At 38.1% G+C, this 72,089-nt stretch overlaps 1 protein-coding gene across 2 annotated transcripts; it reads left to right on the top strand.

Moving 5' to 3' along the window:
* The first annotated feature begins 17,399 nt into the window (after positions 1–17,399).
* STAM2 (signal transducing adaptor molecule 2) lies at positions 17,400–69,991 on the top strand. Of its 2 annotated transcripts, none has more exons than XM_059393966.1 (14): positions 17,400–17,779; positions 36,901–36,985; positions 39,574–39,649; positions 39,764–39,862; positions 40,796–40,942; positions 42,654–42,723; positions 43,317–43,503; positions 51,181–51,275; positions 53,465–53,544; positions 53,686–53,773; positions 54,796–54,850; positions 61,114–61,267; positions 64,313–64,482; positions 66,899–69,991. In XM_059393966.1, the coding sequence occupies exons 1-14, from the start codon at positions 17,740–17,742 to the stop codon at positions 67,125–67,127; spliced, it is 1,575 nt and encodes a 524-aa protein (XP_059249949.1). In that variant the 5' UTR covers positions 17,400–17,739; the 3' UTR covers positions 67,128–69,991. The 2 variants fall into 2 exon arrangements, with proteins under 2 accessions (XP_059249949.1, XP_059249948.1); XM_059393965.1 differs by having other exon boundaries at positions 53,462–53,544.
* The last annotated feature ends 2,098 nt before the right edge of the window (positions 69,992–72,089 follow it).

Genomic DNA, 72,089 nt, shown 5'->3' with positions numbered 1-72,089 from the left:
ATCCCAGTGCTACCTGGGATGGTTTGGGCTTGTGGACCCTGGGCTTGCAGACCCTCACTGGGGTGGGTTTAGGTGGGAACAGAAACTGTCATTCTCCAATCCCCCTGACCTGATGAGTTTTCGGGTAGGTCCTCCACCACTTGGTGAAGTTCGTGTTGTCTTTTTTATGTACTAACTGCTCTTTTAAACCACTGCTTTTGTTTTTCTGTGACCAAGGACAGAGGGATCTGTTTCCAACTCAGTACTACCCCTCCCCACTGCTGTTCACGACATAAGGGGCAAGGGTTCCCTTTGTCACTGTGACTTGTTCTCTCTTGCTGTTCTATCTTTGGTTGTTCAGTAGCTGCTCAGTCAGCCCTCAGGTCTTCCTCAGGAGGAGTTTTTCTATTACTAGGTGTATTTTGGTGAGTTCCATGGAGGAGGTGAGTTCTTCTTACATTGCCATCTTGGGCTGGAAATCCTTAATACCTTTAAAACACATACATACATGTGCACACACACAATTTCCTGAATTTGTGCATCTTTTTCTCTTTTCCAACCCTTTTGACATGACCTTTTAATGTTATCATCGTTTCCATTTATCCTTTACTTTTCCGTAAGTTGATTTCCAATGTGATCTTCTTTCCAAACTGTTCATACAGTTTCTTTTTATTGTGCTAAGGATCCAATCTATCCAACTTGTGAGAGTTTAGTTTGAGATACATCTTATTTATCTTATTTATTTATTTGACCGAGAGAGAGAACAAGATCACAAGTAGGCATAGAGAGAGATACATCTTGTCAATTACAATCAGAACCATTACCAACACCAAATTTGTTGGGCTAACTACCCTCCATTAGGCAACTAAAATACTTTAAATGTGTACATACCAAAATACTGTTGTTCTATTTAGCCAACACTTGGTATTTTTCTTTTGCCTATGTAGTCTGTTAATTATTTTCATAAATGACCACTTCCATCTGAATATAACTCATTTGCAGACAGTTATTATATCATTTTCATGCCCCTCCATCATCAACTCTTGCCCTATCACTTGTATTTTGCAAATAGTAGGCACCTAATGTCTACTATATAAAATGTGAAAAAAACAATGTATCTGAAAGATGCTTTTATCCATTGTGAAGGAGAGGAGAAAATAAAGTAACACAAAGAAATGAAAAAAGCAGTAAGAATTTTATTGGATATTTGGACACTTCTTTGTTCTTTTCAGCCAACTATAGGAGAACAGTGGTGAGGACTGGAAGGTGAGAGGAAGGAATTAGAGAGGTAACGGACAAGTAATCAATCAAACATAGGGCTAGTCAAGTGTGTCTTAGCTCAGGCTGCTGTAACAAAATACTAACAAAATAGACTGGTGGTTTGTAAACAACAGAAATTTCTTTCTTTCTTTCTTTCTTTTTTAAGATTTTACTTATTTAACAGACAGATCACAAGTAGGCAGAGAGGCAGGCAGAGAGAGAGGAGGAAGCAGGCTCCCTGCTGAGCAGGGAGCCTGATGCGGGGCTCGATCCCAGGACCCTGGGATCACGACCCAAGCCAAAGGCAGAGGCTCTAACCCACTGAGCCACCCAGGCGCCCCCAGAAATTTATTTCTCATAGTTCTGAAGGCTGGAAGTCTGGAATCAAGGTGTCATCATGGTCAGGTTCTGGTGAGGATCCTCTTCTGGGTTACAGAAGAGGATTGGGTTGAACATGGGTTGCCATGTTCTTGTGGTATCCTCATATGACAAAAAGAGAGTGAGCTAGCTCTCTGGCTTCTTCTCTTAAGGGCCCTCATCTTATTCCTGAGGACTCCATTCTCATGACCTAGTTACCTTTCAAAGACCCCACTTGCAAGTATCATTCTATTATGGGTAAGATTTCAAAGTATGAATTCGGGGAGGGGAGCACAAACATTCAGTCCTTAATGCAGTATTCTAAGTACTGGGCTAGTTTCTTGGGAGGGGAAAAGGATTTGAAAACCACACAGATCCTTATATTGTGCTCTTGGGGAGTTACAACTATCATACTCAATAGGTTAAAAGAACATTATGTGCTAAATAGTGCAGTGCTGACCATGTGTTCAGTAAACATTTCAGGAAGTGGAAGGCATATGGATTGGAACCAACAGAGGAATGCTTCTGCAGAAGATGGGTTTTGAATCAGATCTTAAATTTCCAGATGTGAAACAAAGAGGCAAAAGATGAAGACGGGTAAAAGAAGAAAGCATGCATTTTTAGAAAGTGGAATATCATAAAGCACATGTAATACTAGCAAAATATGCTTCTATTTCTCCTTCAACTGGTTATCATGGTATTATCTAGTGCCGCTCTAATATACCAGTCACTGGCCACATGTGGCTATTTAAGTTAAAATTAATTTAAATGAAATAAGACTTAAAATTATGTTCTTTAAGCACTAGCCAATTTCAAGGGCTCCATCAGCCAGAGGTGGCTAGTGGTTACTGTATTGAAGAGAGCAAATGTGAGACACATCCACCATTGCAAAAAGTTCTTTTGTGCTTCAATAAGTGCTTTTGGGGACTTACTATATGAGAAGCTCTCATGATCCCATTTACTCTTTATAGCAAACTTAGGAAGTATATACTTACAGATAAGAAAACCAAGGTTCCTAGAACTTAAGTACTTTCCCAAAGTCACATAGTAATTGGCAGGGCTGTGACTTGAAGTTTCATCTGACTTCAAAAACTGATGCATTTGGGGACGCCTGGGTGGCTCAGTTGGTTGGGCGGCTGCCTTCGGCTCAGGTCATGATCCCAGCGTCCTGGGATCGAGTCCCACATCGGGCTCCTTGCTCGGCAGGGAGCCTGCTTCTCCCTCTGCCTCTGCCTGCCATTCTGTCTGCCTGTGCTTGCTCTCTCACCTTCTCTCTCTGATAAATAAATAAAATCTTAAAAAAAAAAATGATGCATTTAAGCCATGGAAAATAAGGTTCCTGGGTAAGGAAAAGTGAGTTCTTCACCAGAGACGATGACATTCTAGACTGAACTGTTTGTGGCAGGAAAAATCTGGTAGGTTCTTGAGTAAAGGAACAAAACCATAAAAATGGTGTTTTGGGATCATTAAATTGGCTTATGTGCAGGGCTAGGCTAGGCATATGATGTTTTTAGAAGAAAAAAAAAGATACTTTCTGGGAGAGATGCAACCTTATGGGCTTGTGACTTGATTAACAAAGCAGGAAGTCGATCCTAGCCCCCTTTGTATCCTCTACATTTGGTGCCCTTCCTCAACAAGAATTGGAAGGCATGGTGGAAACAACGGCCTGGGATATAATGGAAGCAATGGAAGGAAGAAAGGGGGAAGGGAAAGGCAAACAAATTTTGAAAAAGGAAGTTAAAAAATTAGGCTTAAAAAGTTGGAATAATAGCAGATTTAGAGCGCACTTCAAGGCTTGTAGTACATTGGTCCAAAACACTGTGGTACTTACTCTCGAACAGAGGGAGGAAAAGATATAGTCCAGTTTCTTCCAGTTTCTACTGTACCATCTAAGGAGTTTAGAAGCTGTTTCTTCCCAGAGTGGATAAAAAATACAAAACTCCCCTATATGTTGCCAAAAGGAGACTCATTTCAGACCCAAAATCATCTCTAAATTGAAAATGAGATGAATAAAGAAATATTTATCATGGAAATGCATGTCAAAGGAAAACCAAGGTAGCAATACCTATATCAGACAATATAGAATTTGTTTATTTATTTATTTATTTATTTTTCTGGTTTGTCTTTTTTTAAGATTTTGTCTTATTTATTTGAGAGAGAGAGAGAGAGCCGGAGCAGGGGAGAATCAGAGGGAGAGGGAGAAGAGACTCCCTGTTGAGCAGGGAGCCCAAAGCAGGGCTCAATCCTAGGATCCTGGGATCAGGACCTGACCCGAAGGCAGATGCTTCACTGACTGAGCCATCCGAGCGCCCTTGTTTCAAGTTTTTATTTAGATTCTATTTAGTTAACATACAGTGTGATATTGGTTTCAGGAGTAGAATTTACTGATTCATCACTTACATATAACACCTAGTGTTCATCACAAGTGCCCTCCTTAATTCCCATCACCCATTTAGCTCATCCCCTACCCACCTCCCTTCCAGCAGCCCTCAGTTTGTTTCCTATAGTTAAGAGTCTTGGAACAAAATATACTTTAAAATAAAGACTGTAACAAGAGGCAAAGAATAATACCATATAATAATAAAGGGGACAATCCAACAAGAAGATATAACAACTGCAAATATTTCTGAACCCCACATGGGAACACCCAATACCAAAAACTGTTCATGACAAACATAAAGGAACTAATTAATAACAATGCAATAATAGTAGGGGACTTTAATTTTTTTATTTAAATTCAATTAGCCAACATACGTACATCATTAGTTTCAGATGTAATAGTAGGGGACTTTAACACCCCACTTACACTGATCATCCAAACAGAAAATCAACATGGGGAGAGTGGCTTGGAATGACACACTGGACCAGATGGATTTAATGGATATATTCAGAACACTCCATCCTAAAACAGCAGAATATACATTCTTTTCAAGTGCACATGGGACATTCTCCAGAATAGGCCACCTATTAGGCCAAAAAACAAGTCTCAACAAATTCAAAAAGATTGATGTCATTCCAGGGATGGCTGGGTGGCTCAATAGGTTAAGCTGCTCCCTTCGGCTCAGGTCATGATCCCAGTCTCTGCCTTTGCCTGCCACTCTGCCTGCTCACTCACTCACTCTCTCTCTCTGACAAATAAATAAATAATAAATAAAATCTTAAAAAAAAAGATTGAAGTCATTCCATACATCATTTCCAACCACACCAATATACCAGAAATAAACCACCAGAAAAAAACTGGAAAGAGACCAATACATGGAGTTAGATAAGATGCTACTAAACAATGAATGGGTCAATCAAGAAATCAAAAATTACATGGAAATACATGAAAATGAAAACACAATGATCCAAAATCTTTGGGATGCAGCAAAAGCAGATTTAAGAGGGAGTCTTACAGCAATACAGGTCTACCTCAAGAAGCAAAAAACTCTCAAACTACCTAACCTTAAACCTCAAAGATCTAGAAAAAGAACATTACACAAAACCCCAAACCAGCAGAAGGAAGGAAATACTAAGACTAGAGCAAAAATAAATGAAACAGAAACTAAAAATCAAAGGAACAGGTCAGTGAGACCAAAAGCTGGTTCTTTAAAAAGATCAAGAAAATTGATAAACCTCTACTCAGACCCAGAGAGAAAGAGAGGACTCAAATAAACAAAATCAGAAATGAAAGAGGAGAAATAACTGATATTACAGAAATACAAAGGATTATAAGAGAATATGATGAAAAATTATATGCTAACAAATTGGACAACCTAGAAGAAATGGATACATTCCTAGATGTGTATAATATCCCAAAACTGAATCAGGAAGTAATAGAAAATTTGAACAGACATTACCAGCAATGAAATTCAATCAGCAATCAAAAAACCCCCAACAAGCAGAAGCCCAGGACCAAACTGCTTCACAGGTGAATTCTATCAAATATTTAAAGAAGAAGAAACCTATTGTTTTTGGACTATTCCAAGAAAAAGAAAAAAAAAAAAAGGAAAGCTTCCAAATTCATCCTATGAGACCAGAATCACCCTGATACCAAAATCAGATAAAGACACCACAAAAAAGAATTACAGGCCAACATCTCTGATGAACATAGATGCAAAAATCCTCAACAAGCTACTAGCAAACTGAATCCAACAATACATTTAAAACATCATTCACCACAATCAAGTGGAATTTATTCACAGGATGAGAGTTTGGTTCAATATTCTCAAATCAATCAACATGATACGTCTCATCATTAAAAGGAAGGATAAAAATGAAATGATCATTTTGATAGATGTAGAAAAAGCATGTGACAAAGTACATCAATTCATGATTAAAAAAAAAAACCACTGTAGGGGGTGCCTGCCTGGTAGAGCATGTGACTCTTGATCTTGGACTCCAGAACACAAGTCCTCCTTTGGAAAGTAGAGCTAACTTAACAACAAAACAAAGAAAACAAACAAACAAAAGTCTCAATAAAATAGATTTAGAGGAGGCATACCTCAACATAATAAAGGCTATCGATGAAAAACCTATAGTAAACATCATACTCAATGGGGGAAATCTGCAAGCTTTCTCCTAAGGCTAGGAACAAGATAAGGATGTTCACTCCCACCATTTTTATTCACTTTCTTCAACACAGTACTGGAAGTCTTAGCCAAGGCAGTCAGACAAAAAAAAAAAAAAGGCATTCAAATTGGTAAGGAAGAAGTAAACCTTTCACTATTTACAGATGACACCATACTACATTCAGAAAACACTAAAGATTCTGCCAAAGAACTACTAGCACTGATAAATGAATTCAGTAAAACTGCAGGACACAAAATCATTGTTCAGAAATCTGTTGTATTTCCACACACTAATAATGAAGCAGCAGAAGTTGAAATTAAGAAAACAATCCCCTTTGCAATTCCACCAAAAATAATAAAAAACCTAGAAAAAAACTTAACCGAAGAAGTGAAAGATTTGTATTCTGAATGCTATAAAACAGTGAAAGAAATTGAAGATGACACAAAGAAATGGAAAGAAATTCCATGCTTATGGATTGGAAGAACAGATATTGTTAAGATGTCTATACTGCCCAAAGCAATCTACACTTTAATACAATCCCTATCAAAACACCAACAGTGTTTCTCACAGAACTCGAGCAAATAATCCTAAAATTCATATGGAACCACAAAAGACCCTGAATAGCCAAAGCAATCTTGAAAAAGAAAAACAAAACTGGAGCTATTATCCAGACTTCAAGTTTGGAAACAGTACAGAACATTACAGTACTGGCACAAAGATAGACACATTGATCAATAGAACAGAACAGAAAACCCAGAAATAAACCCCAATTATATGTTCAATTAATCTTCGCCAAAGGAGGAAAGAATATGTAGTGGGAAAAAGATACTCTCTTCAACAAATGCTATTGGCAAAACCAGGCAGCTATATGCAAAAGTATAAAGCTGGACCACTTTCTTATACCACACACAAAAATGAAGTCAAAATAGATTAAAGACCTAAATGTGAGACCCGAAACCATAAAAATCTTAGAGGAAAACATAGGCAGTAATTTCTCTGACATTAACTTTAAAAACATTTTTCTAGATATGTCTCCTGAGGCAAGGAAAACAAAAGCAAAAATAAGCTATTGGGAGTACATCAAAATAAAAAGCTTCTTTCTGCACAGCAAAGAAAACAATCAACAAAACAAAAAGGCAGCCTACTCAATGGGAGAATATATTTACAAATGACATATCTGTTAAAGTGTCAGTATCCAAAATACATAGAAAAGTGATACAACTCAACACACACACACAAAACAAATAATCCAATTCAAAAATGGGCAGAAGACATGAAAAGACATTTCTCCAAAGAAGACATACAGATGGCCAATATAGACAAGAAAAGATGCTCAGCATCACTTATTATCAGGAAAATGCAAATCAAAACCACTGTGAAATATCACCTGACACCTGTCAGAATGGCTGGAATGAAAAACACAAGAAACAAGTGTGGGCAATAATTTGGAGAAAAGGAACCCTAGTACACTGTTTGTGGGAGCGCAAACTGGTGCAGCCACTATGGAAAACAGTATGACAATTCTTCAAAAAGTTAAAAATAGAACCAAACCATGATCCAGTAATCACACTAGTAAGTATTTATCCAAAAAATACAAAAACACTAATTTAAAGGAATACATGCACTCTTTGTTTATTGCAGTATTATTTACAATAGCCAAATTATGGAAGCAACCCAAATGTCCAACAGTAGATGCATGGATAAGTAAGATGTGGTGTACATATATACAATGGAATATTATTCAGCCATAAAAAACAATGAAATCTTCTATTTGCTACAACATAGATGGATCTAGACAGTATAATGTTAAGTGAAATCAGTGAGTCAGAGAAAAACAAATACCATATGATTTCATTTATATGTGGAATTTAAGAAACAAAACAAACAAGCAAAGGATAGAGAGAGAGAAACCAAGAAACTGACTCTAACTATAGAGAACAAACTGATGGTTGCCAGAGGGGAGATGGGTGAAGCAGGTAAAGGTGCTTAAGAATACACTAATCCTGGGGGTGCCTGGATGGCTCAGTGAGTTAAAGCCTCTGCTTTCGGCTCAGGTCATGATCTCGGGGTCCTGGGATCGAGCCCCACATTGGGCTCAGTTGGAAGCCTGCTTCTCTCTCCCCCATTCCCCCTGCCTGTGTTCCCTCTCTCACTGTGTCTCTATCAAATAAATAAATAAAATCTTAAAAAAAAATTCTTAAGAATACACTAATCCTGATGCACTGAGTAATGCATGAACTGTTGAATCACTATGCTGTACTCCTGAAACTAAGATAACACTGTATGTTAACTATACTGGAATTAAAATAAAAAACTTAAAAAAAAAAAAAAAAAAGAAATAGTCACTCCCATCCACATGACAAGGGAAAAAAGCCGAGCTGAAAATCAGCAATTCTTAGATCCATCAGAGAACTGAGGACACAGGGTAAACAGCTTGCCTCAAAATTGGAGACAGATAAACAGATATAAAGAATCACAACTTGGGCGCCTGGGTGGCTCAGTGGTTAAGCCGCTGCCTTTGGCTCAGGTCATGATCTCAGGGTCCTGGGATCGAGTCCCGCATCGGGCTCTCTGCTCAGCAGGGAGCCTGCTTCCTCCTCTCTCTCTCTCTGCCTGCTTCTCTGCCTACTTGTGATTTTTCTCTGTCAAATAAATAAATAAAATCTTTAAAAAAAAAAAAAAAAGAATCACAACTTACTGGAGCAGAAATTAGGAAAACCGGTGCTAGGGTAAGGAAAGCTAATCTGTCACTGAGGAATTACTGGAAGCTCAATGTGGACAAATCTGAGGGTTAAAAACTTAAGAAGGAACCAGGCAATGGGGAAAGGGCACACATTTTTGTGTGTTACCTCCAGGAGGCCTACCATGTTCCCACAGTGAAAATATGACAAAATGCCCTGGTGTTTCTGGCTGGAGGAGGGGACATGTAGCTGTTCTGAAAGAAGTCATGAACAAACATTCTCTTCTTAATGAAGCCTGACCTGCAGAGAAACTATTTTATGAGAGCCTAATCAACTAGGGTTTTACAAAAGCCTACCTAACCGGGGGAAAGGGAAATACCCAAATATCCTCTAGCCTTCCTGTCTTACCTAGAGGGGAAGGGGCAAACCCGTGAAGTTTGTGTGAAGGTCATAGCCCAGAGACACAAGCTCAATAAAGACTGAGACGTAATCATAGGACTATAGAATTGTTCTCACCCAGGACCTCACATGAAGAGGGCTCCAATAAAACAGTGGACTATAGTGGAAAGAACTACACACCTCAGACCTTATTTAAGAAGTCTTTGGGGGGGCACTTGGGTAGCTCAGTCGGTTAAGCACCTGCCTTCGGCTCAGGTCATGATTTCAGGGTACTGGGATCGAGCCCCATATTGGGTTTCCCTGCTCAGCAGGGAGTCTGCTTCTCCCTTTCCCTATTCCCCTCCTCCTTGTCCATGTTCTCGCTCTCAAATAAATAAATAATATATATATATATTAAAAAAAGAAGTCTCTCAAACAAAACAAAACAAAACCACTCAGGTGGTGGAGTGTTTGACTCCTGATTTCAGCTCAAGTCTTGATCACAGGGTCATGACTTCATTCCCTGCATTGGGCTCTACAATGGGTATAGAGTCTACTTTAAAGAAAATAAAAAAAAAGAAGAGGAAGTCTCTCAAGTCCTTGATTTCAAACTATATTACAAACCTACGGTATCAAAACACTATGGTATTAGCATAAAAGCAGACATATACCATCAATGGAATAGAATAAAGATTTTATATATATATATATATATATATACATATATATATATATATATTAAAGAGTGCAGAAATAGACCCCAAGCATATATGGTCAATTAATTTATGACAAAAGAGGTAAGAATATACAATGGGAAAAGGACAGTCTCATCAATAAATGGTACTGGGAAAACTGGACATCCACATGCAAAAGAATGAAACTGAACCACTATCTTACACCATATACAAAAATTGACTCAAAATGGATTAAACACTTGAATTTAAGTCCAGAAACCATAGAACTCTTAGAAGACGACTTAGGCAGAATGCTCCTTGACGTCACTCTTGGGATATTTTCTGGATCTGACTCTAAGAGCAATGGCAACAATAGCAAAAAAACCCAAATGGTACTGCATTGAACTAAAAAGCTTCTGCACAGTAAAGGAAACCATCAACAAAATAGAAAGGTAGTCTACTCAATGGGAGAAGATAATTACAAAGGAAATATCTGATAAGCGGTTAATATCCAAAATATATATATATACAATGAAATACTACTCAACCATATCTGATAAGCAGTTAGTATCCAAATATATATATATACACAATGAAATACTACTCAGCCATAGAAACACAGCCACATGTTTGTGATGACATGGATGGACCTGGAGGGTATTACACCAAGTGAAATAAGTCAGAAAGAGAAAGACAAATACCACAGATTTTATTTAAATATGGGATCTAAAAAAGCAAAACAAACTAATATACAAAATAAAACTCAGAGAATAGATTGATTGGTAGTTGCAGGGGACAGGCAAGGTAGGGTGAAAGGGATCAAGAGGTATAAAATTCCCATTATACAATAGGTAAGTCATGGGGCTGTAATATACAGCATGATGACTATAATCAGTAATATTGTACTGTAAATTTGAAAACTACAAAGAAAGCAAATCTTAAAATATTTCTTGTCACAAAAAAAATGTTCTAAATTTGTATGGTGACAGATATTATCTAGATTTATTATGGTGACTGTTTTGCAATGTAAACAAATGTGGAATCACTATGTTGTATACCTGAAACTAATATAATGTCATATGTCAATTATACATACATATATACATACATACACATATATATATACATATCTAAAACTACTGATTCTGTCAGGAACCCAAATACAATAGGGGGACACAAGGACATTAGAGGAAATTTAGTCTCTGATACCTACAGTTACAGCCAACAGTAAACACAGCCTAACCCCTAGCTAGATAAACAGGCATCAGAACTAAACTCAGATATGGCAGGGATATTAGAATAATGATACCAGGATTTAAATTAATTATATTAATATACTAAAGGTGCTAATGGAAAAAGTGTACAACATGTAATAACAGATGGGAAATTAGATGGTAACTACATGTCTAGTGGTCAGCATTTTGTAATGGATATACAGTTGATCCTTGAACAACATGAGTTGAACTGCACAGTTCCACTTACATGCAGACTTTTCTACAGTACTTTAAATTTATTTTATTTTATGATTTTTTTTTAAGATTTTAGTTATCTATTTGAGAGAAAGGGAGTAAGTGTGAGAGAGAGAGCACAAGCCAAGAGGGAGAGGTGGAGGGAGAAGCAGACTCTCTGCTGAGCAGGGAGCCTGATATGGGGCTCAATCCCAGGATACTGGGACCATGACCTGAGCCAAAGGCAGATGCTTAACCAACTGGGCCACCCAGGTGCCCATTTTCTTTATGATTTTATTAATAGCATTTTCTCTTCCTTAGCTTTATTGTCAGAATACAGTACATAATACATATAAAATTTAAAATATGTTAACTGTTTATGTTATTGTTAAGGCTTTTGGTCAACAGTAGGCGATTAGCAGCTAAGTTTTGGAGGAGTCAAAAGTTATTTGTGGATTTTTGACTGTGCAGGGTGTTAGCACCCCCAATCCCCATGTTATTCAAGGGTCAACTGTAATTGTCAAATCACTGTATGTACATCTAAATCTAATATGTCATCGATACTTCAACTTAAAAAAAATCGAATGGCTAACTAATCAGAGAGATGGAAACCCTAAGAAAAAATCAAGAGGCAATACTAATTAATATTGAAAATACTGTAAAGCGGGGCGCCTGGGTGGCTCAGTGGATTAAGCCTCTACCTTTGGCTCAGGTCATGATCCCAGGGTCCTGGGATCGAGCCCCGCATTAGGCTCTCTGCTCAGCAGGAGCCTGCTTCCTCCCTCTCTCTCTGCCTGCCTCTCTGCTACTTGTGCTCTCTCTCTGTCAAATAAATAAATAAAATCTTTAAAAAAAAAAAGAAAATACTGTAAAGGAAATGAAGAATGTTTTTAATGCGTTCATCAGTGGACTGGACATGGCTGAAGAATCTGTGAGTTTAAGAAATGTCTGACATCTCTGCCATATCTGAGTCTGGTTATGATGCTTGCTCTTTCTGCTGTTTCATGTTGGTTTTTGTCTTTCAGTATGCCTTGTAATTATTGGTTGAAAGCCAGACATGATATGTTTAGTAAAAGAAAAAAAAACTGAAGAAAATAGGTATGTAGTGGGAGATTCTACATTTGACCAGTTAGGGGTTAGGCTGTGTTTCGCAAAAGACTTACTAAATCAGAAACTATAGAATTAGGTCCAGCAATTAGTGTTTTTAACAAACCCTCCCACTGGTTCTCGTGGATGCAAAATTTGAAAACTACTTCTGTACCATCATAATTACTAAGACCATGGTAAACTGGGGGGAAGTATAGGTAGAATGGCATGCACTGGCTTTTATAATAGCTCTAGCATTTGAGAAAGATAAGGACAATTCTAAGAACTGTAGAGTTGGTTGGTTGGTCCTAATTATTATTAATGTGTTACAGGAAGGAAATGACAAGCTCATGTTAGCCAGCTATCTACTCAAGGCATAACACGAAACCTAGAAACCACCCATAGCAGCCTTTAAAGAGACTTTCAAAACCAAGGTTCCTTTGAGAAATGTTTCATTCTAAGACTGAGACAGAGAAAATACAAAGTGAGACTGAAGCATTATGATACCAGAAAGTAAAGAAATGCTAAAAAAAAAAAAAAAAAAAAGAATAGGGGCATATCAAAGGGACATGGAAGGTAAAGCTTAATTCCCTCCCTTGCCTTTGAGGATGGCCTAGACTCAGTAACCTGCTTCCTTGGAGTAGGGAAAGGGAAAACATTAACTATAAAATGGAAATGCTGAACAGTTACCATCACCAGAAATCATGTGACTATCTCGTACCCCCTACAATGACGTGATGAAGACACCTTCTTTCCAAACCCTGTAACACCCATCAAAGCATGAAAAAGTCATCAGACAAATCTAGATTTGGGGACAGTCTATAGGATATCTGATCAAGGCTATCAAGGTCATGAAAAACAAGACTAAGAAATTGCTACAAATCAGAGGAGACTAGGGAGACATGACAACTAAATGAAATGTACTACCTTGGTATGCAGAAAAGAGTTAACAGAAATGCCTGGGTGGCTTAGTCAGTTGGGCATCTGCCTTCGGCTCCAGTCATGACCCTGAGGTCCTGGGATCGAGTTCTGCATCAGATTCTTTGCCCAGTGTGGAGCCTACTTCTCCCTTTGCCCCTACCCCATTCATGCCTGCTCTCTTTCTCACACACAAATAAATAAAATCTTTAAAAAAAAAAAAAAAGAGTTGGGGCGCCTGGGTGGCTCAGTGGGTTAAGCCGCTGCCTTCGGCTCAGGTCATGATCTCAGGGTCCTGGGATCAAGTCCCACATCCGGCTCTCTGCTCAGCAGGGAGCCTGCTTCTTCCTCTCTCTCTCTGCCTGCCTCTCTGCCTACTTGTGATCTCTCTCTGTCAAATAAATAAATAAAATCTAAAAAAAATTTTAAAAAGAGTTAACAAAGCAGTCTTGAGATTGCTGTCCTTGGAAAGGCCTGTTTGCCTGGTTGGCCCTTGACTGGTGTCTGGGAACTTAGATTTTGGGAGAGTTCCCACAATTCCCTTATAAGAATGGTTCATGGTGCCTAAACTGTCCATACAAACAATACAGTTCAGTAAAAAACACTTTTTTGCTTTTCCTCTGAGAGTCTAGAAATTTGGGTGCTTGTTAGTTAGAAGGTACCTGAGTGACTAGCTCTTAATAGAAATCCTAGGCACTGAATCTGCAGTGAGCTTACTGGCAGACAACAGTTCTAGTTATCACAACTTGTTCCTAAAGAAATTAAACATGTCCTGTGTGACTTCACTGAGACAGGACTCTTGGAAGCTTGTACTTCTGGACTTTACCCCAGATTTTGCTGATTTTGTTTTGTATCCTTTCACTGTAATAAATCAGAGACATGAGGATGACTATATGCTGATTCCTGAGCCCTGGCAAATCATTAAACTTGGGGGTGGTCTCAGAGAAACTTGACACAGCTGGATTGGATCCCTGGGAAAAAAGAGGATGTAATGTAAACATTGGTAAAATCCAAATAAAGTTTGGAGTTTAGTTAATGGCAATGAGTCAATATTGGTTTTTTTTAGCTTTGCAAATATTTCATGGAACTATAAGATCTTAACAATGGGAGAAACAAAGTGAGGGGCAAGTGAGAACTCTCTGCACTATCCTTGTAACTTCTCTGTAAATCTAAAATTATTCCAAAATTTAAAAAAAATTTAAAAACTCAAACAAAATGCTTTAGAAATTAACTTCAAAAAAGACTAAACCATTTATGTACCATTAATCAGGAAGAGAAAGAGAGATTATCTAAACTAAAACACAAAGGAAAAAATGAAAAAGTGAGAGAGAATGCAAGAGCTTTATTTACTGTAGCCACAGAGACAGATTATAGTTTAAACAAAAAGAAATCAAACTCAGGTCCTGACTGTGAGAGTAGTGAAATTAGAAGTTTGAATTCATAACCCACCGCATGTTTCCTAAATTAAAGTCAGGGCCGGGAAGGGAGAATCATGAGACCTTGAGATCTAGGATGGAGATATCATGGTGGAAACTCTTGAGAACATTGAGCTGATAGATTTACCTCAATCCTCTGGACAAGGTACACTTGCCCTTGCTGTAGGATAGTGACCTCCCCTTGAAAACCATGCAGAAGTCTCACCGGAGAAAAATGCCTTCCAAGATGTTAGATTCCCTTAAGATTTGCCACATCTCCAGTGTTTCTAAGCCAATAACTAGGGTCAACTTCCATCATGGCCTTACTGGGGAAGCACTGTCCCTGTTTTGGAATATAAAAGATTATTCACCAAACACATACTGGCAGAATTGGAAGAACATACCTGGCTGGGGATGGATCTTGGTCTGTGTTTAGGGAATGTGCTCTGAGATAAGGATATTGTAGATCTGTTTAGTGTAAATCCAAAATAACCAAGAACTGAACTGAACTGAACTTGATAAGATTATTTTCTATTATCAGGGAGCCCCTGTTATAGGGGCCCAAAAGATGTTTATCACAGAAAAATATAAAAGCTGTATTTCTTCACATGGCAGAATTTGTGAGCTGCCATTGACGTATCTTTTAATTCTTCAATAACTTCATCAGGGGAAGTTGCAATGAACAATCTCTGTATCCTCTTGTTTCTAACAGAATCTGGCTCTTAGGGACTCTTAAGAAATTTGCTAATTGGACAAACTCACCAAGAGGCTGAGTCCACACAGAGAAAAGTAAGTACTTAGATTCTTGAGTATGCTTGGCATTCAAGGTGAGAAATGTCTTTAAAATGTGAATACTTGAGGCACCTGGGTGGCTCAGTGGGTTAAAGCCTCTGCCTTCGGCTCAGGTCATGATCCCAGAGTCCTGGGATGGAGCCCCACATCCGGCTCTTTGCTCAGTGGGGAGCCTGCTCCCCACCCCCTCTCTCTCTGCCTGCCTCTCTGCCTACTTGTGATTTCTGTCAAATAAATAAAATAAAATCTTTAAAATGGGAATACCTTCCAAAGGCTAATCCTCAGCCTTTTGTTCTTAGTACGCACTCTTCTACTATATCCCCTTTAATGGCTTTCAAGCGCTGCAATAACCTGCTGAACTGTTCTGAGATTCTGCTACTTCAAAACATGTGCCCACTGATGTCAGATTACTATCCAGATACTTTTTTTTTTTAAACTATGTTACTCTGCTACTCAAAATCTTTAAATGAGTATTTAGGGCCTTATATACTGAAATTAAAATATTTTTGCTTCTTGAAAGCTCTTCCCAATCTGTTTCCTCTTTATTTAGTCCTGTTTTCCATTCCAACTCTGTCTTAATCCTAGGAAGTCTCCAAACGTAACTTTTGGAAAACCATTTCCCTTCACCTGAAAATCTTTCTCATTTGTGGACCAGCTTCATAGAACATGCAATCACCTTTCTGAACTATTTTATGTGTAAGGGTTCTGTGGTTGCAAATGCTTTTATTTGACCCATTGTTGAAATGTGGAAATAATTCTTAACATTTAAAAATTGTTGAAAAACTGTAAGTTCGGGCGCCTGGGTGGCTCAGTGGTTAAGCCGCTGCCTTCGGCTCGGGTCGTGATCTCAGGGTCCTGGGATCCAGTCCCGCATCGGGCTCTCTGCTCAGCAGGGAGCCTGCTTCCTCCTCTCTCTCTCTCTGTGCCTGCCTCTCTGCCTACTTGTGATTTCTCTCTGTCAAATAAATAAATAAATAAATCTTTAAAAACAAAACAAAACAAAACTGTAAGTTTTCGTAGGGCCCAGACTTCCGCAAATGACTCGCGTTCACTAGCAGCTGCCATCTTTGGATGTGTGTTGTCCAGCTGGACAGTCATAACTACACGGGGAAAGTATTTACTGAGCACCTACCACTTGCCAGACACTCCTTGGGATGCTGGAGATAAAGCGGTGAACAAAACTGGTCACGGAGTTTCTATGCGAACGAGGAGACAGAAAACAGGACAGTTGAAGTTTAGGAAGCGGTAACTGCTATAGATAAAGCAAGCATGGGGCGGGGTTAAGAGGGGTAGGGAAGTTTGTGGTTGGGAAGTGCACCTGCACTTCCTATTCACGGAAATAACTGGCTGGGTCCTACGGAAACTTCATTTGTGGCTCCTATCAGGATCGTTATACACGGTCTTGCTCAGGCTACACTGGCCCTAAAGGACTGTCAGGGACTTGAAGGTAGGAAGTGTGTGCCTCATTCGTCTTTGGAACCCCAGAGTCGAGCAGTGTTTTCAGGGCGAAAACGACGGAGAGCGAACAGTTAGGGAATCCCCACAGAGCTCTAGGTACTTCGACCCCTGCTTTCCAGGGTGGTTATTCCAGCAGGGGTCAAAAGCCGAGACTTCCTTCCGTTCCCGGGGCAACGGGACTGTGACGCAACGCAGCCACGGGTCCGCCCTCGAGGGATTAGGCTGCGAGTTTAGGAACGAATTAAGTGAGCGAGAATTAGATCCTCTGAACGCGGAACACCCCGCACCACCGCGCCCCTTCAGTGCCGCCACCCGCACGGTGGCTTCCGGGCTTTTAGGATCGCCCAGTTCTAGGAACGACAACTTCCGGCCGCGAAGGTCCCCTGCTCCGTGGCTTGCCGGGGTCCTAGCGAAGGAAAGGTGGCCGCGGCGGCCGCCTGACCCCTCACGGAACACGGCGACAAGGGCTGCTGCCTTTTCCCGGGAGGCGGCGGCGACAGGAGCGCTGAGAGGATCCGCACGCCGGCGGAGCTCGTCCGGGGAAGAGAATTAGGTCGGAACGCGGCGTGAAGTGCGGACCCGGAGTGGCCCGTCAGGCGGGAGCCGGGCAGGTGCTGGGGCGGAAGTGCGAAGACGCGGTCGGAGCGGAGCCGTCTAGGAAGCGCCGGCCGCGGGTCACCCAACCTGGAACGGCGGCCGCGCTACAGCCAGACCGCAGCGATTAGGGCTCGGGGACGGCAAGATGCCTCTGTTCACCGCTAACCCCTTCGAGCAGGACGTGGGTAAGTGCTGGGCACGGGCTCGGACCGCCGCCGCTGTTTGTTGTGCTAGAAAGTGGGCGGCGGCGACTCCGGGGACTGGAAAGCCGAGCTAAGGGAGAGAAGGGGGCGGCGCCGCTGCCTCGCCGCCCGGAGTTTTCGGGGGGATTCCTTGACGCGTCGCTAGCGGCCTGGGGAGTGTCTCTTGCACACCTGAGGTCGGAATCCCGGAAAGAAGATTCTTCTCCTCGCCGAGCGTAGGAATAGGGAAGAGCCTGTGGCTCGCCGGGGACTGGACCAAGTAAGCAATCGCGGAGTTGATGATACAAACTTCCTGCTCCGTCTACAGTTGGTTCATCACCCCCCCCCCCCCAACTTGTAGATGATGCAGCGGTGGAAAGACCCTCCTGTCTGAGGCAGCCCCACACGAGAGACCCCGACTTGCCTCCATTCGATAGGAAAACCCTCTTTCCCCTCGCTCCTCTACAAACGCGTCCAAGCTCGGTTAGCACAGCTTCAGGATTTACTCACAATGGTTTGAAGTGTGACTCTCTATCCCTGGATGGCGCAAGTGCTCCGAGATGTTCTGTCTTAGGGCATGAACAAGCTCTAGGATCTCAAAACAGTTTAGAACTGCTGTTTTATTTGTTGGGAGTTGTAAGAGCGATGATGTTTTGAGTGACTGTGGAATGAGAGAAAAGATGTTAGGGTATGCGAGCTTACTTTGGGCACTAGAAGGACAGTGAAATAAACTGGCCTTCCCCTCAGTGATTCCTAAAGTCCCTGCATGGCGTAGTGGATCCCAGTTTAATATTACGGAAGGAAAGGAGGCACTGCTGTTCAAACAGAAAACACTGCCGTGTATGGATTATTTCATTGGCAATGCCACCAGTCACAGCTTCAAGTACTTGTTAGTTGAAGTGTGATTGAAGTCACTATCCAAAACACGGTTTGAGGATAAAAGAGCGAGTTTGATTGAGGCCCACCAGTAACAACAACAACAGCATCTACTACTATTTCTTCTTTGCCATGAAGGGAAGTGGGGAGAGAGAGAGACTATCTCAAGTAAGCTCTGTGCCCAACACGGCCTTGATCTCATGACTCTGCGATCATGTCTTGAGCTGAAATCAAAAGTCAGATGCTCAACCAACTGAGCCATCCAGGTGCCCCCCCCTAATAACTTCTTTTAGACATGTGAATGGGTGGCACCTAAGTGACTCAGATAGGCCTTTAGCTCAGGTCATGATTTCTGGGTCCTGGGTTCCAGCCCAGCATCCAGCTCCCCACTCCCCACTCTGCTTCTTCCACTCCCACTATCCCTTCCCACTGCTCACTTGCTTTCTCTCTCAAATAAATAAATAAATACCTTTTTAAAAAAATAGACACGTGAATGGGACTAATAGAAAAAGTGGAATGAAATTATATGGAGTTTAAATTGCCCTTAAATCCATATCACAGAAGAAAAGTTATATGTTAACGTTTTTCAGAACAGAAATTTCCTTTAATTTGAAATAGTTAAGTAATATAAGCAAGTTGTTATTTAACGTGAGATGTCTAGAGTATGTTCCTTTGCAGTGTCATTGCCTTTTCACTTACCCTTTTTGTTTCAGTCTGATTTTTATTACCATTGGGGTTTTTTCTGGTCATTCTTCTGTTCACTTTTCATTCAGAAAACATCATTGAATGATTAGTGTGTGTATCTGTATTGTGTTAATTTCTGGGGACACAAAAATTTAATAGACTGAATTCTTGCCCTCAAGGAACTCTTAGTCTAACGGAGGATGCATACATCTGTAAAATGATAATGTAATATAATGTAATAAATATATTGCTGGAAATACACAAGGTGCCTTACATTCTTTCTCTTTAAAAGTCATCTTCCCTGAAAAGACAACAAGGACTTTCAGGCACATGCTTTCTTTGTAAGGATGTTAACATTATCATCTCTCTCTCTCCCTCTCCTTTCTTGACAGTAATTCTGCCTGCAGGAAGTAACCACCTCTAACTATATGTATATGGTCATTTTATAATTAAGGGTTTTTAAAGATGAACATTCCTTTTGTAGGTGCAGTTTCACTGGAGGTCGAGCATTCTTGTCTTGACATCGTTCATGTCGGGAAGAAATTCTTCCCTCAGACCTTGAGAAAAAGCTGTAGTGGGTCAAGATGTCTACAAAGGCATTCCTAAGTTGTTGATGGTATATGACTTGTCAGATGGAAGCAAGCCAAAGCCTAGGAAGTAAGGATCTCCAACAGGTTCCTGTTTTTTCTTGGAGTCAGATCGTACAAACCCTGAAGGGTATGTTAGCAATGTGAGCTCTTCAAGTATTTTATTTGATTTCTTCAAATCTGGACTTTTGTTTTGTTCAGTAAAATTCCTTTGAAGCTGTGTCAAGCAAAAAAATAAAACATATCGGGGCACTGGGTGGCTCAGTGGGTTAAAGCCCCTGCCTTCGGCTCAGGTCATGATCTCAGCATCCTGGGATAGAGTCCCACATCAGGCTCTCTGCTCAACCAGGAGCCTGTTCCCCCGGCTGCCCACCCCGCCCACGCCGCCCCTGCCTGCCTCTCTGCCTACTTGTGATTTCTCTCTGTCAAATAAATAAATAAAATCTTAAAAAAAAATAAAACATATCCACATACCTCCCACCATCCTCCCCTACCTCCACATCTTAAAGTGGTTGTATAGGGTTCTTGAGGTGGAGCTTGGTTGGGACAGCCATTCTGAGAGATTTCAAGGGAAGGTGAAATACGAGGGACAGAGCTACAGTAAGAAGACTGAGAAGATAATATTAAAAAGGAAGATGTCATTTTCTTATATTTTATGCCAGTTTTTCCAGTGTCATTACATTGCTTCCCAGGTCACGACTTGGCTTTTCTCTCCCCAACTCTAGCTCAGTTGTGACTTGCACATCTTTTTTCTCCCTACTTAAGCCAGACAACCTTTTTTGAGGGGGGGGAGGGGGTGGTATTTTCTGCCTTTGTGCCATTTTCTTTTACTGATATCCTTTTTCTTTTTTCAACAACCTTAGTATTGCCTTCCTTATAGATAGACTAACTTGTGCCCCACAAAGCTGAGCTCAAATTCTACCTCTATAAAACACTTAATGACACAGTGGATTGAAGTGTGAAGTTTTATCTTGAAAGGAGACTTCTTAAAAAAGAAAAGATTTATTTGAGTTTGTGAGAGCGGTAGGGGAAGGGCAGAGGGGGAGGGAGAAAGAGAGAACCTAAAGCAGTCTCCACACCCAGTGTGGAGCCCAGCTTAGGGGCTCAGTCTCACTACCTGAGATCATGACCTGAGCTGAAATCAAGAGTTGAATGCTTAACCAACTGAGCTACCCAGGTGTACCGAAAGACATTTTTTTTTTTAAGGTTGTATTTATTTATTTGACAGACCGAGATCACAAGTAGGCAGAGAGGCAGGCAGAGAGAGAGGGGGAAGCAGGTTCCCTGCTGAGCAGAGAGCTGGACGTGGGGCTCCATCCCAGGACCCTGGGATCATGACCTGACCCAAAAGCAGAGGCTTTAACCCACTGAGCCACCCAGGCTCCCCTCTTAAGACAATTCTTGAACACAGTGAAGTTGCTGTAAATTTTGCAAAAAATTAGTTAAATTTTTTGTTATGGATGAGAGTGATCACTTTAATAGTTAATTTCTTTCTGTATTTTGTTTATAACCTTAAGTCTTCACATTCTTAACTAAAATTTTAATTGATGTATTTTATTTTATTTTATTTTTTAAAAGATTTTATTCATTTATTTGACAGAGAGAGATCACAAGTAGGCAGAGAGGCAGGCAGAGAGAGAGAAAGGGAAGCAGGCTCCCCGCTGAGCAGAGAGCCCGACGCGGGACTCGATCCCAGCACCCTGAGATCATGACCTGAGCCGAAGGCAGCGGCCCAACCCACTGAGCCACCCAGGCACCCTAATTGATGTATTTTAACATAAAGTACAGGATATGATATAAAGTCCTTTTCCTATTAGCCAATTCTATCAAGCCTAACATTGCCACACTTTTTTTTTTTTCTTTTTTAAGAAAACATTCAAGATAGGTTGAAATTCTTTGGAACATTTAGCAGCTATTCTTTTCCTGTTTTATTCCTAATCCTATTCTTTCTCCTCCTTTCTCAGTGTTAAACACTCTCCAAAAAGATAAAACTATTTTATAATAAAATTAACACATACACCAATACACTATATGTATTGTTTTGCGTGTTTTTAAACTTCATAAAAAATAGTGTGATTCTTTGTCATTTGTATCTTGTCATTCAGCGTTTAGTGAATTTCTGTTATTTGTAGCTCTAGTTCATTAATTTTAACAGTTGTGGTGTGGTATTCCACTGTATGAATATACCACATTATTTGTTAATTTTCCTATTGATAGACATGAAGTTTTTTTTCCAGGTTTTTGCCATAGACAACAGTGTGTGAAAGTTCTTACCCAGGTTTTCTTGTTTACATGAGTGAGAGATTCCCTAGGAGTTATATCTTGAAGTAAAATTCCTTACTTAAAGGATAGATAGTGCAAACTTGCAAATTATTAAGTGCAGAACTGCCTTTCCAGGTGCTTGTGGGAGATTTTACTCCCACCAGCAGTGGCAGTAAAGTTCTTTCTTGTTCATCATCCTTATGAACACTGGGTGTTATTTTTTTTTTTTTAAGATTTTATTTATTTATTGGACAGACAGAGATCACAGATAGGCAGAGAGACAGGCAGAGAGAGAGGAGGAAGCAGTCTCCCCGCTGAGCAGAGAGGCCGATGTGGGGCTCGATCCCAGGACCCTAGGACCATGACCTGAGCTGAAGGCAGAGGCTTTAAACCACTGAGCCACCCAGGTGCCCCTGGGTGTCATATTTTTAAATCTATGCCAAGTTGATGAGTGTGAAATAGGGCAGTTTTCATTTCAGCTTCATTGCTAGTCAAGTTGAGCATCTTTTTATTTATTTCTTGGTTATTTTGTTTTCTTTTTCTATAAGTTACCTGCTTGTTACTTCTACTTATAACTCTGTTGGATTATTTTGTCTTCCTGAATTTTAGAGTTCCTTGTACATTCTCTGCTAATCTGTTGGTTGTGTGAATTGCAGATATGTATCTCAGTTTATTGTTTTTTATTAAGAAATTTAAGATTTTTAAAAAAATTTTTTTAAAGATTTTATTTATTTGCTAGAGGGAGACAGTGAGAGAGGGAACACAAGCAGGGGGAGTGGGAGAGGGAGAAGCAGGCTTCCCACTGAGCAGGGAGCCAATGCCGGGATCATCCCAGGATCCTTGGATCATGACCTGAGCTGAAGGCAGACATTTAGCCGACTGAGCCACCCAGGCGCCCCAAGAAATTTAAGATTTTTTAAAAAGATATCATTATTCATTTGAGAGAGAGAGAGAGCGCGGGAGTGTGCAATACACAGGCTCATGCAGGGGTGCTGGAGGGGAGGCACAGAGGGAGAGGAAGAAGCTGACTCCCTGCTGAGCAAGTGGCGTTCAGTTCCAGGACTGAGAGACCATGACCTGAGCTGAAGACAGACGCTTGAACAAGTAAGCCACCCGGGCGTCCCAACAAAATTTAAGTTTTAATTCATTGATACTGTCTTTCTTGATTTCATTTTTCTCATTTCAAGAAAGCCTTCTCTACCCTGAAGTTATAAGGATCTTGTCATATTTTTTCTGAAAGATTTTTCATTTTGATTTTCACAGTTCGGTCTTTAATCCACCTGGACTTGATCTTTGTGCAAGGTCTGAGGAGGAATTTGATTAGATAATCAGCTGTAGTAGACAATAATTTATTGTCTAATCACTACCTACTGAATTGTCTGTCCTTTCCCGATGATTTTGGGACACTTTCATACAGTACATTCCTTATATGAAGCCTGTGTCTGTGCTTTCGGTCCTTCTACACTGTTCTCTGTCTAGTCTGCCAACAATACCACATTTAAATGTCCGTGGCCTTGGACAAGTTCCCCTGTTTTGTTTTCCTTCATTTTCATAGTCTTGACTGTTTTTAGACTTTGTTCTTTCATACAGGTTTATGGATCAGAGTGGTATAATCATAAAAGGGAATCTCTTTTAGCATTTAAGATAAAGGCATTGCAATTTATATTTTTGTTTCCTATGAACTGATGATGTTGATAATTAAAAGTAGATGTTTTTATTCCTTTTAATAATAATTAGTTCTAAGCTTACTTAGATTATAGTTTGAAAATAAGGCAAGAGGGCAAGAGGATTATTTTTCTACAAGTAAATATGCAAGATAATACTGTAGCTGTGTTCTTGGGTGGATGTGTCTCTATGCTGCTTTTTTTTTTTGTTTAAATGAAAGAACCTTAAAGGTGTTCTGAGTGTTAAAAGAGTAGACCTTGGGGATGCCTGGGTGGCTCAGTTGGTTGGACGACTGCCTTCGGCTCAGGTCATGATCCGGGAGTCCCTGGATCGAGTCCCACATCGGGCTCCCAGCTCCATGGGAAGTATTCTTCTCCTTCTGACCTTCTCCTCGCTCATGCTCTCTCTCACTGTCTCTCTCTCAAATAAATAAATAAAATCTTTAAAAAAAAAAAAAAAGAATAGACCTTGTTTATAGTATGTTGTATAGAACATCAAACTCCAGTGACTTGACAACTTATAATTCTAACCATCATTTTTTTCTTTCCTTGGTTACCTTGCCTCCCCAGATCTAACCACCTCCTTCTCCCCTCCTTTTGGCTTTTCACTTTGTCTTTTACAAAGTTTTTTTTTTTTTTAATTTCTTTTATTTATTTGAGAGAGAGCATGAGAGGCGAGAAGGTCAGAGGGAGAAGCAGACTCCCTGTGGAGCTGGGAGCCTGATGTGGGACTTGATCCCAGGTCTCCAGGATCACGACCTGAGCTGAAGGCAGTTGCTTAACCAAATGAGCCACGCAGGCACCGCCTTTTTTTAAAAATTTTGTTTATTCCTTTGAGAGGGCACAAGTTGGGGGGAGGGAGCAAAGGGAGGGGGATAAGCAAGTGGATTCCCCACTGAGCAGCCGCAGGGCTCAATCTTAGGACCTCGAGATCATGACCTAAGCCAAAGTCAGATGCTCAACTGACTGAGCCACCCAGGTGCCCTGTCTTTCACAAAGTTTCTAAAAATATTTTTGCTCATAGTCTGCCTTCCTGTATCGGTTATATGTCAAGCAGCAACATTTGTCAAACCCGCTTGGTGAGAATATTGTTTCTAGAAACCTGAGACATTTTGGTATTGCTCATCCTTTTCCCTTATACTTTCCTTTTTAGGACTGAAGTTCACATTAGTTTATTGGCATCTTCAAGTCTTCTTTTGGAGTAAAATCTTGCTCCCATCTTTTAGACTACCCTTAACATTGTTATTTTTAAATTTTTTCAGTCAGTTAACATATAGTGCAATATTGGTTTCAGGAGTAGAATTCAGTGATTGATCACTTACATACCACACCCATTGCACATCCCAACATGTGCCTCCTTAATACCCATCACCGGTCTTGCCTGAATCCTACCCACCTCCCTCCGTCAGCCCTCTGTTCTCTGTTAAGAGTCCCTTATAGTTTGTGTCCCTCTTTTTTCCCCTTTTCCCCCTTTCCATATGTTCATCTGTTTTTGTTTCTTAAATTCCTCATATGAGTGAAATCATATGGTATTTGTCTTTCTAACACTTTTTAATGGACCTATAACTGCTAATGTCTGAAGAATAAGCACCTTTCCTATGACACTCTGTGGAACACTTAATATTTCTTTACCATTGAAGCTTGTTTGTGACAGCTATCACTGTTGCATTCAAAGATTTTCCTTAGAGTTCTCTAGTTAAAGAATGTTGAAAACTGAAAATCCCATGAAGTATTTACAGTTCTTTTTTTTTTTTTTTTTTAAGATTTTATTTATCAGGCAGAAACAGCAAGAGAGGGAACACAAGCAGGGGGAGTGGGAGAGGGAGAAGCAGGCTCCCCGCTGAGCAGGGAGCCGATCCCAAGATCCTGGAATCATGACCTGAGCCCAAGGCAGATGCTTAGCAACTGAGCCACCCAGGTGCCCCGAAGTATTTACAGTTCTGACTCTTTTAATGCAACAACAGAAGTTGTATTTAATAGGTCTTTTATAAAAACATGAAGGGAAATGACAAAGAATTAAAAATTATTATGTACTCGTGTGCCTGGGTGCCTCAGTGGGTTAAAGCCTCTACCTTCGGCTTGGGTCATGATCCCAGGGTCCTGGCATCAGGCTCTCTGCTCAGCAGGGAGCCTGCTTCCTCTTCTCTCACTCTCTGCCTGCCTCTCTGCCTAAAACTTGGCAGACTCTTTGGTCAGTAAATATTCTTTCATGAAGCATTTGTTTATTTTCACATGAAACATGAGAATTGTAGAGGCTCAGGATTTAGGTTATGTGAACTAAAAGGGATTTTTTTTATTGTTATCTGAAGCAGATTCTTTTGCTTTTATGTGCCATGGGATGAAGTATCCTAACATTCTCTTCTAAAAGCTCTGCCTAAATCTAGCACTGCAGGTTTTGGTTTTCCTAGTAGTGCTATGCCCTTGAGGGTTGAAGGGAAAGTTGTGGGTTTTTTTTTGTGTTTTTTGTTTTTTTTTTTTATGTTGTTGTCTTACTTGGCTCTGTTACTCCACTTGATAGTGAATAAATCTTTGTGTTTAGTTTAGGGATTGAACCCAAGAAGGTCAGTGTGACATATATCAGACAACACCCTCTGAAAATCAGTGTTCTGAAGTGTCCCACCCATCTACTTATTTTTAGCTCATATTGCTTCAATTTCATGTCAGGAATTTGTCAGTACCTAGTGCTGTACTTTTAAGAGTTTAGTTATTCTAGTGTTATCTCATTGTAGTTTTAATATGTATTTATCTGATGACTGTTGATGTTGGACACCTTTAAGTAAAGTTATTTGGGGGGCACCTGGCTGGCTTAGTCAGTGGAACACACAACTCTTGATCTTGGGGTTTTGAGTTCAAGCCCCATGGTGGGTGTGGAGTTTGCTTACTTCAATCGGTCAGTCAGTCAATCAATCATAAGCAAACGAATAACCTCTTTTTTGAAGTATCTAGTTTTAAGTGTTTCATCCATGTTTCTTTTCACTTGATTTTCACAACTCCTCTTTTAAGCATGGCAGCCATTTTAATCTCTCATAATCTGAGTCAAGGTGAACTATGTAGAGACCTTGGGCTATATAGAAGTATAGAAGGCGGGTCTTCAGTGCTTAATGGGCGGTATGTGTACCTCACAGATCCATACAGAGTGTGCATGGTGATTTCCTCAGTTTGCAGAGGTCATGTGATTGCCTGTCCAGTCTAATTGCTTTTGATTTTCCATCTTCGACATTTTAGCTACTTTGGAGATTTCATTTTTCCTTTTCTCCAGCTATCTTGCACGTGAAGCTTCCTGATAGGTCTGTTACAATAAAAATTATGCTTACTACATTTTTGTTTCTTCCCTATTCCCCAATGTAAGAGTGTCGAAATGAGCATGCCCATTTTGTGGAGTTGGGAGGGAGTTCGTGACGTGGGTTTAGAGAGAGCATGTTGGGAGTATCAGCCAGGAAAAAAGTGAACTTGCAGAAATACAAAGACTGCTCGTATACCTTTTGCCTTTTTAATAGGTGGTTTACAATATTGCAAAGCAGTAAAAGATGATTTTGATGTGGTTTTCCCCCTCCTTCCTAACTGTCCTACATGCCCCCCCAAATTCTAATAATGATGTGTGAAATCTAAAGAGGGTCAGTCACTCTTCTGTATTCTACCAGATCAAGAAGCTCTTAAATAGATTATATTTTTAGATGATGTGGAGGTAGATTAGATGATCCTTTATTTATTTATTTATTTGACACAGAGAGAGAGAGAGGGATCACAAGTAGGCAGAGCAGCAGGCAGAGAGAGAGGGGGAAGCAGGCTCCCTGCTAAGCAGAGAGCCTGATGTGGGGCTAGATCCCAGGACCCTGAGACCATGACCTGAGCTGAAGGCAGAGGCTTAACCCACTGAGCCACCCAGGTGCCCCGATCCTTTTCTTTTAGATAGGACTTGAATTTACATTTGTCCTATTCAGTATGTGTAAAATATTCATACATAGGGAAACTGAAAACTAACTTGTTGTGAAGAGTTACTTAAGCAGTTTTGAACAAAAATTGCACTCAAGCAGCAGTTTGTTTAATACTCAAACTAGGGAGGAAACCCTGAATCAGATGTTCCACATGGAAGTCCCTGTTTAACTACTTATTAGTTGTATGTCCTTATGCTAGTAACTTTCTGTGTCTGTTTTCTCATCTCTAAAATGGAGAATCCTTACTTCAGTTGATTGAAGTGTAAGTGGTTTAGCATATATATAAAATGTTTGAAGCTATTACTTACTGTTGTTCTTAATTAAATTATTACCTACCATTCAGTACTCAGAGCTGTAAGTTGATTTTCATTTTAGAAGATAATGAACAGTATAAAAAAAAAGATAATGAACAGTGTATTTTAAGGTAGAATTTACATTACTGCTTTCCCCAGAGTAAACTGAAGATTTGCATCAATGAAATATACCCAAACAAACCAAAACATTAAATGAGGAGGGAGGAGTAAATGAGAAAATGTACATTAAACCCAGATATTCTAGAATGCTAGAAGTTTGGTTGTTATTAAGTCATAGAAAGAGGTGAAATATTATCTATCGGGTTGAATTTTTGAATATAAATATTTTAGTCAAATTTACACAAAAGTTGTGTGGTCTAGAAATTTAATAACAAGTATATATCATTATTTTTATTTATTTATTTATTTATTTATAAAAGTGTTTATTTATTTATTTGACAGACAGAGATCACAAGTAGGCAGAGAGGTAGGCAGAGAGACAGAGGAAGGGAAGCCGGCTCCCTGCTGAGCAGAGAGCCGGATCCCAGGACCCTGGGATCATGACCCAAGCCGAAGGTAGAGGCTTTAATCAAACACTGAGGCACCCAGGCGCACCAGTATATATCATTATTTTAATCATTAAACACGTATGACTTATTTATAAACTAGAAAAATTTGGCTCACCTACATTTTCAATAATTATTTAGTTCATAATGAATTGGTCCAAAGAAAGAACATTTTTATATCTTTAGTAAAAGCTGTCAGCTATGGTTTCTTGTTAGATACCAAAAATGAATTCTATTTACTTACTTTCCATTTTCTAGTTTATTTCTGCTATTGAAAAAAATTTTTTTTCTGGTTTTCTCCTCTACTCCTACTATAATTTAAGGTATAAAAATAATTGGTGTTTTTCTTACTAATATATAAAAGACTATTTTTCCTTTAAGATCTAAGCATTGCTTTAGTCATATCTCAAGATATTGATACGTTGGGACACCTGGGTGGCTCATTTAGTTAAGCGTCTCCCTTTGGCTCAGGTCATGATCTCGGGGTGCTGGGATTGGATCCCACATGGGGCTTCTTGTTCAGTGGGGAGCCTGTTTCTCCCTCTGTCTGCTGCTTCCCCTGCTTGGGTGTACATGTGTGCTCTCTTTCTCTCTTACAAATAAATAAATGAAATCTTAAAAAAAAAATTGAAAAGATACTTATATGTTGTATACTAATTACAACAAATTTGTATATTGTCCTCTGTTATAATCTTAATTATTTATATGTCCCGACTGTGAATTTCTGTTTGGTCGAATATTATACTTGGTCTAATTAAAAACAAAACATTGTATGTCTTTTTTTAGAGTTTTGTTTTTTTTTTTTTTTTTTTACAAAGAGAGAGAGAGAGAGAGATCACAAGTAGGCAGAGAAGCAGGCAGAGAGAGAGGGGGAAGCAGGCTCCCCACTGAGCAGAAAGCCTGATGTGGGGCTCAATCCCAGGACTCTTGACACCATGACTTGAGCTGAAGTCAGAGGCTTAACCCTCTGAGCCACCCAGGCACCCCAAAAACATTGTATTTAGAGAATATACTGTGTATATTGTCCTGGATTATTTCCAGGTTTTGATAGTTCTATGCACATTTGAGGAAAGATTTAAACTCTGCTTTAATGTACAGATAGTCTTCTCTTTGTATAGTTCCAATTTATGTGAATTTAGTTATCATGTTTTAGTTAAGTAACACCAAACCCCCAATAAGAAGTCTTACAATACTCTGAGCATAGAACCCAGCCAAGCATACCTGGATTTTAACTATAGGACTATGAGGTAATAATGGATGGTGTTTTAAACTACTAACTTGTAGTAATTTGTTACATAGCAAGTTTAAAAAGTTAGTATTATACTGAGACTGTCCAGTTAAAATTTTTTTGTTCTTCAAATTTGAGAATTGCTATTGATTTTTCTTTACATTCACTGTTTCTCCAGTCTCCAGTCTGTTTTTAAGCCCATCTAGTGAATTTTTTTAGTTGATAATCTGACTTTTTAGTTCTAGAAATTGTAATTTTATAGTTCCCTTTTCTCTGCTGAGTACTCACCATCTACTTACTTATTATGATAGTCTTTTGCTTTAAGTTCCTGGTAATACCTGCTATAAAGTACCTTTTTTGTGTGTGTGTGCTAATTCTGATATTTGAAGTATGCTATTTTCTATCAATTACTTATATTTTACTGGTGATTTTTCATATTATGCTGTTCTATATGATTCTTTTTAAGGAGGCTAGATTTTGTTGTCTTTGTTTTTTTTTGTTGTTTTTTGTTTGTTTTAATATTTTATTTATTCATTGGACAGAAAGAGATCACAAGTAGGCAGAGAGAGGAGGAAGCAGGCTCCCTGCCGAGCAGAGAGCCCAATGTGGGGCTCGATCCCAGGACCCTGGGATCATGACCCGAGCCGAAGGCAGAGGCTTTAACCCTCTGAGCCACCCAGGTGCCCCTCTGTTAGGTAATTTTGTTATGGGAGGATCTTTTAGGTTTTTCATTAGGTTTGGTTTTCTTTGTGAGGCAGGCCTATTTTGATCTTGAACTAAATTACAGGGACCCTTACTCACTTTTTCTGTTTCAGTTGAATGCCTGAAATGTTCTCTCTACTCTAGTTGGGTGAAGTATTAGTTCACTTGGGCTTCTATAACAAAAAACCTTGAACTAGGTGAATTCAACAACAAATTTTTCTTCTTATGGTTGTGGAGACTGGAAGTCCAGGAGCAAGGTGCCAGCAGGGTTGGTGTCTGATTAAATGTCTCTTTCCTTGGGTTGCAGATGGCTGCCTTTTCACTGTGTGCTCACATAACCTCTTCTTTGTGCTTGTATGGAGAGATGGTTAGATATAGTGAGCTCCATGTTGTCTCTTATTAGGATACTAATCCTCTTGAATCAGGGTTCCATCCCTATGATCTCTTTTAACTTTTAGATAAAGGCTCAGTCTCCAAATATAACAACACTGTAGGTTGAGTCTTGAATATCTGAATTTTGTGGAGATATAACCGTTCAGTCCATAATAAGCAGGAACTCCAAAGACTTCCTGCACTGCCAAACCTTTCAGCTCCATAGTAGGTGATGATCTCTGCTAGACTTCATAGAGATTCAAGTAGCCTACCTCGCCCTTGACCAAGGACCCATGTCAAATCCCAGAACTTTGGTGCTCAGAAATACGGTCTTTTTATCCCAGCTGCTCTGCTTGGGCTAGCTTCCCTTGTGTTGGGACAGGAAAGTGTTCCCAAGCAAAAGCTTGGGCCATCATGGGGTCTTCATATTTCCCTTCCCTCAGTGATCTCAGACCTGCACTACCTGTTATTCATTTCCTGAGCACAGTTGCCTCATATATTGTGGCCTGTTTTGTACTTGTTTTTGGTAGAATAACAAACTGGTAGCAGATACTCTGCTGTGGTTGGAAGCAGATCAATCATGACTTTTTATTTCCAAAGTAGGAGGAGAATTATAGATGTCTTATGAGCATTTTTCTTTTATATAATTAACTTTTAAAAATTACTGGTAGAGCCTATTTCATTAAAAGTTTTATGGGTAGACTTGAATTCTTTTTGAAGTTGTATGCTGAACATAATCCGCTGTGTAGAGGGGGCGCCTTTTTGTGCTTTATAGGTATTGATGGACTGAATATGATATTGTTAGAGTCTTTGTGAAATATTTCAGTGTATTGAGTCTCTTTATATGCAGTAATCAAAACCTGGTGATGAGACGTTATGACTTACACCCACCAGACCCTGGAAATTAAGCATTTAGGCCCCAGGAGGGCTTTTTAAACTCTCCCCCTCCTCTATGCATTTGACACAGCATAATGTGAGGTATGGCCCCAACACTGGGCAGAGTGACAGTGCTGTACAAGAATGATTCCTTAATTATAATATTTAAAATTTTTTCCAGGATTTAAAATACTCCTAAGTACATAATTTAACTGTGATTTAGTTCGCTTGAAAAATAAAATCCTTTTTGGCAGGCCATTATAAAGTCTTCAGATTTTACACTTTTTTAAAAGAGTAATTGCAAATCCTGTATTTGTAGAGCATAAACTATGCTGGATAGAGCATTCAAATCAGGATTTTTCCATTTTCTATAAAAATTAAATCAAGCAAAAAATATCGTTTAGATGTTTTTCAAATTGTTGGAAGCGTTTTTGGTATGTATTAAATAGGTTTCACATTTAATTGTATCACAGGCTGAAATCAAAAAAATAGTCATTAAAAGTTCAGTTTTATCAGTAAGAGGTTATTAGATGGTCTAAAATCAGACTCCACTCTTTGTACTCTCATGCATATGGTGTTCTGACAAAATTTGGTAAATGATTATGCTGGGTTCTGAGGTCAAAGAGGAAATGATAGATTCTTAAAATTGGAACTACTGACAAATAATTAGTAAAAATATTTTTCTGTCCCTACTTCATTCCATGTGCCAAATGAAATTCCAGAGAGACTAAAGATTTACCTATAAAAGAGAAATAATACATATACAGAAGATAATATAAGTGAATATTTAATCTTCAGGTAGTTCTGAATACTGTACCAGATGAGACTATAGAAAGGATGATAGATCTGTACAGCAAAAACCAAACCTTATCAAAAACAGGAAGAACTTCGGGACGCCTGGGTGGCTCAGTTGGTTAAGCGGCTGCCTTCGGCTCAGGGATCGAGTCCCACATCAGGCTCCTTGCTCAGCAGGGAGCCTGCTTCTCCCTCTGCCTCTAGCCTGCCACTCTGTCTGCCTGTGCTTGCGCTCTAACAAATAAAATCTTAAAAAAAAAAAACAAAAAAACAGGAAGAACTTCAAAGCAAAGAAAAGATGAGCCTAAAGTTGGCAAGTCATATGTAATACAGGGGATTGCTCTTCAGACTCTAGATCAAAGTTACTTATATATCACAGCACAGGAAGCCCTTTGCTTCCCTCTTGAGACATTGTCTCCCTGACTGACGACGTCTGTCTCTTGGTTGAGAGTCCCAAAGGTATCGTCATTCCTCTTCAGTAAACAAGCAGGGAATCGGAACCTCATAAAGCCCTCTAGTGCTATTGCCTTTTGTTGCCACATGATGTTGCTAGTGAAGTTGGATCCTCTGCAGCCCGTTTGGGTGTTTTCTTAGTAAACTTGTTGGTCCAGAAGCCCTTGCTGGTCCAAAACTTTGTACAGACTTTAGTGGGACTACATGGGGCATCGTTGTGCCCAGGGTAATAGGATATGGAGGAGGAACAATCATTCATTTATTCATCAAAGCACTGTTTGCTGAGTACCTGTGTGGTCCAGATACAGGTCTATGCACGAGAAATAATGGTAAACAAAACAAAAAATTCCTGCCTTCATGGAGCTTATGTTCATTCTGGGCATTGAGGAGAGAAAGAGAGGTGGGACAGAGACATTCAGTAGACAAAGTATTTATGCTATGCAACATCTGCAGAAGGGCCTCTGCATGAAATCCTGACTTCTTTTAATTATGTTACGTTTATTCTGTGGGGGCATCAATATGTATAATACCAGTGAGTATAACAGAGAGGCTGAGGGATTTAAAATCACGGTGTATTGATAACTTCACACTATCTTGTAGAGGTACTTTGTGGCTACTCTCTATATAATGGTACAGCAGGCAGTTATTAAAAAGTATTGGTATAGGTGTATATTTATGAACATAGATGGTTATGTAAGTGGAAATGCAGGCTAGCAAGTGATACATCTAGGATGATGACAAGTATTGGGGGAAATTTTTTCTCTACCTCTGAGGTTTTCTTCTTGAGAAAGAAATTCTGTTAGTGTTACCCTGAGTCTGCTCTGGCTCCTTTAAATCACTTCATTTTTGATGTAATGACTTACATGATTGGTAAATTTGAGAGCAGTTAGCCCTACGGATGCACTTCATTGACATGTAGGAGCTAGCTCGTCTTTCCACAGACGTTGAGTGATTTTCATCTCCTCCTCTATCTTGTAAGCTGCGCAGGGGCGGCTTACCTATGCAGGGAGAGGTCAGCCCCTGTCTAGTGCTAAAGCATGTCGGGAAGTTGGAAGTGGAAGTTTTAAGTGTTGGAAGTTCACTGTCAGCAAGCCCATTTGTCTAGTACACCTACTGCTTCTATTAGTAAGAGCAGTCATATTTTATTATTTGTTTGTTCATAACTTTGGCAGAGAAGGAGTTAGCAACTTTTGGGTGCTCTCTTTGGAGGTACCTCATATATGATTCTGTTTTAATTGGTTTTATATGTATTTTTAGTAGTTTTCCATATATGTGTAGAAAAAAGTCTGGAAAGATAAGCATTATAGTTTCAAAAGCAGTTGGTAGAATTAGGAGTGGAGTTTTTTTTGTTGGTGCTTTGGAATTCAATTAATTTATTAGATGTGTAATTAAGATGTAGTTAAGTATTTTAAACCTGTAAAATATACAGTATAGTCTGGACTTCCGTGTAGAAGAATTGGTCATCTTTGTATAAGAGAAAAAGCCGGACCTGAGTAGATGTTTCCACCTCATAGCATGGCGCTTGAGTCTAGAACTTATGGTAGGCAAAAATATATTTCTTTTCTAAAATCTCTGGCTTGTCATTTCAACACATATGTCACAATAATTGCTTTCCATCCACTAATAGTTTGAAGCAATTTGCATGATTTTTAAAAGCGAGTTCTAGCATTTAACTGAGGTTAACTGGATTCTGTATTTCTCTTTCCTACTTGCAAAGTTTGCTAAGCCTTTTTATTTTGTGGCTTCTTTTATTATTCCTTGCTTTTAAAAAAGGAATAGCTCTAAATTTCTACCATCCTTCCTGCTTCTCAGTGTGATAGGCCTATATGAATATAATACTCAGATTTGGCCATAATTGAAATTATAAATTTATTAAAAAGGAAAAAGATTAAACAGTGTTTCAAAAGTGGTTAAAAAAAAAAAGTATTTCTTGACTTCAGAATTTTATAAAAGTTAGTAGAGTAGGGACATCTGGGTGGCTCAGTTAGTTAAGTGTCTGCTGTCAGCCCAGGTCATGATGCCAGAGTTGTGGAATTGAGTCCTGCATTGGACTCCCTGCTCAGCAGGCGGGAAGCCTGCTTCTCCCTCTGCCTGTCACTCCCCCTGCTTGTGCTTGTTCTCTCTCTCTGACAAATAAATAAAATCTTTAAAAAAAAAAAGGTGGGGGGGAGAGGAAAAATGCAACATAATTTAGTCATTATAGTCTCATCATGCTTTTTAAAAAATTTACTTTTTAGTTTTTATTTCAGTTAGGAAATATTTCAGACCACAAAAACATGCTGAGAATAAAGTAATATCTAGGTATTCCATGCCCAACGTAATAAAACAAAACTTTTTATAAATAAAAGTAAGTCCCTGTATACCTCCATCCTACCTCCAGTTTGATGTTTACCATTATTATGCATATATTATTATTTCTACTACCTATAAAAGTGTCATGAATATTGGGTATTTTTAAGTATTTTCAAACTTAATATGAAACATTAATATAGAGTGAGAATGTAAAATGGAACAGCTGCTTTAGAAAACTGTTTGTCAGTTCCTGAAAAAATTAAGCATAGAATTACCGCACATCTCAGCATTTTTCTTAGTTAGATATATACCAAAGAAAGAAGTGTGTACCATACAAAACTTGTACACAAATGTTCATAGCAGCATTGGATTATTCATATTAGCCAAAAAGTTAAAAAACGAAATAAAACCAAACAACAACCAAATGTTCAGCTGGTGAATGGATAAATAAAATGAGATGTATCTACAATAATATTCAGCGGTAAAATTAACTGAAGTACTGATACATGCGTGTGGATGAACTTGAAAACATTCTGCTAGATAAAAGAAGCTAGTCACAAAAAGCCATATATTCTATGATTCTCTCTATATGAGAATTCCAGATTAGGCAAATTTATAGAAATGAAAAGCAGATTCATGGTTGTCTAGGGAAAGGATTATGGGGGGACATTGGGCTGTAACTGCCAGTGGGTATGGATTTCTTTTTAGGGTGATGAAATGTTCTAGAATTAGATAATGGTGGTAGTTGTACAGGTCTGTGAATAAGCTAAAAAAAATGAAATTGTACACTTTAAATGGGTGAATTGAGGAAGTGGTACACTTTAAATGGGTGAATTGTATTGGGATGTGAATTATATCAGTAAAGCTATTTAGCAAGTTTATGTGATTGTTTTATATTCTCCTATTAACTTTTTAAATTCAGTATAAGCCAAATCACTGTATTTTGCGATTTATATATTTCTGTACATTTAGTTCTGTATAACTCTTTTCACATTACACTGTATGAATTTACTGTATTAATCCATTTTCCTTTTTTGCCTTCAAAAGCAATGCTTTTGTGAACAGTCTAATCCATATTTCCTTTTACGATGATATATTTTTATTTTATTTTATTTTATTTTATTTATTTATTTTTACGTTCAACACAGGGTTAAACTCACAGCCCTGAGATCAGGACTTGAGATGGTATCAAGAGTCAGACACTTAATTGACTGAGCCACCCAGGCAGTTCCAGTATGATACGTTATTAAGGCTTTATTCCAAACTAGAATTTGATAGGATTAGGGTTGATTTGTAATTTATTTAGTGTTATTTAACTATTTAGAACACATTTTATTGGTGTGCCTTAGAATTTAATTCATATAATAATAGTTCTACAATTTAAAGTTGAAAGTAGTAAAAGTACTCTGTCTTCTGAAGTTCTTCAATGGTTCTTTTGTATTTGGCAAAAGAAAAGGGCTTTTAACTACTGTTCCTTTCTTGGTATTTTACTGTTAAATACAACATGTCTTAATTTTTGTGTATGCTGATATTTTATAGAAAAAGCCACAAATGAGTACAACACTACAGAAGATTGGAGTCTTATCATGGACATATGTGACAAAGTTGGAAGCACTCCTAATGGGTAAGATTCCCAGCAATGCCCAGCACATGCCTAGGAGCGTAATAACCTGTGTCTCTTTTTCTGGTGTAACTTTGAAAGGAAAATGAAATTTTACTATTTACTTTTGGGGGACGAAAGTTAAGAGATCCTGGTGGCCCGATTTATGAGACAAGCCTTATCCTGAAAGAACTAGGGGGAAAGAGTTCAGCTGAAAACCTGAGATATCTAAAGCTTTGATGGAGGTGTGGACACATGTTAACAATGAATAGACTAGTTATTTAGGGAATTCCCCTGTGACTTAGACATGTATGGGAGCCTTTTAATAATGAAGTATATAAATATAATAATGTAGTACATAATAGACTGAAGAAGCCATTCAGTAATGAGTAGGTAAATATAATAACATCATTATGAAAAAGTGAATATAAAAAAGGGTGCTTTTGGGGGAGAATGCAGCAATTAAGCTGAACTGATTATACTTTAGTAGACTGGTAAAAGCATTTAAGGTTACAACTTCTCAAGGTGCCTTCATCCATGTTTATACTACACCTGTGAAGACTATGACTATATATCTTGCGGGTTATGTTTTTAAGATAAGAATTTGCCATCTATGAACACTAAACCTGTCTTGAAGAAACAAGAAGATAATTTATATGACATAGTTTTTTGTGTTGATATTTTGGAAATTATTTGACTCTTCTAAAAAAATTTTTTTTACAGTCAATTAATTAACATATAAGGTATTACTAATTAGTTTCAGAGGTAGAGGTCCGTGATTCATCTGTCTTACATAATACCCAGTGCTCATTAATCATGAGCCCTCCTCAGTGTCCATCACCCAGTTACCCCATTCCTTCATCCACTTCCCTTCCAGCAACCCTTTTTTTTTTTTTTTTAAGGAAACTCCCTTGTCTTTTTTTTTTTTTTTTTTTTAAGATTTTATTTATTTATTTGACAGACAGAGATCACAAGTAGGCAGAGAGGCAGGCAGAGAGAGAGGGAGGAAGCAGGCTCCCTGCTGAGCAGAAAGCCCCATGTGGGGCTCGATCCCAGGACGCTGAGATCACGACCTGAGCCGAAGGCAGGGGCTTTAACCCACTGAGTCACCCAGGTGCCCCTCCAGCAACCCTTTTGTTTCCTATGATTAAGAGTCCCCTTATGGTTTGTATCTCTGTCTGATTCTGGCTTGTTTTATTATTTCCTCTCTTCCCCTATGATCCTCTATTTTGTTTCTTAAATTCCACATATGAGTGAGATCATATAGTAATTGTCTTTCCCTGATTGATTTATTTCGCTTAGCTTACTTACTACACTCTAGTTCCATCCATGTCATTGCAAATGAAAAAATTTTCATTTTTTGGTGGCTGAGTAGTATTCCGTTATATATATATATATATATGTATATATATATATACATATACACCACATCTTCTTTATCCATTCATCTGTTGATGGACATCTGGGTTCTTTCCATAGTTTGGCCATTGTGGACATTGCTACTATAAATATTAGAGTGCAGGTGTCTCTTTGGATTCCTACATTTTGCTGAGTCACAGGTAGCTCTACTTTCAGCTTTTTGAGGAACATCTGTACTGTTTTCCAGAGTGGCTGCATCAGTTTCCATTCCCACCAACCATGTAAGAGAGTTCCCCTTTCTCTACATCCTTGCCAACATCTGTTGTTTCCTGATCTGTTAATTTTAGCGATTCTGACTGTTGTAAGGTGGTATCTTTTTGTGGTTTTGGTTTGTCTTTCCCTCATGCCGAGTGATGTTGATCATTTTTTCATGTGTCTGTTGGCCATTTGTAGGTCTTCTTTGGAGTAATGTTTGTTCATGTCTTCTGCCCATTTCTGGATTTTTTTGTTTTTTGGGTATTGAGTTTAATAAGTTCTTTATAGATTTTGGGTATTAGCCCTTTATCTGTTAAGACTTTTGGAAATATCTTCTCCCATTTGGTAGGCTGCCTTTCAGTTTTGTTGACTGTTTCCTTGCTCTGCAAAAGCTTTTTATCTTGATGAGATCCCCAATTGTTCATTTTTGCCCTTGTTTCCATTGCCTCCACCAATGTGTCTATCAAGAAGTTGCTGCCTCTGAGGTCAAAGAGGTTGCTGCCTGTGTTCTCTCTCTCTCTTTTTTTTAAAAAAGATTTTATTTATTTATTTGACAGAGATCACAAGTAGGCAGAGAAGCAGGCAGAGAGAGGGGGAAGCAGGCTCCCCGCCAAGCAGAGAGCCCGGTGTGGGGCTCGATCCCAGGACCCCAGCATTATGACCTGAGCCAAGGGCAGAGGCTTTAACCCACTGAGCTACCCAGGCGCTCTGCCTGTGTTCTCTTTAAAGGGAAATTATTTGACTCTTGATTTTGGAATATACAACCTTTGCAACAAGCACCTCCTTTTTTTTTTATTTTTTTTTTTAAGAGTTCCATAGTTCTATGGACAAAATATGTGGAATCATTTTACAGATGTATTCCTTTAATGATATGAAGCTTGCAGGATTTTGTTCTTAAGTTTAAAGTTATTTGGTAGTAGAATGCCTTATATTTTTAGTGTTTAAGTTGAAATTCTGAATAAATACTTAATATTCTTCGTTTTTTTTTTTTCCCTTAGAGCAAAAGATTGCTTAAAGGCCATAATGAAGAGAGTAAATCATAAGGTTCCTCATGTTGCTCTGCAGGCATTAACTGTAAGTAAAAGTCATGTTATTATTTGACCCAAATTTTAAATGTGTATTTATTTTAGTAAGTTAAGTAAGATAATATCTCAACATTTGTATATTGATTTTTATTTTAATTAATAGCTTCTTGGGGCTTGTGTGGCAAACTGTGGAAAGATATTTCATTTAGAAGTATGTTCCCGTGATTTTGCAACAGAAGTACGTGCTGTGATAAAAAATAAGGTAAATTTTAAAAAGAGAAGAAATTTAAGTCATTAAAAAGTACATTTACTGTCTGTCATTTTAATCATTTTAACTATAATATATAGCATTAATGAAGTTGTATTATGAATGAAATCACTTTTAGCTAAGTTTGAAATGAAATAAATTTCCTGTTCTAAAATTTGGTATTTTCATTCATAGCACCAAAAACTGTTTTCCTTCGAAAAGCATATATACCAGTGATAATAGCTAATCTTTATTTAGAGTTAGTAAGCAGTCACTGCTTTTAAAATTCTACATAAACCGTCTTGTTTAATGCTCTTAATAATCCTTAGAGGTTAGATTCTCTTACCATCCCTGATTTATAAATGCAGAAGCTGAGGCTTAGAGATAAGTTCAGTAACTTATCCCAGGTCATGCAGCTAGTAAATGGCACAGCTAAAGTTCAGATCCAGGTTTCTTGAACTTCAGAGTCCAAACCAACTACTAATGGCAAGGAAAAGAGGACCTTTATTTTAGAACTGGGTTGGGGGGAGGTCTTCACAATAGAGTTTCTGGTGCTGATTTCTTTGGGACAGAAACTCTGAAGCTTCTTTTGCTATTAGTGGCAAAAATCCAGAAATTTTAGTTTAATTGATACAAAAACTTAATCTAATATTGAGCATATTTTTAAAAAAATAGAAGCAATAACTTCTGAGTATAAAAAGATCATCATTGTAGTGAAAGTTAGGAATTGATGTTTAAAAGGGTAATTTTATAAGAAACAACTCTATCTTAAAATGAAAATAGGTATTTATGAAGTGCTCATCTAGGCTAGGGTTTGCTGAACTTTAGTTGATGTTTATATAATTAAAGAGAATTTTGGTGGTAATAATCTGTTAAATAATTCAAGTACTTACTTTAACCATTACCTTAACCACGGTTGTATTTCTTTCTTTGCATTGCCTTTAAAAGGCTCATCCTAAAGTATGTGAAAAACTGAAGTCTTTGATGGTAGAGTGGTCAGAAGAATTTCAGAAGGATCCTCAGTTTAGTCTGATATCTGCAACTATTAAATCTATGAAAGAAGAAGGAATTACTTTTCCTCCAGCAGGTTCTCAGGTAAGAGATTCATTTAGATACATGATTGACCTTACACTATTTTGAAGGTATATATTTTATATAAAGGCTAGGCAAGGTCTGTCTTAATCATCCTTTCCCACCTGTACTCTCAAGGTGCCTATCTGAGATAGTGCCGTACATTTAGTAGGTGTTCTAATTGTTGAGTGGATGTGTCTTCTATATATCAGAACTTTGAGAATTGAATCAGCCATAAATAATCTGTTTAATGCTGCTCTAAGTCTAGAATCATGCAAAAGGCATAGATGTATGAGGGAGTCCTTATGTTTAAGAAATTTATAGTAAATTTGGAGGGTAGCTATATACATGTGAAAAATAAATTGTAAGTGACACATACAGATGAGGGAGGGGTAGCAAAGACTAGATGTGAGAAGAGAGAGGTTAATACAGACTGGGATGGTAAAGAGGTAGAATTTTTAGACTGGAATGCATTTCAGTAGATAGGAGGGAAGAGGTCCTATTAGGGAAGGAATGATGTCGACAAATTCATGGAATTGAGAAAGCTCAAGACCTGTTTGTTGAAGAGTGAATTTGCCTGGAGTGAACAGTTCGCATACAGATGAGTGGAACTATAAGACTTGAAATTTATTTTAGGAGATAGGGAAAAGCTTTAGTAGGACAGGGGTGTAGGTAGGGATAATGAGTCACAGAGTGGGCTATTTAAGTATTAGAGAAGAACACTATCTTGAGTTTGCTTCAGTGCCTCTTGCCTTCCACTTAATATTAGGATATGAGCTAGGGAAAGAAACTAAGAGGAGGAGTACTGTATATTTTATTTTAATTTAGACTGTAGACAAAACAGAATCTTTAGAGTTGACCAGAACGGATTCAAGGGGGCATTTGGGGACAAAAATCTTACATGTTATGAAAGCAAGCATTTTTCTGCTTTGTCTTCTGCATGTCAAAAACCTATGTCTAAAGAACTGGTTGATGGCTCAGAATCCTGGACATCTCTGTCTTCCGTGCCTTTATTTATTTATTTATTTGTTTTTAAAGATTTTATCTATTTGAGAGAGAGAGTGCGCACACAGGAGCTGGGAGAGATGGAAAAGCAGACTTCCCACTGAGCAGGGAGCCCAACGCAGGGCTCGATCCCAGGAGTCTGGGATCATGATCTGCGTGGAAGACAGACACTTAACCAACTGACCCACCCAGGTGCTCCTCTCCCGTGCCTTTAAATTTAAGCGTGACCTTCCTAAGTCCTCTGCTGTGCCCAGAGAAGCATCCTGGTTTAAGTACAATGAGTATTAAATAACAGCTTAACATGTATTCCTAGAACTGCACCTGTTGTCTCTGTCCACCATCTCTCTTCAGTAATTATTGGCTTTTTGCTGCTGCTTCTCATGGAGCTTGGTGCCCCTCCCTGAATAAAAGACCTTGGGCAGTTGAGATCAGGGAAGTACAGTCAGGAGAGATTCATATTTAAGTACTTTCTCTATGGCATGTTCTGTGTTAGATATTAAGATGGAGGCAAAACGTAAGCCAGTCCATGCCTTTTGTGAGTTTATAGTGTTTTCTTGAGAACTCCGATGTTTTATTTTAGTATTTGAAAACTGCTACTTAAAATTTTTACAAAGAACTTCACTTTTAAAAGAAACTCATCAGTTTTTTAAAAATTAACATGTACGAATAATTATAGAGCTTGTGTTTTCTTTGAAACGGTGGCTGTGTTCATTTTACTCATACATTACAGACTGTCTCAGCTGCTGCCAAGAATGGTACATCATCGAACAAAAACAAAGAAGATGAAGACATAGCTAAAGGTAAATGCTCAAGCATGTATAATTTAGTGTTGCTTAAAACATCCTTGCTAGAACAATTTATTTAAATAAAAATTATAATCAAACTGGGTATACTTTTAGTATTTCACCTCAAATCTAGTAGGGTCTGAAAAGTAAGGAAAACAATCAATATGATAAAAGATTGATTTAATTCATAATCCCTGTCAGTAATATGTATTTAATGTCCTACCTTTGGAGAGATTTCATTTCACCTTTTCTTTAATGCCAAAGTTATGAGTCAAGCACAGAAATATGTTCACGGCTTGTCCTATATGGAAAGCTACCCATATTATAATGTCACAATCTGTTTGCTATAAAAATAATAGCTGCTGTATATGACAGACTGTGATAATATGGAATGAGCAAAAACTTTATTTTAAAAAATGTCATGATTTTCTGCCCTGTCCTCCCACATTCCAAGAAAGTTAACTGTGTAGAATTTAATTGGACAAATAAAATATTAACTTCATTTATTCTTATTAAATATTACATTATTAAACATTTCTTTTTAAATTTTAAAAAATCAGAATTAATTCTGGCTCTCTTGTTTTTTACATTTCAATTTTTCAAATTAGCTATTGAATTATCATTGCAAGAGCAGAAGCAGCAGCATGCAGAAACAAAATCCTTATATCCCTCTGCAGAAATTCAGTTAAATAATAAAGTTGCAAGGAAAGTGAGAGCTTTATATGATTTTGAAGCCGTTGAGGACAATGAACTCACCTTTAAACATGGTGAAATTATTATTGTTTTGGATGACAGGTAAGTTTTATATCTTTATTTCTTTAATATTTTGAAGTTATTAAGTATAATATTCTTTTTTTTTTTTAAGATTTTATTTATTTATTTGACAGAGAGAAATCACAAGTAGATGGAGAGGCAGGCAGAGAGAGAGAGAGGGAAACAGGCTCTCTGCTGAACAGGGAGCCCGATGTGGGACTCGATCCCAGGACTCTGAGATCATGACCTGAGCCGAAGGCAGCAGCTTAACCCACTGAGCCACCCAGGCGCCCAAGTATAATATTCTTTAGAATCCTGGATATTCAGGTCTTTGACTTTGGTGTATCTAAATCATAATAGAGCCTTTTCATACCTTAATTTTTTTTTCTAAAATAGAAGTTAGACTAGGTAATATGCGTTCTTTATTGTTTTATATCTTAGATAAAAGGTATATTAAATAATATTGTTGCTTATCATAGTTGTGAAGCATAAATATTCAGTCATCTGAATCCCTTTACATTGGGAGTTGTGTATATCAAAATTACTGGCAAAGAAAACAACTTTAGGAAGAAATATACCCATATTACCCTTTTTTTTTTCCTTAAGTGCGGGAGAGAGAGGAGGGACAGAGGGAGGAGAGCATGTGAGAATCTCAAGCAAACTCCATGTCCAGCTCAAACCCTGATGCCGGGCTTGAGTTCACAACCCCAGGGATCATGACATGAGCTGAAACCAAGAGCTGGATGCTTAACTTGACTGAGCTACCCAGGTGCCCCAGCTATATTATCTGATAAAAGCAACCAAAAGCTATGCTCAGTTCTTCCCCAATTCTTAACGCTACTATACTCTCCCTCACAATTTCTCTCTCATTTAAAGTTAGAGTAAAGAATAGATCTGGGGGGCTCCTGGGTGGCTCAGTGGGTTAAAGCCTCTGCCTTCAGCTCGGGTCATAATCCCAGGGTCCTGGGATCAAGCCCGACATCAGGTGCTCTCCTCAGCGGGGAGCCTGCTTCCTCCTCTCTTTCTCTGCCTGCCTCCCTCTCTGCCTACCTGTGATCTCTGTCTGTCAAATAAATAAATAAAATCTTTAAAAAAAAAAAAAAAAGAATAGATCTGTTTTACATCTGAAGCTAATATAATATTGTATGTCAACTACACTTCAACTTTTTTTTTTTTTTAAAGATTTTATTTATTTATTTATTTATTTGACAGTTAGAGGCAGAGAGGCAGGCAGAGAGAGAGGAGGAAGCAGACTCCCTGCTGAGCAGAGAGCCCAATGTGAGGTTCGATCCCAGAACCCTGGGATCATGACCTGAGCCGAAGGCAGAGGCTTTAACCCACTGAGCCACCCAGGCGCCCCTACACTTCAACTTTTACAAAAGGATAGATCTGTCTCTATTGGGCCTAATTCTGTTTTTTACTTTGCTTTTAAAAGAAGTTGCTGAAATTTAGCAAGGGTGATACCTAACAGCCTATTGCTATGAACAGAGATTGCAGATGCATTTGATGTCTGTTATAAATAACTTAGTAAGCATATATTAGTCTAATGCATTTTTAAATGAGTAGATATACAAAATGGTTTTACTTTCACACAGTAAATAGTTACTGAGAATATGTTATGTAATGGGCTCTATTTATATAAAAATTGAATGAGGACACAGTTCTAGTTCTGTCTTTTAAAATCTAGACTAATGGGAGTTAAAATCTCTATTGATATTTGTATGAAATGCAGATTGCCAATGCCATGAAAGAGGTAATGTTGGGGTCCAGAAGAGAACAGCTTTGTACCAGGTACAAGCATCTGGGAAAGAAGGCTTAACCAGAGGGTTCATTTCAGGTGAACGTTGGTTTTGACAGGATAGGAAAAATTTTGCAAGAAATCAAGAATAGGAAAAGGAAGGTCTCCTAGGCAGTCAAGAAAGTAATCATTTTTCTTCTTTAATTTTTTTTTCTTTTTAAATAATCATTTGGAGTGGAACACATGATCCCTGAATGAAAGTAAATAAATATTAAGGTGCAGAAGTAGTGTGGGCTCTGAACACAAGTCTGAAAGGTCAGGCTTTTTAGCGTGTGTGTTTTAGTTGGAATATTTGCAAAAGAACGTAGATTTATATTTCAGGTACTACTATATGACTAGAAATTAAATTTATAAAATAAATAGAGAATAAACTACAGTACGAGTAGTTTTTGCTCTAAGATTCAAATTTTGAGTGTTTTATTTAGTGAGAAAATACTCTAAAATAAATTGCTGTTTGGGGCACCTGGGTGGTGCAGTTGGTTGAGCATCTGATTCTTGATTTCAGCACAGGTTGTGATCTCAGGGTCATGAGGTCCAGCCCCATGTCAGGCTCTGCTCCGTCGGAGTCTGCTTCAGATTCTCTCTTCCTCTCCCTCTGTCTCTCCCACTCATGTGCATGCTTGTTCCCTCTCACGCATGCACTCTGTCTCTTTGAAATTAGTAAGTCTTTAAAAAATAAATTGCTACTTACAAGGTAGAGTACTGAGTAATGACACAGGTACTTTGTCACTTATCTTCAGCAGGCCTGTACTACCCTGTGCTGTGATAACTCAGTTCTCTTTTTTTGTGCCTGTTGTGAGTCTTTCATACAGGCCGTATCCCTTGACATCACTGGATGTTCACGTGGCGTTACACTCTTACTGCAGTCTGTAGGCTTGCAGTGAGGGAAGGGTTATGTTGCTGGGCTGCATGTGTCTTTTCACACGTGTTGAAGCACAAAGTCATTGAACAACTTAGACTCTTATAAAACTATTTTCAGTTGAGACTTAACACTGCAAAAGAGAATCTTTTTCTTTATAACTTCTAAGAGAATTCAACATGAATATACTAGAATATGTAGGTTGATTGCTGTTATTTTAATGATAGAATACCCCAATCTTAAAGTTGCTATAGACATGTTTATTAACACCTATAGGTTAAATGTTGTCATTCTAGGTGATGGATTATCACTGGCAAGATTTTTAAGCACAAATGCAAACTGGGATCCTAACATTAAATGGTAGTCTTCGGTTAAAAGGAGGTTCGTCTCGATGATCCTATTCATTGTTTTCATATTGCTGTGGAAATGAAAGCACAAATTAAAATTTTCATATATAGAACTTAAAGTCCCTGGAAGATACATCATTCTTGGACTTCAACTTAAGAACAGCTAATAGAAGAGGGATGCATCTCTTATTTACAGGAGATACCGAAAAGGGGTGCATGGGTGGCTTGGTGGGTGGGGCCTCTGCCTTTGGCTCGGATCATGATCCTGGAGTTCTGGGATCGAGCCCTGTATTGGGCTCTCTGCTTGGTGGGGAGCCTGCTTCCTCTTCTCTGTCTGTCTGCCTCTCTGCCTAGCTGTGATCTCTCTCTGTCAAATAAATAAATAAAATCTTTAAAAAGAAGAAGAAGGAGAAGATACCAAAAGAAAATCTTTTCACTTTCCACATTTTTACCTTTATCTCACCACTTCTTATTTGTTCTTTATGTGCTCTTCCAAATAATCAAATAGGATTGGTTGCCTAAATTAAATAATAGGTATTTTAAGGAAATGACCCCCCCCACACACAAGATTACCAAGATTTCCACATTTACTATTTGTGTGTTTGTGGTTTTATTCACATGATCATCATATCCGTAAAAAGGCATCAGTTATCTTTAGCCATTGTCATTATAAAAGTCAGCAAAGGGGCACCTGGGTGACTCAGTCGGTTGAGCATACAGGTCATGATTTCGACTCAGGTCATGATCTCATGGGTCATGGTATTGAGTCCCATGTCAGGTTCCACACTTAGTGGGGAGTCTACCTGGGATTCTCCCTCCCCTTAGATAAATAAATCTTAAAAAACAAAAGTCAGCAAATAAGTTGTTTTTGAGAAGTTAATGGCCTAATGGGGAGACTCAGGTTTTCATTTATTTTGAGACCTGAAATGAGCCAGGATAACTTAGTTTCTTTTTAGTGTACAAAGTTTTCTGTCTATATTTTAATTTTCTTGTTTATTTATGATGGCAACAGAGCAGATGTCATTTATATTTCCAAAGCCCTAATCTCCTTTGTTTCCTGGCAAATGCCTGTTTAATCCAAAACCCATGTAGATTTCACGTCTTCTGAGAAGCCTTTACTCTCTGTTACTAGTTTCCAGTAGTCAGGAGTTCTTTTTATGTGCTACTATAGCTTCCTGAACATAATAGCATTGCTCATCCTGTACTGTAATCACATCTGTACATATGTCTCTCCGGCTGCATGATTCTGAAGAGGGTCGGTACTTCCTTGGGTGGGAGGAAGGGGGAAGGAGAAAACAAATCCCAGAAGGTAAAGCAAGGTTACATGTTCTTAGTAACAGGAGGGTTGAAAAATACTGCACTAGATTTTCATTCTTTTTTTTTTTTTTTAAGATTATTTATTTATTTATTTGACAGAGAGAAAGATCACAAGTAGGCAGAGAGGCAGGCAGAGAGAGAGGGGGAAGCAGGCTCCCTGCAGGGAGCCCTATGCGGGGCTCGATCCCAGGACCCTGAGATCATGACCTGAGCTGAAAGCAGAGGCTTAACCCACTGAGCCACCCAGGCGCCCTAGATTTTCATTCTTGAAGGCAGAAACTCTCCATAAGCTTTGTAACTTCAGTGCTTAACCTGATGTTACTTGTCCCTCTTTGGTAGGTTTTCATGAAGTGTTTGGTGTATAATCAATTAATTGATAGTAAAGTTTCTGTCTTTATCATTTTTCACTCAGCTGTGATTTTTTTCTTAATATAAAAAGCTCTAAGTGTAAATGCTGCATATAATTATCAAATAATTTATGTAAAACATAGTGCTGAATTACTTGATTTAGAAGTTTAAAATTGAACGGTATTTTGTGTCATTAGCATTCCAAAGAATGAACAGATTGTCAGTGAGGGGAATATAGAGCTGAATTAGGGCTAGGTTGATTAGAGCTGAATTAGGGCTAGAACAGCCTTTGGTTGTTTTGCCTACTTTTATGCTTCATTAGAGAGTTTGTAGTAGTGGTTGGGAGGGAAATGATGCTACATTAGTAGGACCACTAGAGAAGGCTACATATAAAATTGTCGATAGGTTCAAATAAAATCCACATGTCCATTTCACAGGTTTGGCTGTTCTGGTTTTATATAAAATTTTCTCTGAGTTCAACTGTCCTTTTTAAAATGGGATGCTTAATTTTAAAAGCATGTAAGAGAATTCCTCATTTTATATAGACATCAGCAGACATGATAGATAACGTATTAGACATCTATATATTAGAATTGTCAGTACATCAATTATTTTCTCATTTTAAGAATTTGGGTGAGATATAGCTCACATCTTTGTGGTACTTTTTAAATGAAATGGTATTTCAGAGTTGTAGGAGTTAAATCATCCTCAAGTTTCATTTTTAGGAATGTCTACTTAGTCAAATTTTTGGAGAGGAATAGACAAAATTATCATTTCTACATTCTGTGATTGTTCATATAGAAAGTTCAAGGAAATCAGTGGACAAAGTATTAAAATTGGTAAGAGTTCATCAGGGCTGTTGGATATAAGCTCAACATAACAAAAATCAGTGGGTACTTTAATCACAGCTATTTAGAAAATGTAATAGAAAAAAATTGCTATTCTCAATAGCAATAAAAATTATAAATGATCTAGGGCTAAATCTAATAAAGAAATGTGAGGACTTTTTGGAGAAAGTTAAAAAATTCCTTGAAAGATATGAAGAAATACAACTTCTTTTTTTTTTTTAAGATTTATTTTTTTTCGAGAGAGAGAGAGCATGAATTGGAGAGGCGGAGGGAAAGAGAGAGAAAATCCCAAGCAGAGTCTGTGCTGAGTACAGAGCCCATTTCGAGGCTTGATCCTGGGACCCTGAGATCACGACCTGAGCTGAAACTGAGTCAGAGGCTCAATCGACTGCGCCACCCAGGCACCCCTATGACATATTAAATATAAATGGAGAGAAACACATATTCAGGGTAAAGAAAACTTTAATGTTGTAAAGATTTCATTTTCCCCATATTAAGACATAAATTCAGTGCATTTCTAATTCAAATCCCAATAGGACTTTTTTCAGAGACCTTGAACATGTTTTAATTTTAACATTAATATGGAAATATGAAAGTAGGGTACTTTCCCTGCCAAGTATCAAGGCATATTAATAAGCTGTAGTAAATAAATATATAGATAGTTCAACAGAATGGAATCCAGATCCATCTGCTCATGAACAGATAGCAGCCTGCTGTTTGAAAGATAGGATATCATAAATCAGTAGAAAAAACAATGTACTATGCAATAAATTTGGGGGATGAATGGCTCTTTGTAGAGTACAAATAAAACTGACTCAGTTTCACATAGTACATATGGTTTCATTCCAAATGGATTAAAGAGTGGAGTGGGGTGCCTGGATTAAGCTTCCAGCTCTTGGATTCTGCTCAGGTCACGATCTCAGGATTGTGAGATCGAGTTCTGTCCATGCTCAGCTCAGAGTCTGCTTGAGATTCTCTCTCCCTCTCCTTCTGCCCCTCCCTGCATTTAAGACACACTCTCTAAAATAAATTAATCTTTTATTTTTTTAAGATTTTATTTATTTGACAGGGAGAGCGAATACAAGCAGGAAGAGGGAGAAGCAGGCTCCCCATGGAGCAGGGAGCCCCATGTTGGGCTCAGTTCCAGGATCCTGGGATCATGATCTGAGCTGAAGGCAGCCGCTTAACCGACCAAGCCACCAAGGCGTGCATAAAATAAGTGAATCTTTAAGGGGGAAAAAAAAAAGATTTAAACATAGGGAAGAGATAAGAAAGAAAACCAAAGCTACTAAGTGTACTAGAAAACAGATTTGGGAGTTCAGGGATAGAGATTGCTAAATTTGATTACATGGAACAAAAAACACCATGCAGTAAAAGAAACTATAAACATATGTTAAAAGACAAGTGACAGTTTGAGAGAAGGTATTTGCATAATTCAGACAAACAGTTGCTATCCAGAATATATAAAGAACTCCTACAGATCCATGAAAAGAAATAGCCCCATGGAAAAGAAAGGTAGACAGAAAAAATGAACCAACAGTTTATAGAAGAGGCGGTCTGAATGGCCAGCAAAACGTGTGGATGCCCCGGAAGGGCAAATGAGCATAGCCTTGAGAGATGATTTCTCTCCTGTCTGATACCAAGTATGGCTTGGACAGTTAACAAGCATGAGGGAAAATGACATTCTCACATGCTGCTGAGGGAAGGAGGATGGTGTATGGCCATAACCACTTAGGAGATTATTTGGCACTATTTGGTAAAATGGAAAATATTTTAATCCTGAGGCCCAGCAAGTCCACAACTGTGGGTAGGCCTAAAGAATTGTTGCTTGTGTGCCCCAGAATCTAGAATGATCATTACACCAGTCTTTATAAGGTGAAAGAATTTAAGTGCCCATCTGTATGGGGATGGATAAATCAAATATGCTGTATTCGGATGAGGGATCTTTAAAAGGGATAAACAAGATAATGAAAATATTAACATATAAAATGTAAAAATATATAATGATTAATGTTTCTATAGACTTTTCTATATGTAACAAAAATACACTTGCAGGAAAACTACATACCAACTTTATGGTAACAGTTTGGTAGGCTGGATGTGGGGTTGGGACTTGGGGTTGTTGATAAAGGGACTTGATTGTGACCTGTAATGTACTTAAAATGTAGAGGAACAAGTGACATTTTTGTACTATATTTTCAGTGATGCCAATTGGTGGAAAGGAGAAAATCACAGAGGAATAGGACTCTTCCCATCTAATTTTGTAACAACTAATTTAAACATAGAGTCTGAGGCAGGTAAGTTAAATTTTAGGGAAGGTTAAACCTATTGAAGTTTTTTACACTTGAGTTTAATCGTTCAGTTTATCTTTGTTGATTTTTAAGTTATTTCTGTGCCCATCTTGGGGCTCAAACTCACAACCCTGAGATCAAGAGTCATATGCTCTACCAATTGAGCCAACCAGGTGTGCTGGTTCAATTTTGAGTATAAAGTATATTGACAGTTAACTTTGTTTTAAATTATTTATAGACAATACAGTTTAATTTCTTACAAATTAAAGGGTTAACTTACTCCAAGTCAATTCCATTATTTTTTAAACTCTGAGAATTAATGTACATAGTTACATATAAGGCATAAAATAATCTGTGATGACCATGCAGATATTTAATTCAACCTGATTATGGTTTAAGAGGTAGTTTGTGTCTTTAGTATAAAGAACACTGATTTTATTCATCACTGAACCACAGTATCAAGGGGAGTAGGTGGCAGGGTGGGGGCTGGTTGACAAGTGCCAAGTATGATTACAAGGGTTAGGAGTACTCCTAAATTTTAAATTTTTCTTCACCTTGATTTGATTCTAGGGAACTTGAAGTAATAAGGGTAATTAAGACAGTGGGTTCCTGCTTCAGATCTTCTGCTGTCAACCATGCAGAGAAAGCTTCCATTTGTTAGGCAGGCAGGAAAATGGGGGTTGCTAAGTGTAAAGAACAGCTAATAGTATTACTAACAGAGCTCATGATCAGAAATAATGCAGTTCAGTGGTGTTTGAGTACTCATTTATCAGGTATTATGCAAAGTCAGTGGCTTGCACTATTTCATTTAATCCTCATAACTCTGTGAGATAGATACGTTTTTTACCCATTTACAGATAAGGAAACTGAAGCTGGGGGTTTATATGACTAGTAGGTGATAGAGCCATGATTCTGAAGTCAGCCAGTCTGCTCTTAGACGTACTGACACTGACTCACTGCAGGACATGTCCATGCTAGATTGTATTATCAGTGTTAAAGGAAGAGCTTGAATTGTGAAGGCTGTGTGCATTATGTGTAACATCATCTTTGTATGAGTGGAGCAATGGCATTCCGTTAAAGTAAACTTGAGAGACTTGAAGACTCATGTAAAGACTGTACTTTCCCAGTATTTATACTTTTTATTCCTCTAGTCTGACTCTCTAAGTAGTTGTGAAAATTGAAGACGCCATTTTTAATAACATAAGAAGACCATCCTTGGGGGATTCTGTATGGAAATTTCCCCTTGGCATTGACTAGAGCACCTGAGCTGTAGTTTTAAAAATAAAAACTAATCTAGGTTTTCAGTGTATCCTTATGTTATGTTGAGGTTTGCTCCTTAGGCAATGTTTGAAAGTTAGCCAAATATTTGAAACAAGTGGCTAATTGTTGGGACTTAAAAATCCTTTGGTTATAGAGATTTTTTTCCCCGAGGGGTGTGCGTTTTATTGGGAACCATAAGTACTCTTCAGCCAGAACACAATGTCTTCATTCAAAGCTCTCACATGTCCTACATGGGATTTTTGGGTTAGAGGCAAGGTAGACTTTTATTGTAATTTTATTTTTATCAAAATTTACTTTATTAAAATATAGTTCATTACAGCAACACTCCAGTGAACATTTAAGTTGTGTTCTAGATGTATACATTTATAAATTATCTTTCAGCCTTCTCATTATGAAAGGTGGGGGGGGTGTTTGTTTTCTTTGGCTTTAAAACTTATCAAAGTTAGGTTGAAATTGAGTATTTCTTTGTTCATTTGGGAAATACATTTTTTATAGCAAGGAAAGCATAGAAGGAGCTCATATAGTTAACTCTGAATTTAGCTGTTCAGATTACGCTCTACTGTCTTGTATATTCAGCCTAGTGGTAACTCTCAGTTTTTCAGAAAATGCCTATAATGACAGTTCCCGTTAATATTGCTCACTTGTTCCACTAGAAGGTAAGTTCCATCAGGGCAGAGATTCTTGTCTGTTATACTCAACTGATGTATTTCCAATGCCTGGCTCATAGTAAGGGCTAATAAATGTTTGTGGTATGAGTGAATGAACATATGTAATAACGTGTATTAATTATGAGATGTGATGACTAAAGGGTGTCCTTTTTTTTCTTATGGATAATCACAGGCTACTTACATATAGTGACTAAAATACCTAAGTACATGCTGAGGAACTTAAAGTTTACTTTGTTTCCATAGCAGCTGTGGACAAATTGAATGTAATTGATGATGAGGAGGAGGAAATTAAGAAATCAGAGCCTGAGCCTGTTTATATAGATGAGGTAGAGTTTTTCTTTTGTTTAATAGTTAAATTATCAATACTTTTAAAAAACCTGTCCTTGAAAATGCTTGGTAAGAGTAATTTTTATGTTCACTGAAATGAAAGCTTTTGAATTTCTAAATATGCATTTACTTTTTTTTAGGATAAGATGGATAGAGCCCTGCATGTACTCCAGAGTATTGATCCAACAGATTCAAAACCAGACTCCCAAGACCTCTTGGATTTAGAAGGTACTTAGTGAGCGTTAGAGATTAATTTAATGTCTTTTTACTGTTTTAGCAATTTATAATGTCTTAAATGTCTTCTGCCTTGTATTTGCTTCTAGAAATTAAGAGATGTCTGTTGGGAAGCAGACTAGTGTAATAAAATAGTAAACATATAACTTGGAAGATGTTGTTACAAACCTGCCTAACATGTTCAGGAGGGGAGCCTTTATTTTTCTCTAAGCCTGCTAGTGATACTGGCTGAAGAGAGTTGGAATTCAGAAAAGGACAGAATTAAGAATAAGACCATATTAAATTAATTGAGTCAAAGTTTTAGAAATTCTTACTTAGAATTCTCTTGATTTTAAAGGGCGAAATTATACGTGATCGGTATTAACTTTGTAATGTAGACATTTGATGCCTGCTGATGTGTCTTTTTAATCCACAAGAAATTTGAATTAAAAGAAATGTTTTTTCATGCCTTTTTTTTTTAATCTTTTGGGAGAAAAATATCTGATAAATGGATAAATCTTAAATCTTTTTATAGAATAAACTCTGGTTATGAATGTAGGATACTATGCTATCCACTTTATCAGTGTTTACATTTAGAAATAACACAGAATGTTTAATTTTAAAATGGCTTAAGCATTTGAGAAATGTTCTTTTGTAATCTGTACACAATTATATATTTGATACACTGTGACTCAAGTTCATTTACTTGGCTAATAATTTTCTAGGTTTTGAGGTAGATCCAAATTTCACAGTTGTAAACTTAGTACTTCAGAGAACATGGTCAGATTTCTCTTTTGATTTTGATTTTGCCTTTGGTCAGATATATTAACATCGGTGCTGACCTTTGGTCAGATATATTAACATCGGTGCTGAGTATTATTAAAATTAAGTCTTTTATAGTCCTTCTTCTAGCATAAACTTCATTTTTGTGTATTATGCATGGTGTTGTGTATTGGTATGTTCCGTTGTTAAAAATTGTCAAAATTGATTTAAACTGGTTTAAGTTTTAAGGTTCAAAATTATTTTTGTGTTTACAGATATCTGCCAACAGATGGGTCCAATGATAGATGAAAAACTTGAGGAGATTGATAGGTGAGTTTTTTTTGTGCAGGGAATAACATGTGTGGTTTCCTTCCTTCCTTTCTTTCCTTCTTTTTTTTTTGTTGTTGTTTTTTGTTTTGTTTTGTTTTTCTTTGCTCTAAAATATATACTTTAGGGGCGCCTGGGTGGCTCAGTGGGTTAAGCCGCTGCCTTCGGCTCAGGTCATGATCTCAGGGTCCTGGGATCGAGTCCCATGTCGGGCTCTCTGCTCAGCAGGGAGCCTGCTTCCCTCTCTCTCTCTCTCTGCCTGCCTCTCTGTCTACTTGTGATCTCTCTCTGTCAAATAAATAAATAAAATCTTTAAAAAATAAAATATATACTTTATTATTTTTTTCAAAAACCATACTTTTGAAAGATTCCTACAAGATGAAGTTAAGACAAATTACATTTTTTTTGTGTATAAGCATTGGTTTAGGAAATGTGTATAGAAACTGGTGACTTTGCATGGCTCTAAACAAGAAACATCATAATTCAGCCAGTAAACAACCTTCTCATTCACAAATCTATGAATATTATTAAAATGCAGAGAATAGTAAAGTTCCATGTCACACTACTACTGAAAAAAAAAAAACAACAACTCAGGTTTCATTTCTAATATACTTTGGAATTTTTTTAGTAATGCCTGTCTTCCTTCCTTCCTTCCTTCCTTCCTTTCTTTCTTTCTTTCTTTCCTCCTCTAAGATTTTATTTTCTTGTTTGAGAGAGAGCACGCACGTGATCTGGAGGGAGAAGAAGGGAGAATCTGAGGCACACTCTATACTGAGCACAGAGCCTGACATGGGGCTCAGTCTTGCAACAGCAAGATCATGACCTGAGTTGAAACCAAGAGTCAGATGCTTAAGCCACCCAGGCACCCCAACAAGAATAGTTTTCTTGTGGATTACTTGTTTTTTGGCAAAACTTTAAAGAGTTTTGTGGAACTGTTCAATCTGTTGAAATTGTCTCTCAGTTTCCAAAACTCTTACAAACGGATAACAAGCTGGTACTTTTTACTTTGGTAGCATATTTTTCCCCCTGTGGCAGTATAGTATTGCCTAGAATGATGGGCTCATGCTGTTATGGTACCAGTCTTCATTTTCTTACTTGGGCTGGAACTGAGGGATAATGAGTACTGAGGATTAAGCTGAATCAAGCACAGAATGAAGACTGGGTCTTGTTAGGTGATTAGAAGTAGTATTTGTAAAACTTTCAAATGAAATTTCCCTTGTGTTTGTGAAGCTAAATCCAAACACATGCCTCTCCTTGTTTTTCTTCTTGTATTTCTGTATTTCTCTTGTCCTTTTAATTTCTTTATCCCACATAGTCTTACTCTTCCTTAGAAAAAGCAGCAGCACTGAAGGATAGACTCAGCATTTTGAACTTTTCATTTCTTTTTGTCTTTTCTGGCTCTTCAGCTTTCTGTTTGAAGCCATAGTGAATGGAAGACAAGGATAAGACTTTAGTGTTCCATCATCATCCCTTTCTAGATTCTGTTTGTTGAATTACGGTATCAGACCTCACAAGAAGATGGAGCACCTGGGCGGCTCAGTCGGTTAAGCATTTGCGTTGGGCTCAGATTATGATCCTGGGGTCCTGGGATCAAGTTCTTCGTTGGGCTCCCTGCTCAGTGGGGAGCCTGCTTCTCCCTCTCCTGCTTCTGTTTCCCCTGCTTGTTCTCTCTCTCTCTTGCACTCTGTCAAATAAAAGAAAATCTTTTAAAAAAATTTAAAAAACCCTGCACGAGAAGAACAGGAATTACTTTACTTATCTGCCTTTATCAGAGAAGGGTAGTAATCTCAAGGTTTTTTTCTAGTCACTGAAGATTATAACCTTTTTCCATTAGATGTTTTTTATAAATCCCTTATATTTTCTACATAAACGAGAAACAAATCCCTGTCAAAAATTAATGAAATAGGATGGCTGGGTGGCGTAGTTGTTAAGCATCTGCCTTCAGCTCAGGTCGTGATCTTAGGGTCCTGAGATCAAGCCCCTCGTCAGGCTCCCTGCTCACAGGAAGCCTGGTTCTCCCTCTCCCACTTACCCTGCTGGTGTTCCTGCTGTCACTGTCTCTCTGTCAAAAAAATAAATAAAATCTTTGGTCGGGGGAAGAATGTCAAGATGTTTTAAAAAAAATTTAATGAAATGATGGTGGTAGTTTCATTTTTGTTCTTATTTTGGAGAAAGCATTAAATATCTATGTATCTATCTACTGTGGTTTCAGTGCAAGAATATTAATGGTCAGTGAGTATTCGAACTGGAAATGATTAGAAAGAAAAATGTCAGTATTACCTTAGGGCTAGGAGTACAATCACTATAAACCTTTCTGTATCTTAAAAATAATCCATATACTTTAACCCAGCAAATTCAGGCCCATACTAAATATATAAGGATATATGCAAAGATTTACCTCTTAGAAGATTCTTCACAGTATTATTTATAACAACAAAATTGGATTTATAACAGCAAAGTTGGAAGTAAATAAAACATCTTTCAGTGTAAGATTGATTTCTAAAATAAAAATACACATCTATATATTATACAGTAAAAAGCATTTCATTGATAAATGTCTGTTGACATGGAAGGGGCGCCTGGGTGGCTCAGTCGTTAAGCATTTGCCTTTGGCTCAGGTCATGATCCCAGGGTCCCGGGGATCTAGCCCCACAGGCTCCCTGCTCAGCGGGAGGCCTACTTCTCCCTCTTCCACTCCCCTGCTTGTATTCTATCCCTGTCTTCTTTCTCTCTGTCAAATAAATAAAATCTTTTAAAAAATAATAGTAAAAATAGGGGCACCTGGCTGGCTCAGTGGGTTAAAGCCTCTGCCTTTGGCTGGGGTCATGATCCCAGGGTTCTGGGATCGAGCCCCGAATCAGGCTCTCTGCTCAGCAGGGAGCCTGCTTCCTCTTCTCTCTCTCTCTCTGCCTGCTTTTTTGCCTGCTTGTGATCTCTCTCTGTAAAATAAATAAAATATTTTAAAAATAATTAAAAATAATAAAAATAAGTATTGACATGGAAAAATTTCATACTATGTAATGCAAAAGCAGAGAATATTGGCAGTATAATCTTATTTTTGCTTATAAAAAGAGTATCTTCAAAAAATAGATCTAGCACAGTTAAAAATCAGAGTAACCATTTCTGATATGAGTTTTTTGAGTCACAGCTCACCTGTGAGTTCAATTTCAGTTTCTGAATAGGCCAGTTGGCATTTTCTGTTTCATGGCCTCTGACTACAGATGCAGCTTCTATTCTGGAAAATACTTGCTGTTCTTCAACAAATTTTTATTGACTATTTACCTTTATCAGGCATTCAGAAATGAATAAAATACCATTTTTTTCCTTGAATGGATCATCATCAATTTGTTTTTCCTAGGGGTGCCTGGGTGGCTCAGCCTGTTAAAGCATCTGCCTTTGGCTCAGGTCATGATCCCAGGGTCCTGGGATCAAACCCTGCATCAGGCTCCCTGCTCAGCGGGAAGCCTGTTTCTCCCTCTCCCACTCCCGCTGCTTGTGTTCCCTCTCTTGGTATCTCTCTGTGAAGTAAATAAATAAAATCTTTTTTTTTTTTAATTTTGTTTTTCCTAATAAGAAAAACAACTTTACTGTCAGAAAAAGAAATTTGACATTTTTTTCTGCCATTGTTTGGAATGAGTTTTTTTTTAGATTTTATTTATTTATCTGAGAGAGAGAGAGCAGGAGCAGTGGGGAGGGGAAGAGGGAGAGGGAGAAGCAGGCACCCTGCTGAGCAGGGAGCCGGAGGAGGGGCTTAATCCCAGGACCTCAGGATCATGGCCCAAGTTGAAGGCAGATGCTTAACTGAGCCACCCAGGTGCCCCTGGAATGAGATTTTTTGACATTTATCACACTAAGAAATTATACTGGGCAGACACATAAATTGACTCCAAAAACGTTATATAGATGTACTGAAGAGAGATCCATGGTCTGAACTTAACAATGTTCCAGATTACTCTTTTTCTTTTTTTTTAGAGAGTTGCAGGACTGGATCTCACCATCCTGAGATCATGACCTGAGCCAAAATCAAGAGTCAGATGTTTAACCAATTGAGCCCTTGTTCCAGACTATTCTAAGCTTATTTCCTATTGCCCTCCAAAAATCATTTTCTCCCACCTTGATTAAATTGCCCTTTTCATTCTTGCATTGTGTACCCTTCTCTCTCTCTCTCTTTTTTTTTTTTTTTTTAAGATTTTATTTATTTGTTAGAGAGAGAGAGAGCCTAAGTACAGGCAGACAGAGTGGCAGGCTAGAGACAGAGGGAGAAGCAGGCTCCCTGCCGAGCAAGGAGCCCTATGTGGGACTCGATCCCAGGACGCTGGGATCATGACCTGAGCCAAAGGCAGCCGCTTAACCAACTGAGCCACCCAGGTGTCCCTCCTTTTGCCTGTCTTAATTCACACTGTCCCACTGACCTGACCTACTCTTCCTTTTTGGCTTGGGCCTATCTACCCTTCCTCAGGTACCAGTTTAAGTCCCAGCTTCTCCATAAAGACTTTTCTAAACTCTTCTGTTCCTTACCTTTTTCATATAATTTTTAATTCAATTATATGCCATCTTACATTGCTTGCTATTTTCCATGTGCTTAGCTTTGTCCCCCCAGTAGATTGTAGTCTCTTTGAAAGAGAAAACTACATCTTCTCCATTTTCTTTGTGCTAGTATTGTATTTGGGCACAGTTAGTAAAAATTTTTTGTTTTTGGGTTGTGTCCCAAATCTTTGAAGGTGATTTCTGTGTTCTTCTGGTGTTTCATCAGTATTCTGAGTTACGTGGACCAAATACCTATGGTTAATTCTTAGTCACACCTTTATCAGCATGGACACTAATTTCTGAAGCTTTCTGTGTGGTGTACAAATGATACTCTGAAAATAGTTTGACTTGCTTTATATAGTCACACCTGCAAGAGAGGAAATAATACCTTTTTATTGGTTTCAGATATAACATTATAAAGGAAACATTATAGAGGAAAGGTGACAAGTCTTGATAGGATTCAGTCCAGGTCATTAATTTGGTAGTCCTGCGTCTGGTCATCCACCTCTGTTGCTTGTCTTTTGATCCTCTCTGTGCGTATATAAAAAGCTACATTTAATATACAGGCCGTGGGTGCCTCATGAAGTGCCCTCTAACTTGTATGAACTTGTCATTGCAGTGGAAGTTCTTTATTACTCCCCAGGGGAACAAACAAAATTGAACCAAGTCAGAAGGGTTTGCACTGGGGTTCCTTGGGCAAATTTGAAAAATGCCGTTACCTGGATTGCTTATACAAGAGAGTATCTGATTTCACTCACTTTCTCAAAAGAAACCAGCAAACAAGAGCAATAGGGGGCGCCTGGGTGGCTCAGTGGGTTAAACCGCTGCCTTCGGCTCAGGTCATGATCTCGGTCCTGGGATCAAGTCCCACATCGGGCTCTCTGCCCAGAAGGGAGCCTGCTTCCTCCTTTCTCTCTCTCTCTGCCTGCCTCTCTGCCTACTTGTGATTTCTCTCTGTCAAATAAATAAATAAAATCTTTGAAAAAAAAAAGCAATAGGGACTAGTTTATATATTGTTTTTATTTGCATTTTCAAGGATAATTGTTAGATTTTTTTCATTTCTCTATATAAGCAAATGAAAATCATTTGATTTTGTTCGTGTATGTGTTTTTATTTCAGTCATATCATGCTTCAAAGCAGGCTACTGACTTGCCTTGAGTACTTCTTCTACTTGGATTTAATTAAGGCTTGGGTTCTTCCAAAATTGAGAAATTATTTTGCTTAGTAATTGAGTTTTAACAGAAGCCTATAACATGTGAAACAGAATTGTCCTAGCACCAAAATTACGAATTGAGTGAATTTTTATGAGGTATGGAACGGACTTTTCCTAATATTATGAAGTCCTATCAGCCTGGTTATTACAAGAATTAAGGAATTCCTCCTCCCATTTTCCCATGGTGAATATTCTTTCATTGTATATAAAGAACCTTTTAAAATATGAATAGAGGGGCGCCTGGGTGGCTCAGTGGGTTAAGCCGCTGCCTTCGGCTCAGGTCATGATCTCAGAGTCCTGGGATCGAGTCCCGCATCGGGCTCTCTGCTCAGCAGAGAGCCTGCTTCCCTCTCTCTCTCTGCCTGCCTCTCCATCTACTTGTGATTTCTCTCTGTCCAATAAATAAATAAAATCTTTAAAAAAAAAATATGAATAGAAAATGTGCTAAATTTAAAAAGTAATTTATGTTCCTAAATACATGCTTAAAAGCATTGAAGAATATTAAAGTGCTTTTCTTCTCTATCAGGAAGCATTCAGAATTGTCTGAATTGAATGTAAAAGTCTTGGAAGCCCTGGAACTATATAACAAGTTGGTGAATGAAGCACCGGTATATCCAGTCTATTCAAAGCTCCATCCTCCGGCACATTACCCCCCTTCATCAACCGGGATTCCAATGCAGGTGAGCATATTTTTTAGAACATATTTCAAAATTAGACAAAAGTTTTAAAGAAAATATTTTAAAGTTTAGTATTAAAATTTCTATGGTCCATGTATAAAATCATAAAATTTATCTTCGATGGTCCAAAAAAGTATGGGCTAAACAGTTAGTGTTCGACAAATGAGATACAGGTATTTTATAACTAATTTTAGTTCTTTTTTTAAAATTTATTTTCTATTTATTTTCAGCATAACAGTATTCATTATTTTTGAACCACACCCAGTGCTCCATGCAATCTGTGCCCTCTATAATACCCACCACCTGGTTCCCCAACCTCCCACCCCTACCCCTTCAAAACCCTCAGATTGTTTTTCAGAGTCCATAGTCTCTCATGGTTCATTTTTAACATGAACTAAGAGACCATTAAATAGATGATGGGAGTCCTGGTTCTTCATTTGCTTTTGTAAATGGAAAGCAAAAATTCCTTAAGTAAAAAGTTCAAGTCCTCTGATTTAGGACAATGCCTGACCTACCAGAAGTTCCCTAGCTGAGGCACCAATGCTGTTCCTGTTTCTCAAAAAGCAAGAGGTAACATTTCTTTAAAAAATTTCTCTCAAGGGGTGCCTGGGTGGCTCAGTGGGTTAAAGCCTCTGCCTTTGGCTCAGGTAATGATCACAGGGTCCTGGCATCAAGCCCCGCATTGGGCTTTCTGCTCAGCAGGGAGCCTGCTTCCTCCTCTCTCTCTCTGCCTCTCTCTCTGCCTGCCTCTCTGCCTACTTGTGATCGCTCTGTCAAATAAATAAATAAAATCTTTAAAAAAAAATTTTTCTCGGGACGCCTAGGTGGCTCAGTGGGTTAAGCCGCTGCCTTCGGCTCAGGTCATGATCTCAGGGTCCTGGGATCGAGTCCTGCATCGGGCTCTCTGCTCAGCAGGGAGCCTGCTTCCCTCTCTCTCTCTCTGCCTGCCTCTCCATCTACTTGTGATTTCTCTCTGTCAAATAAATAAAATCTTTAAAAAAAAAATTTTCTCTCAAGATTTCTTTGATTTACATGATGAGTAAAAGGCTTATTAGGGAACTTCTTTTGTCCTCTGGTCATGCTGTATATTTTTTCTTTGATGCACAACTTAAATGTTAAAAAGTCACGCGCAGCAAGGACGTGATGCAGGCCTTTCAGTGCAAGGTCAGAAGCCATTAATAAACAGCCTCTTCTCCCAGGACTGTACACCTTGTTGTGCTTCCTGCTGAATGAATACTTAATATTTATCTTTAGCAAGCATTCTGAAACCTTTTTTAAATTTCAGCCAGTTAGCAGTTGAATTCAGAATGGATTTGGACGAACAAAATTCATGTTAATTTATGAGAACTGATATATAAAGGAGCATGTGAAGGAGACACCAAGGAGAAAAGATAGAATGTGGGTGCATAAGCTAGATGACTTGACACGCCATAATTGTTAAGTAAAAATGAAGAGTTTCTATGGTAACTGTCACATCAGACAAGATGCATTTATCAAATATGCTATGTCCCGAACTTTTGAAAGTGGAGAAAAGAATCATTGCATATGAGGGTAGAAAGGATTTCTGGGTGCAAAAGATAGCTGGAGTTATTCAGTATTGCTTCTGTTTTCAATGAGTTTATTTGCTGCTACTGTGAAAGTGGAACAAAATAGAAGTATCTCCATCATTGTATGATAGAACTATGTTACATTTGCTTCTTTGTGTGTGTCTGAAGGGTTATTTATCATTCCTGTGTCAGGTTTTTCTGTTCAGTTGCATACTGTTTATAATCTGTTTTGGTAAGCATAATTCAGGTTTCTAAAAAGTTATCTTTCTGTCTGTCTGATTCTTCACATCCCTTCTATCTATACTGTTCATGTATAATAGCACTTAAAATATTCAAAGGTCCTATTCTCATTAGAAAAAAATTTCTTACTGAAAATGTTGGAGTAACACACCATGAGTTAAATCTGTGAAGTCTACTCAGGAACCCTGCACTGCGGAAGAGGTCCGTTCCTAGGCTCAGCCTGTTGTCATTGGGTTGGTACGTGTTGGCCGAGGAGGTGATATGATTGCAGCTACATTAAAGTCGATTTGGCACTTCCAGCATGCTAAATTTTCATGTCCATGCTCTTTTTTTCTTTTCTTTTAAGATTTTATTTATTTATTTGCCAGAGAGAGAGAGAACACAAGCAGGGGGAGTGGCAGAGGGAGAGGGAGAAGCAGGCTTCCCACCGAACAGGGAGCCCAACTTGGGGCTCCATCTTAGGACCCTGGGATCATGACCTGAGCTGAGGGCAGACACTTTAACTGACTGAGCCACCCAGGTGCCCTTCCATGGTCTTTGCTTTGCACATAGCTTTGTTTAAAACTGGAATGATGATAGTTACTGTATGATACTTAATTATTAAGTATGTGCACTATTATACTGGTAGGCAGATGGAGATATTACCAAAAGCATTAGGTAGGGCACATAAAATATCCAAAGAAATTTAGACCATTTTGCTGTTTCCTGAGGATACATCTCATTTACCTAAATATCTTCTTTACTTTTTTCCTATTTGTTGTGAAGGCAGAAAATAAAGGAGACATTGCCAGAGAGGGTCTGTGCCCTGCCCTGATACCACTTATTCTTACTCTCCCAAGTTTCATTCTTAGGAGTTGAATAAGTCATCCTGGGATATGGGTGAAGAAGGTTGTCATTGGGTTGGTGACTTGAAGTGATAATGGGCTGTCCTTCAAGGGAGTATGTAGTTTCCTGGGGGCTCTGCAGCAAGACATGTTCTTGAGTAATGGGCAACCTGGATGGATTCCAGCCTGCTGCTTAAAAATATGTCATCTCCTGCAAAGTAAAAGAACAATCAATTAAATCATAAATTTCCATAGGTTTGGCACTGTGATTTGGAAGTTCTCCACTTTTTGTACTAGGGTGGATAGGTTGGTAGAACCAGATTGTGCTCTAAAGAACTATAACATTTTATTTCATTTAAGTCTTTTAAAGTATTAAATATATTGTTAGATAGTAGTTTGGGAAATTAGTGAATCAACCTTTTCTCTTTGTTTAATAGACATACCCAGTTCAGTCACATGGTGGAAACTATATGGGTCAAGGCATTCACCAAGTCACTGTTCCCCAAAGCTATAGCATAGGACCAGATCAGATTGGTCCACTGAGATCTCTGCCTCCAAATGTCAATTCCTCGATGACAACACAGCCTGCACAGACTCCATATTTAAGGTAAGTTTTTGGGACCTGTGTTAATTTTGTAATTGTAGACGTAAATTTTCACAGAATTTCATAATGAGAATAAACTGATTTTTCTTTTTATAATAATAATTGAGATAAAGTTGTAGAACTGCTCATTCCTAATGCTGTGAAGTCAGAATGTTCTTAGCTTTACTACCCCTACTAAAATGGTTGCCCAGACATGGCTTATAGTCTGGGTCTCAGGGACAAACTAAAGCTGTCCCTTATAAGGACAAGTCCATGATATACTTAGCACTCTTGCTATAATCAGCCTAGCAGAGGCATATGTATCAGGCATATGTATCTGCATGCACTCCTGAATATCAGAAAGCTTTACTTTGACTCCCAAGTGCCTTTGAGCTGTGGAATTTGTGGTCTAATTTTTTTTTTTTTTTTGAGAGCAAGAGAGCATTGGAGGGGAGAGACATCTCAGGCACACTCCCTGCCGGACTTGTGGGCTTGGAGCCAAACATGGGGCTCCATTTCATGACCCTGACCCCAAGATCATGACCTGAGCCTAAATCAAGAGTCTGATGCTTAACTGACAGAGCTACCCAGGCACTCCTGTGACCCAGTTGTTTATACTAACACTTCTGTTAAGTTTGAAAATGATGTTTAAATATTGCTTTTCATTAACTGGTTAGCAGTACGAAATGTTCCCTTCAATGTAGTCATGACAGATGATATTTAAGGTCTCTTTCCACTCGAATTCCCTGAATACAAATTTTAGGTAGTATCCAAAAATTAAGTAAACCTGTTCACATTGGTGTTTAGTTCAGTTAAAATGTAAAATTTTGGGGCGCCTGGGTGGCTCAGTGGGTTGAGCCGCTGCCTTCAGCTCAGGTCATGATCTCAGGGTCCTCGGATCGAGTCCCGCATCGGGCTCTCTGCTCGGCGGGGAGCCTGCTTCCCTCTCTCTCTCTCTCTACCTGCCTCTCCGACTACTTGTGATTTCTCTCTGTCAAATAAATGAATAAAATCTTTAAAAAAAAAAAAAAATGTAAAATTTTGTTACTCTGTTTGACGCTAGAAGTTATGCAGAAAAAAAATTGGAGGAGTATAGACATTAATTCTCATAATAAACAGTATATTTGGTATAATTTGAAATTAATGTCTTTTTTAAAAAAATGTATGTTTAGCGGCATCAGTGGGTTAAAGCCTCTGTCTTCAGCTCAGGTCATAATCCCAGGGTCCTGGAATCGAGCCCCGCAACGGGCTCTCTGCTCATCGGGGAGCCTGCTTCCTCCTCTCTCTCTCTGCCTGCCTTTCTCTGCCTACTTGTGATCTCTCTCTGTCAAATAAATAAATAAAATCTTTAAAAAAAAAAAAAGTATGTTATATTAATTATAGGAATAAGCTGGAGTTCTGCAATTTGGTGTGATTTTTCAACTTGTTTTTTTGTTTTGATCTAGCGTTAGTAAGTAAGCTATATAGGTCAAGACTATCTTGAGGGTAGGGCGCCTGGGTGGCTCAGTGGGTTAAGCCACTGCCTTCGGCTCAGGTCATGATCTCAGGGTCCTGGGATCGAGTCCCGCATCGGGCTCTCTGCTCAGCAGGGAGCCTGCTTCTTCCTCTCTCTCTCTGCCTACTTGTAATCTTTCTCTGTCAAATAAATAAATAAAATCTTAAAAAAAAAAAAAAAAGACTATCTTGAGGGTAAATTCAGGGTCCTGTGTGGATTACACTGTTCTCCCTGCCTTTATTATTTTTATATAGAGATTCAGGTTCAGTTACCAGGGACTTTGAAAGTGCCACTATCGAAAGAAAGTGTAGAGCATGTGAGAAAAAGAGGCGGTCTCCTCTGTGCTGGATTGAGCTAGGAGAAGGGAGAACACGGTCCACAGGTGTACTTTGGAGGGTTCTGTGCTCATTGTAGCTGGCCAAGGATACCCCTGTGAGAAACACAGTCTGCATCTCCTCAAAAGATTTTTAAATATTTGCAGTAAGAGGTTTTGGAGAAAACAAAATTAAATAGGCCTTAGAATCTTATAATTTTTGTTTTGTTTTGTTTTGTTTTATGATTTTATTTATTTATTTGAGAGAGAGAGAGAGAGCGCGAGCATGAGAGGAGAGAGATCAACTGGAGAAGCAGACTCCCTGCCGAGCAGGGAGTCCGATGTGGGACTCGATCCCAGGACTCCAGGATCATGACCTGAGCTGAAGGCAGTCGCTCAACCAACTGAGCCACCCAGGCGCCCTGTTTTTTGGTTTTTTGAGTACTTTCTTCTTGGCAGATATAAAGATTATATTAACAGTGGTGGACAGTTGGAATAATTAAATTATAATCAGAACAGCAGTTATATAAACTTAAAAAGATAGAAAGGCATTTTTATTGTCTCATGATGACTGACCATGACCTAGATAGTACAAAGTAAATATGGTTTTCTTTTAAATATTTTGTTTGTAGCACTGGACAAGACACTGTTTCCAACCCTGCTTACATGAACCAGAACTCTAACCTTCAGTCAGCTGCTGGTACTGCTGCTTACACACAGCAGATGGGAATGTCTGTGGATATGTCGTCTTACCAGAACGCTACTTCCAGCTTGCCACAACTGGCCGGCTTTCCAGTGGCAGTTCCAGCTCATTCAGTCGCACAGCAGCAAACAAATTACCATCAGCAGCCTCTTCTTTAGAACAAACCAAGCATTTTCTTGAAAGCCTTCATATGTGTATTACTTGACCCTTGTGATTCTAATCTAAAAATATTAAAAGAAAAAAATTTTTTTCTCAACTCAAAAAAACCATGAATAAATAAAGCACAAAAACTTATCTTACTGTGCTAGGCCATGAAGGGCTTTTTCAGTCCAATTTGTTTGAAGTGCAACTTTGATCAGAGGCAGCTTCAGATAGCTTCCAGTTAATTTTGTCTTACTTTCAAATCTCTCTACGCAAATCTGGACACCCAGTAAGTAGCCTTATGACACTAAATAGCATGAGCTAGGAGTATGAAGTTTTTGCTTTAAAGACACCACTGTTTATCCCTAAAACATCATGGTAACTGGGAGAGCACCAAAACCTTTGAGTATTTTTTTTTTTTGTCTGCTTATTTTTTTCAGTGTCCGCCACAAACCGTTATTTTAAAAAAGGCAAACTTCTTTTTGGGTGAGCATTTAGTTTGCCAGCATATTTCCCTTTGGTTCCTTAAATTGCAGTTGTGTTTGCAGTACTGTCAGTTTTGCTCTCTTTTCTGTTGAGTAATAATTAGCATATAATTGTCTATAGAAGCAAGAGCAATTTGGAAGGAACAAAAATGTTTTCTGTTATTAACGTGAAGACTGTAGAAATGCAGATGTGTGCGATTAAGTGTTTAGCTACTTCCCTGTCATGGCGGCTGTGGGCTAAGGAATGCCCCACAAAACATTTCCATTCCCTGAAGACAAACGTTTTTCCTACAAGGCTCCCTTGTATTTAGTATTGCCACTAATGACCTTCTAAAGTGACCTTCTAAAGTGACTTTGGCCATTCTCTAATGAAAATAATAAGGTCCCCTGTTTTCCTTCCTGAAGTGTGGTGTGCAGAGATGCTGCATTTTCTTTTTACGGATTACTTGTCAATTTGACCCTTGAGACATTCCTAGTAATTTGATGTGATATATCCCAAGCATGAATAATAAGTGTGTTTTTATAGATGTGTTGTTCAAGTACCATTGCTATGCCAGGCTATTGAGAAATTTGGCCATTCCTTTCAGAGATAATTCTAAGCCTGTGGGATTGATAGGGTAGCTATCAGGACAGTTTTTCTGAAGTCTGCATTTTATAAATTTGCAGTGCTAATAGATTCCATATACTATAGGAATTACGTAGTAAACCAGTAGGGATTGTTTTCTCCTAAAAATACATACACTACTGCATCATCTACCAACTTGTTAGATAACGCAAAATAGAAGATGGCGAATATATATGCTTACAGATACACGGTACTTAGACTGGGAGAAACAAAGGACATAAGTGAAGTTACTTGCCTGGGAGCAAGATTTCTAAATTGTTTTTTAAAGAGAACCCTTAATCTTTCTGCTAAGAATCCATTTGAAGACAGTGCTCTGAAAATTTTTGTCATTTATCTATTTACAGAAATTTAATTACAAGTATGTTCTTTTTCCAAAGAAACTGTGTCCTAGAATAAAATAGTCTATATACTACTTGGTCTACATTTAAAGGAAAAAAACCAACAGTATTTGGAAGCCCAGTTTCTATCATTGTCTTATTTCAGATATAAGTAACTGAAAAAGTTTTAACCTTGAATGTCTCATATTCTTTTTTTCACCCAGTATTTTCCTCCCATGTGAATTCAATTATATATTTACAAAAAATGCTAAAAGGGTACCTTATTTTTTGGAAATGAATCTTCTGTTCTTTAAAGAAAAAACATAAAAAGCATTTATAAAGCTGCTCTTGATAATGTTGGCATATATATATCAAAAATCTTACATCTTTTCCTCCCAGTGTTTAATAAGGTTATTTTAATGTTTGTGTAAATATTTCATGTATAATTGTGATCAGAATTGTAAAAGCTTAACTTGAGTAAGTCTTTGAACTAGTATAAATACTGTACACCCGCTAAATTGGGATCAGCCAATTAAGTTCACCAAATGTAGTTTTGGAATAATATAACATGCGACATGTATATAAATCGTGTATATTGGCATTTATCTGTGAAATTTTATACATCCAGAAGTTTCTTCTCCCTCTTAAATTAAAAACAATTTTATTTTGGCCACACTGTAATGAATTTTGTGTTGCAGGTTGTCAGTAGTATAAAATGTTATTAAATCTGTGTACTAAGATGGTATTTTTTGTGTTAATAGGAAATAACAGGGTTATTTTTCTTTCTTTTCCATGATCTTATGGGTTGTATTTATTTTAAGACCTCTTTATAATTAAATGTTTTCTGCCAAAGGAATTGTCTAATATCAGATTTCTACACTGGGTTCATACTTGCTGTTTTATAAAAAAAATAAAAATAACTTCTATTTCATATGAAATCTTGATACATTAGAAAAATTTTCTGAGAATTTATAATAAAATTACTTTTCATCAATGTAGAAAGAATTTCCCTTGGGTGTTAAAATACAGGAAGTGGATTATGGTCTTGTAGTTTGGAAAATGTACAGTCTGCCAACATTGTCTTATAATTTGGTAATCTACAAAATTACCTGAACATTAAATAATTATACTACTTATCAATTAGGATTTGAAATTATTTGCAAGTACATTGTCCTCTGATGTTATTTCAAGGAGTTGATACTTGACCACATAACAAATTTTCACTATGTTTTACAGAGGATTTATAAAGTTTCACCTTCCAGATTTTTTAAACATTTATTTTGAATGTTCAAAATATTATGGCTTTGGTATTTTTAAAATTTCTCGTAGAAATCGCAAGTGTCTAGTCTTTTGGCTTCTGGGGAGGATTTACTGAATTGTTATGATGAGAAAGCTCAAGTTATTTTTATAAGTAATAAATTATAAATAATATAGCATCAATCTATCATGCTTTATTTCTGTGAGAAGACATTTTTCTTATTTACTTATATCAGTCTTAGTCAATAAATAAAGGGAGGACTCAATTCTAGAGATTTAATTTTTTTGTTGTTAGTACAATTTAGTTTCTTTTGGAGATTAAAGATTTAGATTTTTTTCAAGTTTTTTTCCCAGAAGAATTATTCTAATTTTACCAAGCTAAATTTGAGTTAGTTTTCTAAAAACCTTACTGTGTCAAAAAGAGAAATTATGTTGCTTCTTACAAAGTGTAGTGGGAGGAATCGTGTGCCCCCCCCCCAAAAAAAAAATTCATGTTTGCCTAGTTTGTCAGGATGTGACCTTATTTGGAAAAAGACTTTGCAGATGTAATTAAGGATCTTGAGGTGAGATCATCCTAGATTTAAGGTGTCCTTTTAAAAGAGAAAACACACAGATTACACAGCAAGCGGGACCTGTAAAGATAGAGACAGAGCCTGGAGTGAAGGTGCCACAAATCAGAGATGGCTGGGGGCCACCAGAAGCTGGAAAAAGCGTGGAAGGATTCTCCTCTAGAGCCGTCAGAGAGATCACAACTTAGCTGATACCTTGATTCCAGATTTCTGGCCTCTAAACATGAGAGAGAAGACATTGATGTTGTTTCAACCCTAGGAAACGAATAAACACGGATAAAAGTGTACAGCAAACTCCTGAGTACCAACGATTTCAAACTTATATAAAATTGGTTAAATTTGTTACGAGAATTTGGAGACAAATGTCTGTAGTCCAGAAGTAGCAGTCTTATCTTTTCTAAATTCTAATGAAATTGCATGGATTAATGAAAGATCCCTGTTGATTCCATTATCCCATTTTTACTTTTTTTTTTTTTTTTTTTTACATCACATCTCAGTAATTTCCTATGCCAGAGAAGTTAACAGGATGACAATTTATGCGTTTTCTATCCAGTCTTCTATCTTCTGTCTACCCACTCTTCTGTAGTGGGTATTGACTGGACTGAAGAAATGTTTAAAGGCAGGCAGAGGAACAGAAGAAACAAAACTGGTGGGTGGGTATTTGCAACAAAGGCTACCAAAGAATGGAGTTTGCTTTTCTTATTTTACACCATTTGCTGCCCTGATAAGGAAAATAAAGGCTTTCCAATACCTATTCAGCAGGTCTTTGACCTCTACTGATTACCTGTTGGTCTAGGGAGCTGGCTACCTTTTTTTAAATACTGAAATGAACTCACATAAAACTAGCTGTTTTAAAGTGAAGAACTCAGTAGCATTTATTATATTTACAATGTTGTACAACCACTACCTCTAGTTCCAAAATTGACCTTTTGTGTCTGCTCTGACTTACCAGATATTTTTTGAGCTTTAACTCCACATATACCACAGAATGTGTGTGTGTCTGTATGCCTTCGCACATGTGCATGTTTCATATTACCACAGTTTATCCATTCATGTGTTGGATACTTGGGTTGTTTTCATCTTTTGGTTATGTGCATAGTACCGCTAGGAAGGTGTGTATATGTATTTGAGTACTAGTTTTTAGTTCCTTTGGCTATATATAAGGGTGGAATTAGTGGGCCAAATGACAATTCTATGTTTAATTTCTTGAGAAATTACCAAATCTCGCAGCTGAACCATTTTTATATTCCTGCCAACAGTGCAGAAAGATTCCAATTTATGTCCTCACCAGCACTTATTTCTAATTTTAAGAAATTCTAGCCATCTTTGTATATATGAAGTTGTACCTCGTGATTTTTATTTCCATTTCCCTAATGATAAATAATGTTGAGTGTCGTTCATGTGCCTTTTGGCCACTGTATATCGCTTTGGAGAAATATCTGTGTAAATCCTTTGCTCATTTTTTAACTGGGTTGCCTTTTGTTGCACTGTAAGAATTCGTTATGTTCTGGATACTAGACCTTCAAATAGATGCATGCCTTCAAACACATTTTCCCATTCTGTAGGTTGTCATTTCACTTTCTTGATGATATTCTTTGATTAACAGAAGTTTTTAATTTTGATGATATCCACTTTACCTATTTTTTCCTTTGTTGCTCCTGCTTTTGGTATCACATCTAAGAGTCTGTTGCAAATGCAAGACGAAGATTTTCTCCTGTTCTAAGAG

This window comes from Mustela nigripes, chromosome 3, assembly GCF_022355385.1.
Source record: "Mustela nigripes isolate SB6536 chromosome 3, MUSNIG.SB6536, whole genome shotgun sequence".
Taxonomy (NCBI): domain Eukaryota; kingdom Metazoa; phylum Chordata; class Mammalia; order Carnivora; family Mustelidae; genus Mustela; species Mustela nigripes.
The sequence above is the reverse complement of the archived record's forward strand: the minus strand, read 5'-3'. Positions and strand labels throughout refer to the sequence as shown.

Excerpts from the sequence above, each read along its gene's own strand:
- STAM2 (XM_059393965.1), top strand. The coding sequence starts at position 17,740 with ATGCCTCTGTTCACCGCTAACCCCTTCGAGCAGGACGTGG. Across the intron at positions 51,276-53,461 it reads AAACATAGAGTCTGAGGCAG|CAGCTGTGGACAAATTGAAT; the intron begins GTAAGTTAAATT and ends TTGTTTCCATAG. Across the intron at positions 64,483-66,898 it reads GCACAGACTCCATATTTAAG|CACTGGACAAGACACTGTTT; the intron begins GTAAGTTTTTGG and ends TTTTGTTTGTAG.